At 30.7% G+C, this 64,114-nt stretch overlaps 2 protein-coding genes and 1 pseudogene across 5 annotated transcripts; 2 read left to right on the top strand and 1 right to left on the bottom strand.

Moving 5' to 3' along the window:
* Nucleotides 1–23,778: 23,778 nt before the first annotated feature.
* Nucleotides 23,779–40,031, bottom strand: dbo (Kelch-like protein diablo). Of its 3 annotated transcripts, none has more exons than XM_088194404.1 (13): nt 39,866–40,031; nt 39,606–39,714; nt 34,388–34,458; nt 34,112–34,282; nt 33,834–34,047; nt 33,632–33,766; nt 33,277–33,435; nt 32,813–33,207; nt 28,995–29,138; nt 28,783–28,935; nt 28,526–28,715; nt 28,218–28,408; nt 23,779–23,916 (listed from the first exon to the last, which is right to left on the bottom strand). In XM_088194404.1, coding segments are annotated over exons 2-13 (1,836 nt in total). In that variant the 5' UTR covers nt 39,618–39,714; nt 39,866–40,031; the 3' UTR covers nt 23,779–23,915. The 3 variants fall into 3 exon arrangements, with proteins under 3 accessions (XP_088050530.1, XP_088050529.1, XP_088050531.1); XM_088194403.1 differs by lacking the exon at nt 23,779–23,916 and adding an exon at nt 27,885–28,145; XM_088194405.1 differs by lacking the exons at nt 23,779–23,916; nt 39,606–39,714 and adding an exon at nt 27,885–28,145.
* Nucleotides 24,415–27,446, top strand: LOC148230311 (thioredoxin domain-containing protein 3 homolog; annotated as a pseudogene). The gene is made up of 10 exons (XR_015810948.1): nt 24,415–24,660; nt 24,718–24,821; nt 24,886–24,957; nt 25,531–25,936; nt 26,001–26,180; nt 26,248–26,453; nt 26,575–26,792; nt 26,853–27,042; nt 27,103–27,249; nt 27,321–27,446. The product of XR_015810948.1 is annotated as a thioredoxin domain-containing protein 3 homolog (transcript).
* Nucleotides 40,032–43,227: 3,196 nt separating the features above from the next.
* Nucleotides 43,228–48,780, top strand: Cog4 (conserved oligomeric Golgi complex subunit 4). The gene is made up of 13 exons (XM_088195110.1): nt 43,228–43,398; nt 43,518–43,715; nt 43,794–43,896; nt 43,959–44,151; nt 44,211–44,331; nt 44,404–44,829; nt 44,890–45,023; nt 45,083–45,196; nt 47,454–47,676; nt 47,741–47,873; nt 47,932–48,251; nt 48,314–48,522; nt 48,606–48,780. The coding sequence occupies exons 1-13, from the start codon at nt 43,312–43,314 to the stop codon at nt 48,646–48,648; spliced, it is 2,304 nt and encodes a 767-aa protein (XP_088051236.1). The 5' UTR covers nt 43,228–43,311; the 3' UTR covers nt 48,649–48,780.
* The last annotated feature ends 15,334 nt before the right edge of the window (nt 48,781–64,114 follow it).

The raw sequence follows: 64,114 nt of genomic DNA, 5'->3' as shown, positions 1-64,114 counted from the left end.
TAACAGTTCCTACATTAACGTTTTCTCAATAATAAAAAATATCAGAAAAATATTAAAATTACAATTTTTAGCAAGAGTTTAAAGTATTAGAATATACTGTTTTCCGTTAATATATTTGTTAAATAAAAAAAAATAAAAAAAATATGTTACTTATTAACTTTTATAATTTTTTCGTAAAACAGTAAGTATAATTGATTATTCAAAATGAATTAGAGTATGTTTCGTATTTTTAAAAACAAATGGTAAAGCATTAAATACAGTGAGGAAACAAGAGCCTTGAAGATGGCGAAGGTATTAAACGTTTTCAATTGATAACAAACAACTTTGTTTGCATTCGGTCATAATAGGTGATGCCGCGCGTCAAGTGCGCGCTGCCTTAATATTGGCGCAGGATGCGTTGTCAGTGTGGACGGTGCTTAACGACTTTGTTGCTCGTGCGCGCGATTCTTTACGTTATTTTTTTTATTCACTTTTTATTTATATTAGACACATAACTTTTAAAAAACACATATTTCACTTAGTGTCTTAATATTTTTTTAGCAGCACATAGTGATTAAAAACATTTTATTTTAAAATATTATTATTAAATAAACTATAAGCGTTATTTGAATTATAACCACGAACAATAAGTCAAGGGTTTTGTTAAAAGTTAAATTTTAGACCATTTATAACAAATAAAATAATCTAAAAAGGCTTAAAAAATAGGTGCCAAATGAACCGAACAACACCAAAAAAATCGCTTTTACAAAATATTTTTTGTGAACAATTAGTGGATTTTTTATAACAAAACTAAACATAATGACATTTTTGCGAAAGCAATGCAAGAAAACAACAAAACGTCTGATGTCTAATTATTTTTTACGACATTGATTGTCCTTTCAAAATTTAAATATGAGTTTTGCTATGAAATATCTTACTAGACATCTCGACAACATATAATCTTTTATCACATCTCAAAGCTACGCATATAAAATGTATTATTTTACAAAAAAAAATATTTTATGAATCTATACTTTTTTTAATGACCACTTATGAGAGTTGAAAAAAAATATTTGCAAAAAAATTATTTTCTAAGAACGAAATTGTTTTTTCGTTGACATTATACAAACGATTGATTATCTTAACAGATATTCATTAAATTATGTAAAAGCTTGCAAAAAACGATCAACAAAAGGGCGGTGCAAAACACAAAGGATATGGTCTACTTACAAAAATTTCTGCTGAACAAGTACCCAAACCCAATATTATATGTTTTTAATTTATATATTGTATATATTAGATATTCTCTATAAGTCTAATTAATTCATAATTATATTTTTTTTATAATTTCACTATTCATTTATTCATTAATCAAATTTAATTAATTATTACGATAATTATCGGTATGTTAAAAAAATTTAAGTTTAACTTAATCTGTGATAATATAATTTAATTATTTAATAATTATTAATTCCGATCTCTCAGATACAATAAAAATTAAAAACTATATGGGTCTTTAATGAGTCATTCAATTGCACCACTGATCTATCGTCCTGAATTATCGTTAATTAACTATGTATAGGAACTATGCTGATTTTTATATCAGCTTATATACAGTATAGCAAAATTAGACAATAATAAATTATTAAATTGGACAGACGATTGAGAAATAGAATGGTTAGATAAGGTATAAATCACATATATTAGATACTTACTGTGATTTTGATATGGAATAACATTTTATTTTCCACAAATAATTGTCAGTTATAGGTTGATTTAAAATTTATTATTATTTGTAAACAACGTTATTTGTTATTATTTTAAAAAACTAACTGTATTTCTCAGATACAATAAAAATTATGATTAGGTTAGCAATACTAAGAATTTTTGTGTCGACTTCAATGCGAATTTTTTTACACTTTTTTATTATATAAAATTTATTACACTTTTTACTTCACTTTGCATTACACTTTTTTTTTATTATAGAAAATTTATTACACTTTTCACTTCACTTCGCATTACACTTTTTTATTCTATAAAATTTTAGAACTTAATCTTAATTGACTTGATAAAATTCAGGTATTATTCAGTTAGTAATAAAAATCTTCTATCTAAAAATAAAAATTAGAAGACAACTGAATGTTATTTTCATCAGCTTGAACTTGTTATTTTGTATCTAAGGTATATATCGTTATTAAATAAGACTTTCCCTCGTCTGACATTTCGCTAAAAATATTTTTGCCATCTTCGGGAGGTTATAATTGGTGTACTTGTTTATTTGTAGCAGAAATTAGTATAAAAAACTTTATCATATACCATAGTTTGTCCTTTTAAAATTGTAATGAAGAAAATAAATATATATGCTTTTTAAAAAGGAAGCAATTGTCTTACTCAAATCAACTTGCTATTTTATATTTGAGTAAAATTACTATATATTATTTATAATTTACTTTTGAGGTTTGCACATTTACTTTTATGAATGATTAGTTTTAATTTACGCATTTTTTATATGTGTTCAGTTGAATTTATTCACTAGACGTTTCAGCAAAACAAAATTTCGACATCCTGAAGAGAATAACTTAATGCATTTAATAGTTTTTGCGCTAATTAGTATAAATGATTTTACTTTATCATAATATTTTATAACAAATTATAAAAAAAATTATGCTATAACCAAAATCAGCTTAAGCTATTTATTTTAAATTTTGAGTAAAATTTTTATATAATTTTTTTGTGTACTTTTAATTTTATTACATTTTTAAGTCTCTAAATTTTATTTTATAAATTATTTAGTTTTATACTTTCAAATTTTTTTATGTGTTTATTTGAGTTTTTTCTCGACGTTTTGTCAACAATTGTTCGGTGAAAATTGCCCACAGCAAAAATTCTGATTATAAATACTTAATATACATATATATATATATGTATATTTAAAAATATTAAACACATATTATATCAAAAATAATGTCTGTATATTTATAACATATGTTAATATAATTTTAATTTAAAAATATGTTTTAAAAGTATTTTAATAACAAATTAGTAATTTATATTTCTTATAATTATACAATATTTAGTTAAAAATAAGGCAGTTGGAATTGAAAGTAAAATTTTTTGGGGCTCAGGAACCCTAGGGGTAATTGACCTTGTGACACATGGGACTCAATGTGGAATCTAGTAAGAGTTTTTTATTACAATATATACATATGTGTGACGGACGATTAATGGCGAGACGTTTTCTCTAAGCGGCGATAAAGCTGGCGTAGGGATGATGTCCGTAGACGTTCCTCAGGGTTCTTGTAGTTGTCTGCAGCGAATGTCAGGAGGCAGTTTCTCTTGCGGCGATGATCGTTCGTTAGGTCTTCTCTTCGCGTATGTTGGTGGGGGCGCGTCTGCTGGTGACTTGTGATTTCGTGACTCTGACTCCCTGATTGCCCCATCAAGGCTAATAAATCTAGGGCTACAACGCTTACTGGCCAATCGCAATTATGCAGCGATCATCCAGCCAATTTCTGCAGTCGCCAAAATAGGTCTACGCTTTTAGAAAGCGACGCTAGTTTATAATTTGAGACAATGACCCTATCAAACGTGGTCAACTGTGTGTGGTCGCTACAATATACTTGACAAGCAATTACCTATGTTTAGAATTTTCATGTGCAAAATTTTCGTTTGCGCAATAAACAATGTCTTTTGGCATACTTTGTAAATTTGGGTGGTAGTTTTAGTGGCTAGTTTCTTTAAACCGTGTGTTTTGATATATTAAACTATTTTTTTCGAAACGCGTTGATAATATTTAAATGCACTTTGATTACTCCTTGTGAATGTCGAAAGACATTTTGGCGAAACGTTGATTTTTCGAATATAAACTTATGTTACAAAAATTAAATTATTATTTTATAAGATATTAATACAGTATTCAATATTATTATCTTTAAGTTTCAGTTATATACAAATATTAAGAAGATAGTTTATTACTCATAGAATAAATGGAAATGCTTAAAAATAGACTAATAATAATATGTTAATTAAAATAGTAAATTAATTGATTCTTTATTATAAAATAATTCAAAAGTTAATATTTTGCATCAGTTTTTAAAATTTTAATATTTTAAAATTTAGGGTAGGGAACTATATGTAGTAAATCAATAATTTAATGATACATACATTTTCATTATTAAAAGTTAAACCGCTGTTGCACTATTTTAAACTTTAAGTTCGAAAACACGATGTAATCCATCCAGGCACAGCAGTACATTTCAACATTCAAGTTTCAGCCGAGTCTCGGCACTTAGTTATAAATTATTCTAACCGAATCCCACCAGACACGACGCATTGCTTTCTATAAAGTTTAACTTTACATCGATAGCATAACCTCACTCAACCCCGAGCTAAAAGTGATCGGTTGAATTTAAATCAAACATCGTTTAACACGAGCTTTCTTACAAAAAAATGAGTTATTCTTTAAAGAATAAACTTTATATTAATTATCTTTTTAATTTATAAAATAATTAATAATAATATGTTTTTAAATATTATCTATTTCGTTTTTTTATCTAATGTATTGTAATTGTACTTTGATAACAATCTTTAATGCAATCCTATTTTAATGGAACTTTATATCTTATCTTTTAATTGTATTGATAAATGTTCCAAATTGATTTAGAATCAAATATGGATGTAAAATATACAAATATATTTTCATGTCAACTACAAATTCACATATACATTTATACGTATGTAAACATAGAACGCCCTCACATATCGATTTATATTTTCTTTTGTATGTTAGATAGTTTCGACATTTTCCCGGGAACTCGATACGAAGAAACGTCGTTTGTCATTCACCTTGACAAATAGACAAATTGAAATAAAGCCTCCTGGGAACGAGACCATTTGTATCTGAAACTAAAAATACCGTTCAACACACATGAAAGATTTAAGATGCACCGTCTAGAAAAACTAAAACGAGGTCATGGTTTTATGGGGATCTTCCGACTCTTTATTCAGATAAAGTTAGGAATTCCCTTTGAAATTGTTCGCTAATGTTTTAAAGTTATTCCCGAATCATTGATGTTAATCGCTGAATTCGTAAACGACTTCATTGATTATCTTATCTCGGTCATTGTCTATAATCGTTCAATGCAAATCATTTTTTGGCGATTATTTTCATAGAATCTTATCTTTGATGATTAACCGATATAAATTCATAAAGGCCAATTTTCTTATATAAAAATCGTCAGAGATTAGCTCGAATACTAAGTTATGGATTCATAATAGCGACATTGATGGATTTTAGTATTCGAGCCTTCTCTGATGACGAGGATTTTTCTTTTTTATCTTTTTCTCACTCTGATCTAATAATCGGATGTAGATTTAATACTTAAACATGAGTGATTTCTATTGGAATTAGATTGTAATTAGTCATTGCGATATTGGTTCAAATGACAAATAACAATAATTAAAAAAATATATATAAAGCAATAACAATAATTTAAGTAACGAAAAATCATGTAGTTTTCATACTTCCATAAAACTAGAAAACACTAAAATAATTGTCTTTATAATAATTATGCAAATTAGATACTAATTAAGTAGTGAAAAAAGAATTTATAAATAATTTAAATTAAAATTTTTAGATAAAATTTAAATGGAAAAATGCACAAAATAATAGTTTTTCATAAGAAAGTTTTCCTATTGTTGCATAGATGGCAGTTAATTTCCACACAAAAGAAAATTCCTTGTGAATTATTTCATTTATATTTTTAATAATATTTTATTTAGTGTACATATATAATATAATTTATTATTAAAAATATTGTTTAGCAAATTAAAAATTATTTTTGTAATATATTATTAAAAAGTATTAAACTTACAGTATTTTATCACAATAAAATTATTTTTTATTAATTTATTTTAATTTAATTAGGACTATTGCGAATTACAAATTACCCCAATGCGTCACGATGGTCAAAAAACAATACAAAAAAATATAATAAAAGTAAGATAAAAAATAATACATGTTAAAAAAACATGATTTTCAAAAATTAAATAATATGCACCGCACCAGCTCCTCGTGTCTGACATTAAACAGAACAATCTGTAATACCAGCGTATTAAGAAACCAGATAGTGACGGCCAGCAGAAGAGGACGCGATCGTGATTCTTGAAAACGTTTCCATACTTGAAAATAGTTTGATTGTAGTTTGAAATTTTTTTTATCGACTATCGATAATAACAAAATATCCTCATATAAATGTAGCCTAAGAACCATTTCTGAAATTTTTTTAATAAAATGAAGTACTTCGTTATTCAGGGATTCTAAATTTTAAATCCCGATTCAAGAATGCTGAAAACTAAAGTGTCATGGAGGACAAGAATAACTGACATGTGAAATGCGTTCCTCGAAACAAAGCCAAGTATCATGGAAGATTTATCATAGACGTAGTTTACATTTAGATAGAACCTCTATTTGGTCTCAAAATTAATTCCGAAATCTTCAATAAAAGTTTCTCTAGCAAAAATATTCCCACTGAGATCGTAAGAATAACTTGATGGCGAACGGGATCGAGAAAATGACACAGTGTGGCACTTTACGACACTAAAGAGCAGACGGTTGACATAAGCCTAACTCCATAAAGAATCTTATTAATCACTCTGTGGAGAAAAGGAGTCCACAATCAAATAAATTCCACAATAAATCGAATGCACTTAAAGTATTTTAAATCATTTGCATATAGAATAAAACTTGAATTTATATCATTATTAAATAGGTTAAAGAGCAGAAGGTCCAGATTGGACCCTTAAGAAACCCCCGAGGGGGATGTTATGGTATGTTTTGCTTATTTAAATTGTTACCTTTAAAATTTATAAATACATAGTTTTTAAATAGCTACAGTACATATTTAGTAATATTAATAGTTACAAAGCGTAAAGTTTGTACATAGTCACTTTTGTATTATATCATCGATTTCGTCGATAGGTATTTTTTGAAGACGTCTGTATTTTTTCATTAGTGCGAAGTGGAAGTGCTCAAACAAGAGGCGAGACATAAATCTGTGGAGCGAAGTAGTAGTCCGTACGCCAAATCGTAATGGAGTCGAGTGTGTCTGGTCCGGTTATATATAATAGATATACCTCTACCATTAGAGATCATCATAGCAACCACTTAAACAAAAATTTTTTTTAATAAAAATTATAATATATACCCCACATAACACAGCTAACCACAAAAATCCATCATCAAACACTTTGTATGAAAAGATACGCACAACAGACAATGCACTTGACCTTGCATCGAAAAATATTTGCGAAGCGCAGTTCTCCCGACGATAGATAAGCAAATACTAACGCACGATTGACACCCCGTCTGATGTATGTGTCAGAGCGAGTCATAGCGTGACGCACCTTGCACCTTGCCGCGTAAATCGACCAAAAAGTGTTAAAAATAAAGAAATGATTGTATAGATCACATAGTTTAATAACATTTTTATTATTAAATTATGTATATTTGGTGATTATAAACATGAATTTATTTTTTATTTTATTAGTATGCGATCCACAGTTTGACGTTTATTGATTTTACCATTTTGAATATAAAAAACGATCATTACGGAACTGTAATCTCGCAAATAAGCCCAGCTGCACGGGTGCATTTTTAGGAATAATGCCCGGTATGCAATGTGTTAAAACTTGTTTTTTTATAGATATCTTTATAAAAAATGCTATGTTTTATTATTTTTTGTTTGGAAAATTTTGCTGTTTTACTAATTGATCAACACATGTAATTTTTAATTAAAAATAATATATTTTAATATTTTTATTATTATTATTTTACATATTATTATGCATATAAAAATAATCGAAAATATTATAGATTATCTATATTTTTTATTGTATATTAGATTGCTTAGATTTCTCAGCGAATGTTGGGCTCTGTTTTTTTTAAGAACCCAACAAAAATAGATTTGTTTTTATTTAGATAATAAAAATGCGCCTTTGTATTTTATTATTACTAAGAAAATTATTTTAAATAGCTGAATGACTAGTTAAACTATTTTACTACTACTGAAATTTAACTTTTTTATCTACATTAAGAAGCACAAATATAGTTGTCAATGGTTATTCATTAACGTTTTGCTGTTCACATTGTGTTCACACAAAAAAATACACAGTTTTGCTTTATGTATTATAAAAATAATGAGCAGATGGTAACAATGTTATATTTTAATAAGAACTTCCCGAATATTTTTAGTTATATTCTAAAATAATAAAACAATAAAATTAATTCCAAATAAAATAATTTGATTAATAAATGTTATTTTGCTCTCTGTATTTAAATACATTTTATTAGTTAGTTCTTAAGATATTTTATTTCAACAAAAAATCATCGATCATCTATATTACTAATTGTATAAAAATATCTCTTACTACGGAAACATATATGGATAATTTAATATCACTCTAACCCACCGAGAAGTCATACAAATGTATTGCGGATTTCAATCGTACTTGCACAATAATGCAATTGATTGTTTTGTATACTGCACCAGTTCCATCCTGACTTTCAATTTAGTCACAAGTGTGTCCTCACAAATGCCTCCAGTAATCGAATCTTTAACGGTGCACTTGCTAAGTCAATTTTGAACGGATAATCCCACTAAACAGTATCCAACTTGGCTCGCGTTCAAGCTGACGTGTTCCCTAAGCTGTGTTTAAGTTGAGAAAATCAAACAAGCGTGATAATAATGCAGTACAGTGTCACCCAGAAAAATAGCTTGGAAGATAGCTGCGAACAATCAGGAGATATGTGGTGGAATCTAGAGACCTATGACAACACTCTACTGAAGCAGAAGTATAAAGATCATGCAACACAATGTCCTATGAGTCCTACTTTAAAGATAACAGATGAAAATATGCATGATATTGAACTGGCAAAGATCGATAGTTATTTTGAGAGGCATTTAACGCCTGAAGGTAATGTTAAGTATAAGAATTATAAGGTACTTCCGATCAACGTGCCTATTAGGATGTACACTCCATCTGGCGATATTCATTTAACGCCAAAGAAAGGTAAAATAGTATCAAGATTTGAATTATTCGACGATTTTAACTCTAAGAGGGATAGGATATTGTCTTTGATTACAAATAGTTCACCTTGTAGCGAATCTTTGAAGGAAATCATAAAACCGCCTGGTCTTAATAGGAAAACTATCGAAACACTCAAGCGAGCCAATCCATCTAGATTGGATGATTACATGAGCTTTTTAGCCAATCAAACGCCAAGTCCATGTTTTTCAATGTTTTCTAATGATGTAGAACATTTGGATATATCTTACTGTGCTACACCTGAAAATCCAAGAGCTGTTTCTAGACAACAAATATCAATGCTATCAGTACCTATAGATCATAATGAGATGTGCTTATCTGATGAATTGCTACAAGCTGAAAGATGTCGGATGAGAAGCTGTACGCCCAAATCCGGAAGAAAAACTCCATCTGAAAATAAAAGATTAATTGTTAGAGATTTTCTTCAAAGAAACATGGTATTAGAATCAGCAAATAGAGACAGATTAGCAAAATTAGCACTGACCATCGAAGACGATGTGGATGATTTAAGCAGCTACTCAATCATCGCATCGACCAGAATCTTGGAAAATAAAATAGCAGATATGTTAGAAGAGATTAGGGATTTGAGGGAGAATCTGTTCGAAATTCAAGATGATGTTAAAGTGAGTAGATTATGAATTAATAGATTTGTGTAACGTGATCGTAATTTTCGGTAATCGATTACTGTCTCGGTTTTAATATCTTTTGCCTGGTTAAAATGTCTGACGGTGTTTACGTAATATAAATGGGTAGAAAATCGATTAATGTAAATTTAGTAGACGGGAGGTTTAATTATAAAGTGGAATGAAGTTCAGTCAAACTCGCGTAAATGTATTATTGTTTTTGGGGTATCGTTTGAAGATTATCTGTAATTGAAAAAGAAAGTTTATATTAAGTTATTATTTTACATAATTAAATGAACTGGTAATTGGATGGTTGTATATGAATTTTCCCAGATAAAATTTAATAATATTTGATTAAGGCGTTCATTAATTTATTTTAATTTACAACGAATTGAGAATATTATTTTAAGTAAATTTATATTGATTGTAATGCAAGTTTCTATTACGTATTATTAAACTGATAAATTAAAAAGTTTAAAGAGATTTATGAGTGAAAGAAATGCTACTTAATGCAATTATCAGTTTTTAGTTTGATTTTTCAGTTATTGTTTTATGTTTATGTTTAATTACATACATTAAAAATATAACGCAAAAATAATGTTTTAAGGGAAAATCATTTAAAAATTTAAAGTACGCAATAAGACTATAGTATATGTTTATAAAAATTAATAAACGTATTTCTAGCAAATTTAATACGATTATTTATATTATTACGGTTATCTCTATATGTATTTTATATATATATGTAGTTTGATGTTTCGTCTAATAGGTTTTTTAGCATCATCAAGTGTTAAATAGTAAATTATTTAAAGTACAATGTTGCTAATTTTAATTTGCTAAAAAATGTTTTTAATTTAAATTTACCTATAAAATATTTTATTTTTAATTTTCATTTTAAGTTATACTGTTTTTTTCGCTTTACTGTTTTCTTCGCTTTACAAATTTTTAATAGTTACAGTTTTTTTAATATTTTGAACAGCCGCCATTTTGAAACAAAACGGCAAGCTGCTTAACAAGCTAAAATATTTATAAGGCGTATTTGAATAATAAGTTAACTGTTATTATGAATAAAATTACGATTGAAATGTTTTAAACAGCAGTTATTATAAAACAATATAGTGCTTAGCTATTAAAAAAACGTTTTTCACGTCTTTATTGTTTTTTCTAAAAGTAGCTACGATTTTTAAATTTTAAAACTACAGCAGTTATCGTGTCTTAAAAAATCACACAAATGACAATTAATTTAAAAAAAATGTATTTAAATTTTATTTTCTATTCATAAACGAGTTGCATAATATTAAATATATGCTATTTTGAAACAAGATAGCAGATGAGGCTAGCAAAAAAACTTAAAGTAAAATTAGATTACTGTTAATATTAATAAAACTATGGCAGTTATTGGCTCTTATCGGACAACTATCTAAAAAATTTAATTTAGATAATATATGCACATATATACAACATTTATTTTAAAGCAAGTATTATGTCAATGAAATCTTTAAAAAAAATAAAAAAAAAATCTTTTGAATTTTAATTTTAATTTTTACTTGAAAAAAATTTAGTCCTTGAATTTTTATATAACGTTTTTTACTGAATTCACAATTTTTTTAATACTTTGAATAGCCGCAATTATGAAACAAGATGGCGAATTAGACGAGCTAACAAAATTAGCTAAGATTTATACGAGATCTATTTAAGTAATCTTCAAAAATCACAAAAATGATCATATTATTTTATTATAATTTATCAAACATACGTATTTATAAAATCACACACAAAACTTTTTTAATAATTTTTTTGAAACTAATAGCCGCTATTGAAAAACAAGACGGCAAATTAGGCTGGCTAACAAAAATAGTCGTTTTATATCAATACGATTAAAACTATGGCAGTTCTCATGTCCTTACATTTCGTTATACCTCACATAAATTACAAGAAATTAAAAAATACAAATATGTATATATTATATTTTTAATTATTTTACCTCTTATTCAAATTTTAATTAATAAAATAGCAAAAATAAAAAATGTAGTTAGATATTAAGTTGTTCTTACAAAAGTTACACTAATAAAAAAGCAAGTTTATTGCGCAAAGCGTGAGATTTTTCGCGCAAAATGCGATAATACGAGAGTAATAAGAGCAAAATCATGTCAATACAAATAATTAAATTAAATAAAGTATTTTAAATTTTCGATTTTTCTACATCTTTAAATAACCCATAATGTAACTTTATAAAGCTTACTATGTTACGTAGTAAGTCGCCTACCACCGTGAAAGGTGACGGCATTAAAAAATAGAAACTTGTAATTTAATAAATTTTGGTATTTAATTAATCCTTGTGACATTAACATTGTCGCTACTTCACATACTTCCATATTTAAAAAAATACTTTTACAAAAATGTAGTCATTAATATTTTGTAAAAATGTAATTATTAATATTTTGTAAAAACGAAACGATTTTTGTACTGCAATGTTGGGATTGCGCATAAACTACAAATAATAAAAATAAACTATAAAATAATATTTGTTCACAGGATACGGACAGCATTGTCGCCAACCTCCTGTCGCAAACAAGGGGCATATCGTCCGACCTTGAAGTGCTCCACTACTTGGACAACGTCATTGCGCTTTTGAACGGCGATTTTCACCTAATTGGATTTAGAGACTGGCCATTTGTTTACGGAGGTCATCCGAACAGACCCAAGCCTAACCTTATAATTTGAAAAATTATAAATAACTACTAATAGATTTTACAAACCCGCCCCTACAGAAGAAGGGTTGTTTTGTATAGCGTGTTGTGGGATAGTTTTGTATATATACAGATTAATTTATCGTGGTACCGATTCAGTATTGGCATAAATTACTGGGGTAGCTCTTGTCTTGATACTACAACAGGACGATTTGCATTGAATTAAAATTACTTTAATGGAGTAGACGGTGAAAAATTGTGTCACGATATTTCAATGATGATATATCAATTCACGGTCTTTATTTTTGGTAAAAAATATTTTTTCTTGACCTATCTGTATAAGTATCGAAATTCTATATGCCGCTTGCACGTTATACGTGCTTTGGGCATATTTATTATTACGTGATACGTATATGTATAAGAAAACAATCTGCGTGTGGCGTGACAAGAATGCAGTGTCAGAAAATGCATGATACTCCTAGAATTGAATTTACGTTTACGTGAAGGAGATTACGTGAATAGTTTTCGAACGAAACAAGCACATAAATCTTGAATATTTTTTTTACAATTTAGCAATGGAATCAATACTTAAAATTTATGCGAATATGTTATCATATATTAATGTTAATGGATTATATTAGCTGCAAGAATTATTTATTATTTTTTACTGCTTCTACAAGACCGCACTTTGCGGCGTCATACATATAATTTTATGTTCATTACAGCATTTTATTTAGGCATTGATCATTTAAGACTATATACAGACCTTCTTGCTGTAATTTTCTGAACAAGTCTAAATAGACATTCTATATATTGATGAGTCCATTTAAGAATGCCGTTAAAACATATTATTTTTTAGGCGAGTACATTTATTTATCATAAAAAATAATCTCAAAATATTGTCCTATTCAATATCTAAATTGTAATTTTTATACAAAAGCTTCAGCGAAACGTAAATTTGATTCCTACGATAATTATTTTATATCTTCGTTTAAGGTTTCGTTTGAGTCTTTTATTATATGGAATTTAATTGGTAGTCATAAAAAATTAACGGCGCTTGCGTGCCAATGGTTTTAACATTTTGTAAAATATTAATCAAATACGTGAACCTAATACGAAAAACATACGTTTTTAGCAAGTTAATTGTGTACATTTTTTTGGATATTTAATTAGTCGTTGTTTCTGTCAGAATAATATATTAACGTATTTGTATATAGAGACTAACTCAAAAAAGAAAAAAACGCGAACTAAGACACGCAAATATTTTTTAATAATTATATAAATATATATAAATACATATCGCCCTTTTAAATGTGACTATACGTGTGGTCGCCACATTTTTTTTATATGTTAAAAACACGTTTGTTTGAATATTATTACCCTCACTGCTCCGCTGATAGGAGCATACTAAACAAATTTTAATCGATCGCTTGTCGTATTGTTACAATTATTCGATCGTTGAAAACGATATACAGCACGTTACTGTTTATAATATTATTTTTTTTTATTTTTAGCGCGATATTATATTTGAAAAATAATACTTACGTGTTTTATTTCACGTTCTTCTTTTTTTGAATTAGTCTCTATATTTCGCCAAGATTGTCCCAGCATAATCTTTACTTCCCACCATGCTAAATAGACACAGATTACTTAGTATGAGCTTCGACATTTAGGCCGACACTATCAAAGTCCAGAAGAGCACAGCCTTTCTTGTGATAGTCAGATTTGGTTCAGCAAGGTCGGCACTATGAGTCACCAAGAGATATTTTTTATTAATAATTTTATAAAACATACTGCTTACTGTATTGCACCATTTCCACAATTTGCAGTAGTCGCAGTTTTCTGAGCGGTCTCCTGAAATTAATTAATCCTTCATTATCCATAAGTCTGTATACATATAAATATATTTTGCTTTTCTACGTTCGGCTAAAAAAGTTACATTACATCTATTATAACACGATCCGGCGTTTTACGAGCGAAACTTGCTCATTTAGCGCAACAATACACATTTTTTTGTGTCGCAAATCATCACAAAACGGTGATGTATCGTGAAACTTTTTTAATTGCCGCCGAACAAATGTTTGCGAAGCATGAATTTCGATGTGAAACTTTTTCATACTCATTCGAGCCCCGATTTTCTGTTCTGTCTGTTTTTGCTTATTTTATCTATATATAAAGTTTGTGGCGTGGCAAGTTATATTAGGAAAATAATTTTTACGTCACAACAAAAACACAGAACAATGGAAAATGAAACAGAGCTGTGCATGCAAGCAGCAATCGATGGTTTCAGGAAGAAATATACAAAAAATATTATTTTATTAATAATTTTTTGCATTAATAATGTGTCATTAGATAATACATAGTACAATATATTCTATAATATGTGGAAAACAATACAATAAATAATTAATTCTACTCATAGAAACGACATAATAAATATAGAGATTGCTGGAAATATATATAAAGATCATCATGGATTCAATACCTCAGTACAATACAATAATGAAACATTTAATTTAGAATTTTGAGAATCTAAATCTGTAAAAATAATTTGTAAATTAAATAAAGGAATTAGTACTGAATTGGATATAAATATAATATGATTAAAGAAAAATGGGAAATACAAGGAGCTTTATTCAGATAAAGCACTTTTTGAAGGAAAAATTCCTGATAAAATATAGATACCTAAAAATTGTAAAAATATTAAGAAAATAAGACCAATTAACATGTTACCTTGTTGTAAAAAAGGTGATGGATAAAATTAAATTAAACAATTAAAGTATTTTATTATTTCTCAAAAACTTTTGTGTGAGCAACAATCGGGATTCAGAGAAAAGCATTATAAGTAATGATAAATGTTTTTTTGTTGCCAAGGATACGAACAAAATCATTGGAAAGATTTCAAAATAACTTTCGAAACAAAAGAAAAAAATATAATGTTTAAAAAATAAGAGATTATATGTAAAAGTGAAATAATTTAAAGGTGGTTTGATAATTATTTAAAATAAAGAAAAGAAAAAGTTAAGATAAATTGTTCTTATTCCAAAGAGAAAATATTATCTCGTGGTTTATAGAAAATGTAAAATTACATCTGTGTGCAGATGACACTTTAATTTATTTCAAAAGTTATAATGTTGAAGAAGTTGTAGATACTTTAAATAACGAATTAACAATAATAGAAATATGTTAAAAGAATAATGTACATAAACTAAATGTATGATTATTAATTATAAATATATGTTATATAATAATTTAAAAATAGGGATCAATATCTATTTTATAGAAATAATAAATTTTATAAAATATTTAGGAGTTATTGTATGGAAAATTATAAATAAATAATAAAAAAATAGTCGAAAATTATGTATAATATATTATCTAGGATAAGAAAGATGTTTAGTATAATAAAAAAATATACAATAGTATTATGTTAAATATTGTTTGACAATATTATATATGCTTAATAAATTAGAAATGATGTTGTATTTTTATTTTTTACAAAATAGTTTATATTAAAAATAGATTTACTAGTTATAAAAGTATAATTTTAAGATTAAAATAATTGGATGTAGAATATGTATATTTACGTATTTATATATAAGTTATAAAATAATATTTTACCATACTATCTTGATAAGAAATAAAGATGTACATAGATTTATTACTAGAAATAGAGATAATTTAAGGATAGTTAGGTATAAGAAAATGAGTACGGCCAGGGGAATATTGAACGGAGGTATAAATTTGTATAACAGTATTCCAAGGACAATCTGCAAAATAATAAAAATGTAGCGGATTTTCTCAATGGAATAAATAAACACATTCGTGCATTAAGAAATAAAATATAATATAAAAGTATTTTTTTATATTATATTTATGTTAATGTTTTTTTTGTATTGTTATATTTGTTTAGTGTTTAAACAATTAGCTATATTAGGTAAATAAATTATAAATAACGCATATAGAGTTTAAAAATCATCTGGCTATTCTTAAGAATAATTAATAAGTTCAATCATATTTTATTTTACGTTATAATCATCATACTAAATAAAACGGTAAAATTTAATCCTTTGTTAGAAAAAGCACAATACTATGTTATAAAACAGTCAGAGAAAAAAGTCTTACGTGAACATTAATATAGTTTTTAATAGCTCATCTATGAATTGTGCTACTTAAAGTAGTTGCCTCTGTGGAGGAGGACGACACAGGATGCATATTTTTTGTGTGCCGGCAAGTAATTATAGTAAGTAGTTTTTATTTATTGAATATGAAAACTCTTGCGTTCAATATTTTTTATTTTTTGCTGAATTAGCCTGTTATAAAATTGTTTTAAAAGTTGCTTTAGAATTAATCTATAAAAATTATAAAAAAATTTTTATTATTTTACATTATTGAGGATGTTCCCAAGGTCCTCGGTAATGAAACAAACCCTTCGTTATGATGATCAGTCTCTGTCATTTTTTTTATGTAAAACTATTTTTATTCCAACTTGCTACATTATTCAATAGATTAATAAAAAATCAATTCTTCTGTATTATATTTTATAAAATTAATTATTCAATCAAAGTCAAACTATTATTTTATGCCCTTTCCACACCCAGCGCTCCGATGCGAAAATATTTCCAGAAATATATTAAGTGAAAAATCTTTTTTGGAATAAATTGCTTTGTGGTAAAGTTGTGGACACGGGATGGTCGTTTTCGTGCATTAAAAGTTAATTTGTTAAACTGTGGTATCGATTACATTTGCCCGCAAATGTAACAGTATTTCCCGCCAGTGTGTTCTCAAGGGTTGAAGGGAAAGGTGCTCTTATGGAGGACCAGTTCTTGACATGAAACTAGCACGTGAGTAAAATTATTAGATTATACTAATGAATAATAATAAAACTTCATTACAAAATATATGTTTATTTTTGTGCTTTTTTTTATAAATCAGAATTAGTAGTAAAATTATTATAAACTATTTACAGCGAATCAAACTATTTTATTTTGGCAATTTTTGATTGAGTTATCATATTTTTTCTTCGATTTTTGCGAGCAAAATGTTTACGAAATAAATATAAATTTGATTTCCTTGAGTAGTTTACTTATTTTTTATTCCAAATATATTTGTTTTAATTATATAAAATATATTATTTTTACTAGTATAAATATTTATTATTAAATTTAAAATATTAGGAATATCTTTATATTTATTTAAGCACAATAGAGTTGACACTAAAAATAATTAGAGTTCGGTGTAAATGTCTATATATTTATATATATTGAATAGCTAATTGTAAAATGTATTAGAAAATCGAAAACATAAATAATAATATTGTATAGATCTTTATGTAATAATGCACAAAATTGTTTTTATAATTTTGTATAAAAATAATAATTTTTTAAATACTAATATTTTTAAATTTGTTTTAAAAAGTTTTAATTTATTTATTATTTTTATTTTATTAATTTATTTAACTAATGTAGCTAATTGTTTATACACTAAACAAATATAATTAAAACACATATGTATATAAAATATTATACATAATAATTTACATCTACATTTTTATTTTTTTGGATTGTCCTAGGAATATTAATATACAAATTCACACTACGTAATTTATATGTGCTATGTGACACTGACCATTTAGTGCACATGTTCAGCGGAGATATTTTGGTACCGACCTTTCCTTTTGTTCAAATCAAGTTTAGGATTTGTATGCAAGAGCTTTGGAACTAATAATAAATACTGTTTAATGGAAGTCTGCTCATATACGCAATATTTCATTGACGAGAAAAATCTTTCGTTTTGTTACCTACAGAATCCAAAGGACATAAATTATTTTTTTCATTAAACTTTTCTTGTCTTTCGAAACGATTGAGAGAGGCATTGACAAAATAATTACAAAACTATCTTAAAACTCTATTTTTTATATTATATACTGATCTATTTGATTTATTTAATAAAAAATGTATTGTTTTCATACTAATATTTTATTAATAATAAATTATATTTTAATATACAATAGATCGAATAAAAGACTAATTATAAAATAAAATATAAGTATTCTACTAAATGAATTAGATAAGATTCGACATACACATTTAAAACACAATCTATGTTTATATTGATATATTTATTTATATTCTACATCATAGATTATTGAGCACCACAGGTAAAAACTTAGTTGCTCCCCCCCCCCTCCAAATAATATCAATACATTATATTCAAAACATAAGCTGATATAAATTTAAATATCTTTCGTAAATAATTTTAAAATTTATAGTAAATGAAAATAACTACATATTGTTTATTGTATGCTAAATAATATTTAAATTCACTCATATAATATCTAACAAATAGTATGCTAAATAATATTTAAATTCACTCATAAATACCTAACAACTGTATGGTAACCACAGAACAAAGAATATAACGGAAGCTAATCAAAGTGCACATAGAAGAGTGACCAGATGCAGAGAGTAAAATATATGAATATCATGAGATTATTATCGAGTCACTCTGCTATAAGGGGAGCTAAAAAATATTTTTTTAGCAACATTTTTTGAATAGTATTCCTAATTAATAGCTATATAGATTACATACATACATGAGAAAAAACACAAATATATACAAATATGGCAATCAATTCTTTAATTAATAGAAAATAAAGAGAAACCAAACATATTTTAATAATGGTGGTTTGGGGTTTTGTATGCCAAATCGTGTATTTTTTAATTAGTTATTGTGGGTGACTCTCGAAATGGGTGAGTCTTTCTCTCTTTCTCTATCTCTGCTATCTGATAAGTAGTGAAGTATCAAGCTTTTTATATGTTCCCTAACAGAAATTTGAGCGAATAGGGAAAAATACTTACTTAGATCAATTAGGCTGTATTGTCAAAACTGCAGAAGTTGCGTCCTTGAATAAGTCTTTTAAAACGGGTGAGTTTCTCTGGTTTCTCTGGTCTCTGATGTTCCACTTTCTTCGCTCTCTTCGAGTGTCTGATGTGAGAAAGTGTTTTATAAAAGCTTATTCTTACAGCTTCAATAAATTGGAATGAAGGCTTACTTCGGCAATTACAAAAAAAATGAATAATTAATAAATAAATGAAAGATAAAATCCTGAATCTTTAATATTACATTTCATTTTTCATTAATTATGTTACCGTTTTAATTTTAATTTGTGAAACGCAATCTAAAAATAATTACCAATTTTACACCTGTCTTAAGTTTTATTCTGATCCAGCGGCTCAATTAAAAGTTGGCGTTTCGTTAATTAAATTGCTGAAAAGTTCGCTAACTGCAGTTTTAACTTAACCAATCGCTTCGCGATTAACCAGCTAAAATTACACGCCAATCGATTAAAGAATTTCCTTTAATTAAATTTATGTCCATATGGCGTGTCTTTAAAGTCACATGTCACGTGATTTATCGTCGTGCGGGGAATTATTCAAGGGAAAGAAGAAAAAAATCAAGTTTGTGTCTCAATCCGAGGCAAACAAATAATAAAATAAGTTTTATTATAAGCCGAAAATAATATAGCGTGATATGGAAGTAAATTATTTCAGCCAGCCTAACGGAAAAATGTGGACTTTTTCGCTTTCGTATTTATCATGTAGCGCATTATGGTAATATACGATACATGATAAAAGGCTCGAGTGATACCAAATGGGAAACTTCTTCGCGTTTGTAATGCAATATCAATAAAGTAACTATTGGAATATAATAAAACAATAAACTTGTGACTTGTGGATATAATGTATTATATTATGACACGATAATCCTAGTTTCGTAATTTGTTACATACACTTCAAGCCTTAACTTACATTGTTGATTTATTACTTTGCTTCTAAATTTAGTCGATGCGACTTGAAGGGTAGGTCTGGTGAAACATTACTTAATATCATCTTAGCAAAGTGGGGAGTATGTTGTGTTATAGGCAAAATTATGCTTAGCTGTGATTTCTAGATTTTGATGACAACAGTGACGTAGCTAGGGTATGTGCCACCTTAAAATTGCTGCTTCCTCCCATACATTTTTTGCAGGGTCATAAAATCAGCATTTCTTAAAATAATAAATTGGTTAATATTAAGCTCTTGTTATTCGTGGATTTATATATGTTGTAGTGCATTTAGGGTTAAGAACCACACTAGACGATCCCATCGTGAACATGCCGCCCCCAAGCAAGTGCCGCCCGGGGCGGCCCGCCCCCTCCGCCCCTCATAGTTTCGCCACTGGATGACAATTGCTTTAACTTGTACAGCCAGTGAGACGCAAGAAGATTTGTTTATGTTTATTGCATTATGTTTATCAGTTTTGATGTCGAAAGAGTGTGTCTTTAAAGCCAAATATACACTGAAAAAGCTAATAACATTTTATTTTATAAACATATATATTACCACATATATAAAAAAAATAGATGTCGCTATCAGACGGTGGAGTTTAAATGTCAAGTTTTGGAAGTCAAAAAATCTTTACTGGCGTGTCGAGTTGTATTATTGTCAGCTGTGTTTTGGAAAGCAACTGAGATTTGTCGTGATGCATTGTCTTGGCTCGTCTCTGCTCCTATGACTCTGTCGCGTCTCTCTTCATTTGTCTTCTGCGTCTTTGCTGCGTCTCCTTCTCTGTGACCAAATATCACATATTTTATAATGCTGGCTCGGGGCAGATATGGCGAATCACGGATAAGGATGTTTGCGATCCAATGGACAGAATGACCTCAAAACTATAACAAATCGTGCATTTGGTTGAATCCCCCACAGCACTATTATTGATAATAAAAGGTGCTTCATTAATGAGCACATGTAAGCCTTTTATGTTTGTTCCCAAAAACTTGCATCAATGGAAAAATGCTTATTTAGATTATTATCCGTAGTGTCAGACCCTCTTTATAACATTTCCTCTAATAAAACAAAATTATGTATTCTGTGTGACATTATAAACGTAACCATGGTAGTCAATTCATGACTGTCAAAAAATCATACGTTTAACTATACAGTGCATGAAACAATACCAATTGTTTTCTAAACGTATATCGAAGGCCAGAAGTAAATAAAGGTACTTATTTCATATAACTTTGCAGACAAAATAGACGCTGTAAAAATTAGTAATAATTTATTTTATAAGATTATATAAATTATCACATATAAATGTTAATATAGATCTTGTTATCAGGTGGCGGAATCGAAACAGTATATCTTAAAATTTTTAGTCTTCGCTGCAGTGTCAAGTTGCATTATTGTCGGATGTGATCTGTCGTGATGATGCTGAACTATTATATATATTTCTTGGCGTCTCTGGTTACATTATCTTCTATCCAACTCTTTGTAACCAAGTGTCACATGTTTTATATTTCTGGTTAAAAACAACGCAGATGAGGATATTTATGAGCCAATTGCTTTGCTTCTTGGACACACCTACAAAATGAGTTTACGCCTTTAAGAGTGGTAGGCCAAATTCAAATTTTAGTTTTATTTACCGGGCCGCAACTGATTAAGAGGATTTGCGGATCTGAACTAGTATGTCGTGATCAAATAGTAAATCACAAAATAAAATCTGATAAATTCCATTAGATAATTTTTACTATATGAAATATGTACATTTAGCTCTGAAAAATTAAAAACGGTAATATAAAAAAGCGACAAATATTTTTTTTAGGGTTTTTCCATTAAAAGCCATTAATTTTGAACAAGAAAATTAACTATGCAGCGAAAATTTTTAATATTTCCCCCTTAAAAATGTTTATTTTGCTCAATAAAATTAGCCGCGAAGTAAAAGAGTTCGGCTGAACTTTCAATTGTTCTAAGTCGAAAGCGAAGTGGTAATAGTGAATGAAGTAGCGGAGGTAAGTTGTTGTGAACGGCAGTGTTTTGGCTCATGTTTTCTAAAAATTGAGGAAAGTCCAATGTCTATCCGATAAATATCGATAATTTGGAGTAGAATTTTGTGATGTTTTTGGCAGGTATAATAGCGTAATGTAGATTGAAAATCGGTACAATTGGCAACGTCGTCCTTTATTTGTTTGTTATCTGTTCAGCGCGTTTTTTTTATGCAAGTGCCTCGAAACTGTTGAATGAACGTTCGCTCAAATAAAAAATATTGCTTGTTCATGCCGACGGGGTAAAAACTTTGATCTTTTACTGCATCCAATATATGTACATATAACTAAAAACTGAATATTAACTACTAGTGTCTTTATGATAATTTAAACAATGAGTATAATAAGATAAATATTAAATACAGAATCAAATCCGAACTTTTCTAAGAAAATAATTGGACCCATCCTAAAGCTTTAATGTATCAAAATACGCGAAATTTTAGCACCTTTTTTATGTAAAGCTTATTATTAACAAATTATATTTGAAAAATATTAATCATTTCGCGACGCTTTTCGCAACAGTTAAAAGCGGGAGATGAGAACGAAAGTTTTTTTGTATTGCGATGTATTGACGTTTCGAATAACACACACCTGGTTTTAATGCTACATCCCTAATATTTTTTCTTTTAACAAAGTCACATAAAATGGTCGTTTTTAAAATTATTTTACTATTTCTTATGTGACGCTTTTAGCGAGCTTTAATTTCACTGCAACGTTTAAGGGCAGTCCCGACACTTATATTGTAAAATAAGGTTCAGGCAATAGGTCATAAGTGAAACTGTATTATTTTTACATACATGGTTACTGATAGATTAAAGTAGGTTTCCGTCAAATTATCAACGAATATATTTTGAAAACGTTTCACAATGTTTGCCTTACAATTATCATTTTACTTATTATTCACCTGATATATCCGTGAATAAATTGATAATTCGAGATGCATTTAATTTGAAACTATCCATTTTTCGCTTTATGGTGTTAATATTTATTTCGATACAACTTCAATTGAGAATTCACCGTAATGATAGTTTAAAATTTCATGCATGTCGAGCTATCAATTTATTCACGCCCACCATGGAAAAATTATTTCAATACAACTTCAATAGAGATAATTATTCACAGTAAAAAAACATATATTAGCTTAGAAAACGAAAAACTAATCGAGCCATGCAACGAAAATTTTTTCAATATCTTAGAAATAATATCACATATATTTTATTGAATTATATTCTAACCATTTTTAAATTGTTTCTATCAGTTATATATTAAATGCTTAAGATTCACAAAAAATGACAATAAATGAAATAATATGATTAAAATACAATGCAACAAGAAATTTTGCAGTTCTCTAAAATGAATACATATAGTATATAGTTTTAATTATATTATAGTAAGTTTTAATTGTTTCTCATAATTTCAAATGCTCAAAATTCACAAATATAATTATTAACATTATAAATAATATATTTTATTTAAATAAAAAAATACATAAAATCCTGAAAAAAATATATCAAATACTCATTAACATATTTTTATAACAATAATATTTTACATATTTATATTTAATTATTAAAAGGCATCTAAAATCAGTTCCAATAAAAAAACTCATTTAGAAACTCGAATATCTTGTTTCTACGTTCGTTTGAGTCTTGAAATTCTACAAAAATAAAAATAAAATATATTAGATAAATTAATATAATATCTTTGATATTTTGGGGGAGATAAATAATCAAATCGCACATTAGTGTAAAACAATTTTATTAACTATAACAATATATTTACATAGCGATAATATGATTGATAAATCTATTACAAAAAAATTATTGTGTATACAATATCAAAGTTTGATTATAAAATTATAACTAAATAAAAAATGCGCTCAAAAGCTACGATAAAATTATTGCTTTCACAATCTGATGTATAGTTTGCATTACATTTTTAATGCATTGTCATGTATGCCTGCATTTGACTATCTTAAGTCCACAAGCTTATTACACAAGGGACAAATTTGATCAATAATCTAATTCACAAGATAATCAGGTGCAGCGGCGGAAGCATGACGACCGGCTTCGACAAAGATTCCAAATGTAAACGTCCGAAATTGAGCTTGAAACTAAACACTCCACTCAATTACAGACAATATTTTATATAATTGATAAGTCAGCATGAAAAAAGTCGGCAATTTACATACAAATCCCATAGAACGCACGCACATTCCGAATTGATTGACGGTGGTGTTGCTATGACGACCACATAAAACATTTCTGTTATATTTTGATTAAATATTTGGTGATTTTTGTTATTATGGCTGCAGGTAAGAAAGGCGGTCAAGTTCAGTTGCAAGCAGAGATCAACAACGACGAAGAATGGGAGAAGCTCGTCGAGAAAGAGGGACTCATAGGTTAGATCCATAAATCAAGATCTAATAAACAATATCTTCAAATTCAACACATTTTAGTTGTGGACATATATTCGGAATGGTGCGGACCGTGCATTGGAATGGTCGGCAATTTGAAGAAATTGAAGGTGGAAGTCGGCGGAGATAACCTACACCTGGCTATTGTAAGCATACTGAATACATTAACCGTTATCATGAGAGTATCTAATCAATTTGTATTGAAAATAGGCTAAATCTGATGGAATTACGTGCTTGAAGAGATTCCGGAAGAAAAGTGAACCCACATGGATGTTCATTGCGGTAAAATAACAACATTAAATCTGTAGAGTATGGTATTAGTTAAGGCATCTTTGGAGTAACAAAAACGTTTAAAAAATACATAACCAAAATCCTTTGTTCGATATTCCGATATGGTTCGAAGTCTCAAGATCAAAATTAGAATAATTGAATGACTGTAAAGTATCAAGATTAAGAAGATGATATCATAGTCAAAAATATATCGTTGATTGTAGGTTTAGATCCACATCAATAAGGAAACTACGATCGGCTGAAAATACATGAAACGTTATTCTTTGGATGTTAAACTGTTAAATAAATGCAGAGATTAACAGACTTGTGTCTACAGAGGATACTCCAGTTCTTTAGAAACAAGATAATTTAAATATGTTAACCCTTTAATTGCCAAATTTGGTTTTCTACCTAAATAAGATTATTATTTATCGCGTAAGTCTATTATTAAAAATGTATCATATTCTTTCTTAAATGATGACATCGAATCAGGCACTTTTTTCCAAAGTAGTAAAAGCCGATACATCGGATTTTGGCAACAAAAGGGTTAATAATTTAACACAGTTTTTTTGATTGTCTATTCAGGGAGGATACATAATCAATCTGATGTTTGGCGCTGATGCTCCAAAGCTAACGAGACTGATCATCCAAGAACTGGAATATGAAGCACAAGCGCAAAAGAATGAAAGAGAAAGAATCAAAATAGCTTTCATAGACCTGACGCCAGCCGAATTAGTATGAAATGCATTGCCTTTCACTAAATATCAAAACGATAACCTCATTATTTCACAGGAAAGAAAAACAATCGAAGACAAAAAAGAAGAAGCGATAGCCGAGATCGAGAAGAAAGCGGCTAAAATAGCACAGATTGAACGATGCAGGAAGAGGAGCGAAATGATGACGCCGTTCATTGCTGATTTTAATATACTGTTATTCTGGCCTCACGCTTTCGACGGACATAAATTGATTTATGAATCTTGGGATGCTCTAGGTATTTTTTTTATTTTTAATATAAAAAAAGGTGGAATCAAATGATTATTAAATCTGATTTTTAGCAATATCAGTGGCTGATAAAGATACGCCTACGTTAACCGAAGATAAGATTGCAGAACTATTTATTAATAGTCAAGATATTTATAATAATAAACTCGCTATAGATATTATTCTGGAAAAACCTTCCTTGGCTATTCTCTTGAAGCAGAATCCGGATAAAGGCGGCGGTGGAGATATTTTAGGTATTTAATACATACATAAAGAGGTATTCTTGGTAATTTACATTATTTGCTTCTATATATATTATAGAAAAAGTAAAAAGCGTAATATATACATGTGCTATAAAAACTGAAAAGACTCAACAGACCGGAGAAGATGAGACGGAGAAGGAAGACGAGAAAAACATAGCCGAATCACTTTCTATGATAGCTGAAGATGGAACAATAATTCCAGGGATTTACACTCCAAATGATCCGATATCTAAAGCGGCTGCAATAAACGTATTATTCCCAAAAGTATGTATTTATATAAACAGATAAATTATCTATGGTATTTTTTTATTAATACTAAATCTTAGAACTAATTAACACAATATCTAAAATAATCAAATTAAGTACATTGTGTTTATATATTCAGACAGTAGCTCAATTCATCGAACCTGAACCTCCACCAAATCCGCCACACGTCGCTGTCGTTTACGACTCATTTAAAAGAAAAGAAGTATTAGAAGCGTGTTCTAAATATGAAACAGAAGTTTTGAAGTTAGGATTTTTCAGCACAGGAGATCCGTTAACGGCTAAGAACATCGGAATAACACCGGAAGAATACGAGAATAATCATCAACAGAAAGAATAGTAATGACGTTATATATATTTATGCTCCTAGTATAAAAATACAGCAATGATTGATTTTAGCGGCGAAAAACTGATACTCATGCTATCGAAAGTTAATAAAGAAGTCAGAATGGTATTCGAAGATCTCGGTCCTACGTATATAAGTCCGAATGCCGTCGAAGGAGCTAAAGAATGCGGCGTTCTATTTCCGCCCGGTTATGGAGAAAAACCCAAAGAAGTGATCGCTGTAGTTAAAAAGAAGAAAGGAAAGGTTTGTTCCTGTTATTAAGATAAAAATAAGAAACAATGGTAAAATGAATGTTGTTTACAGAAAAAGGGTGAGGCGAAAGCGGCTTCGAATGATAAACCGGGAACTGAACCTGAGAAGGCAGATCAAGATGTATCCAACGCCGAGACGGAAGAAAATGACGATAAGAATGAAAGCGATGACGAGACAGACGGTCAAGAAAATGATGAGGTTTGATATATATATATATATAATCTTTATTGTTAAAAAAATATTTTTTATATACGTATATATTATTTTAGGGTGAGAATATCGAAGAGATTCCGCACGACGGTGATGAGAAAAACGTTTAACCACTAAGATAAATCTGTTGAAGTTTAATACAAATATAATATTGTTAATTAAAAATAAAACGCTTTGTCAAATAATCATGCTTTTTATAATTCCGAGATTTATATCGTTAACAAATCCATTTGTACTAATTTTTTTTTATTAATTTAGATTACATGTTTATACTATCAAATTTCATATAAATATAATAATTAAAAGTATAATATAATATAATAATAACTATAAATGTACTCTCACTATATACATACACACATGCTTATTAAAATTTATATAATATATATAATTTAAATAAACTTGATTGATCAATTACATAACAAGCTTTAACCGTAAACTTTATTTTGGCAGTGAACATTAACTTTTTTACTCCGTCTAAATATTTTAAAAAATGCTGTCACTATACAATAGTATGTCTAATAGCGCCATATGTGGAATAAACTATTATTACTTTTCTTTATAATACACAATTATTTATAATAGTATCTGTGCTGAGTGCAACTTCAATTATCCATCTTTAGTTTTGTCTTTGCGATTTTATGCCTAGTGATTTTTTGTTATTGTTTTCATTTAAATATTAGTGTCGATATAAAGTTATCCTAAATACAAATGAGTAATAATTTCTAAAATTAGAAGGCTTTTGGTTTCGAGGACTCTGATTTCTTGTATCTTTTTTTAAAAACTTCAGAGACACGTATAAATATATTGCACTATATCCCTTTTCCTTTCGGAAAAAAGTAATAAATATAAATAATAATTATACCACGGAGTCTTTCCTTGTCCTGAAAAGCACATATACAATCTTTAATATAAGCTGACGACTTAAAGATACATATAGATATAAAATCAATTACCATATATAGTTGTTATCTGTGTGCGGTGCTCTCATTACTCCGACGCCTCCGCCTAACCTTCTATAATTCATAGTACCGCACAATCTCCATTGATTTGATTCAGGATCAAATACTTCTATGGATTTCAGGTAAGCCGTGCCATCAAAACCACCAACGGCGTATAATTGTCCGTTGACGACAGCAAGACCGACCTAAATAGACAATAAAAAGCAATTTAGAAAAAGACAATTATTCGATCGACCTAAAACAAATTTTGCAAAATTGCTCTTTACGACCTTGCTGAAAATATTGATTAAAAATATTATTACCCCACTACGCCTAGAAGTCATAGCCACGATAGGACTCCAAGTGTTAGTGTGGGGGTTGTATCTTTCGGCACTCGAAAGCTCCATGCAATCGTCTCTTCCTCCGACGGCGTATATCAAATTATTAAAAACTGCACAGCCTAAGTGTTTGCGGCGGGTTGACATTGGGCTCACTACTGACCACTTGTTTTGTCTGAAAATAGAAGAAAATTTATAGTAAAAACTATACTCATTCTATAGCGTTGTATAAAAATATGTACCTAGGATCGTATCGTTCAACGGTATTAAGCGGGCATTGTCCATCGGATCCACCGATGGCGTATAAATATCCACCTAGCACAGCTACCGCCACACCTAGTCTCCTCGTTGTCATGGCGCTCACTTTACACCACTTATTCTCTTTGGGATCATATCTATAAAAAGTGTTAAAACATATACAAAATGAAGAAGTTTTAAATTAACGTATACATACTTTTCCACATGATTAAGACACTGCACTCCGTCTTGTCCACCAACGGCGTAAAGAGCTCCGTCTAAAACTGCAACTCCTACGGAAGTTCTACATGACGTCGTCGGAGCTACTTCACTACACCATTGATTCGTCTGAGGATCGTATCTATAAAACAAAAATGAAAGCATTTAAAAATCATTATATTTACACGTTGGAGTATTCTATGTGCCATGCGCTATTCACTGCAGAACAAAATATGAGATTATTATAAGATGATGTATGAATCTGATACGGGATATATGTAGGTATATCCAACTTAAAAATATATTCTGGAATTACAACTCTGTTAGTAAACAGCATATCGTTTGCGGCATAGCGTACGCATATAGCAAAAACTACGCTATACGTTCCCCTGTATAGCGTAGTTTTTGTTACTGTTTGTCTCTTGACATCGTTAGACGTATTCTGTGACACGCAAAACGTTGCCGCTCTATAACATTCCAGGGATATTCAGCACAATACAGTAAGAAAATATATAATACGAAAGAACCTAACCTCAAATTTTGTATGGGTGTCTAGTCCCCTATTACGTAGTATTCCTATAACAAAGTCCCAATCTCTATGCTATAGAGGGGGTCGACTGTATTATATTTTTATTTACCAAAAAATGTTTGCATATGCAGCCTGATACTAACGTCTAAGAAATAATAAAAAAAAATGTAATATATAAAGGAACAATGTAAAATTTAATATTCAACTTGTTTTTTGTTATTGAAAACCATACATTTTTATTTTTTTAATATACTAAACAATTAATTTATGGTTTGGCCATGTACATACATTTAACAATTGTTATGTTTTTATTATAGTGTATAAAAAAATATTACAATTGCTTCTCGTTTAACCTTCGAGTACCGTTACATCGAAAATTGGATCGAGTGCCGGCATGGGGTACAAAATTACCCCAGATTAAAATTGAGTAATAATGAACTATAATCTAATATTAAAGTGAAATTAATTCAATTTTTAATTTTCAGCATGCTCTCCATCATCTAAAATCCACTTTATTGCCATCAAAACATTTATAAATAATTCTCTCCGAGCGTACGTACTGGAGAAAGATGCAGATGCAAACTGACTCACACGCGCCCGGTCGGAAACAATAAGATCAGTCAGCGAGCGTTCAATAAGTTACTACGCAAAATAAAGCAATATGTTTTATTTCGAAACTTTTTTTAGTTACAAATTAAAACTATTTATCGAGTAAAAATAAATATAAAACACATAACATAACATAACACAAGGTAAAAATAAATATAAACATTTATAAATCAAATTCAACTATAAAGTAAATATAATATAATTATGAATTATTCCGCTACAGTTCTTTGGCAATTCTCACAAGATAATTGCTTTACGTTGTGAGCACTGCAAATTGCTCTTTTGCATTCATAGCAAAATATTCGAGTTTTCCTATCGCGAGTTCTTGGACAAAAGGCACATCTGGATGATTTTGCTATACCAGTACTGGATTGAAAATTTGTAGTGCTCATGCCTTCTAAAACTTCTACGGGAGCTGAATCGATATCAGTAACAGTGAGAAATGTATCCATTGCATATATGATTGCTTTGTTCTTAATTTTACAGCTATTTTTCCGTTTAAGTACATTAGGTTTAGAAAATTCTAAGCTTAGTTGTCTGATAAATGTTTTACGGCGACCGCAGTCATTTGCTCTCCATTCTGGATACTTTTGGGTCCAAACAATGTATGCATTTAGAGCTGCTATATCCAGAAGTTCCATAAATATTCGAAACGGCCATCGCCTTGTAGCCCTAACACACGAATATTCTTGCGTCATTTTATCACTGGTATCGACGGCTCCCTTTGTTTTATTATAATGGCTAATTAGTACTGGTTTATTTTTTACGTCGCGTTCAATTCCTACATCGTTGAACTGAGTTGAGAGCAACAATACACATTTTTAAACTTTAGGGACATATGACAATAATGTTATCGTGTTCATGAAACCGAATAAACTTGAGTAGTGTTCCTTAGTTGCATTATTTAAAAATTCTTTTGGAACTTCCCTGTTATTTTTTCGTAAAGTTCCTGTGATTGTTAATTTATTCGCAAACATCAACTCAGCTAGAGGAACTGACGTAAAAAAATTGTCTGTAGTAATGCCCCTCCATGAGCCAAAATAGGGTTCTGATATTTGTGTCACTATTCGTTGTCCTTGATTTACCTCTCTTACATTGTTTAGTATCCCAGTATATAATTGGAGATTTAAGACATAAGCTGTAGAGGAACCAACAGCAATCCATATTTATATACCATATCTTCCTGGTTTTGTTTTCATGTATACACGAAAAGGCCAATTTCCTCTGAACGCAGCCAATCTTTCATCAATTGTTATATTTGCGCCAGGAGAAAAATTATTTACGCATGCCTTTGAAAATTGGTTAAAAACGAATCTAATTGGCTCCAATGTCACCGCTTTCAGCGAATCGTTGGGCTCTGGTATCGCAATCATCAAATCAAATGTGTAATATATACTGGAATCTATCTAGTGACATAACGGCAGTAAAAAAGTTAAATCTAAAGAGAGTATTTGTACTCCACAATTCATTTACATTCATTCTTCTTCTGCGGTTTCTTCCATAAGCTAAGAGGACGGCAATAAATACATACATTTCATTTACTGATATATTATCTTCTATCGAATTATTTTTGTTTATTTCGCTGCAAATTTGATTAACCATTTCCTCGGTTATATATAAAAAAAAAATGCTTCCCGCATCGAATTGATTTCTTGACTGCCATTTAACAAACGACTCGATGGTGCATTTACAATGTTATGGGCATTGCGCCTACTGGATGGTCGACCAAGATTTGAGTTCCACACGAATCCAGATTTGGGGTACAAATTAACCCCGCTTAGACGCGTAAAGGTTAAAAAAGTTGATTTTTTTTTTATATCCCTCTTTTTAGTTATGAAATTGTAGGCAATTCTTACATAATATGAAAAAAAATGTGGCACTCAAATGGTTAAATCACTTTTGCAATTTAATAAAATAAAAGAAGTTAGAGAATCGCCTTTGACTTTTTGTCAACTTTTTTGAAAAATTGTCAACATTCAATTACAATCATATACATCTATAATTAAAGTAAAATAATAAAATGATTCGCTTTTTAAATTACTTATTACTTTTAGAATTTAATAAAATAAAATAATTTTGAGAACCACTGATGAATTTTGACAAAATTTCTTGAATGAACGTATACCTTTTAGTACACAAAATTAAAGTTAAATAATAAAATCATTTACAATTGTAATGAGTCAGCTTTTAATAAAATTATTTAAAGTTGAGTCACCAGTGAATTCTGGCAAATTTTCCAAAAAAATATGGTTCAAATCACCCGAATTGGCTAATTTATTGTGTTTCCCATATTTCGTTTGATAAATACAATTTCGAATTATAATATTTTATGATTAACTTAAATTTTCCCCAAATCTAGTGTTGAGAACCGTTCAATAAAAGCGGAACTCGATACAGTGATATATTTTAAACAATATCCCAAAATTTTATAAAATTATATGCACTGAAGCATCGGTATTTTATATAATCTTGCTTATTAATTGTTTTTTTGTATTGAATTAAGTTTTTTTTTGCATTTTTCATTACTAATGTATTTTATTTTCCACTATTTTTCTTTTTAAATCATGCAAGAAAATTGTATGTAATATAAAACCTGATATTTTTGTTAAAAAAAATCCGAGCATTAAGCGGTTAAATGTAGCGGTTGGTAGTGTCAATTTAACGAATGCGAAACATACCTTTCTATGCTGTTTAAATAGCTCTGTCCATCATGTCCACCCACCGCATATAATAAATCATTAAGAACGGCCACGCCCACTCCGCATCGTCTCTTGGACATGGGCGCTACCATCCTCCATTCTGAAGTTTGAGGATCGAAACGTTCGACGGACGCAATAGCGTCTCCGGAACACCATCCCCCAACTGCAAATAAAACTTCTCCCCTACGCGTAGGCTTTCTGGGTCTCGTCCTGGGACCCTGCATCAAAGGCCTCTCTTGAGGTAATAATAGGTAATTTTTCGCTTCGTCCACTAGATCCCTGCACTCCTCGTCGGATCTGACCAATAGATCGGAACTCACGGTGCCCACTAGGAATTTGGGACTTAAAAGAGGCAGACGGACATGTTGCAAAACCTGTTAAGAAGAGAGTTACATTAAAAATAAGTAATTTATCACTGCGATTAAAATGGTTCCGAGTCTGACCTGTGCAAGATGCTGTCTTCTCTCGGCAACGTTGTATTTAACCCATGACATCACGGAATTAAATGTTTGCTCTTCATTTCTGACGTTTAATTCGTCAGATGAAATAATATCGACTAATTGACCAACAGGTAAAAGTAAAAACTCTTCACTCTCCATTACCTGATTAATAAAAAAAAAAATACATTTTAAACCAGTTTTATTACATGTGATAAATTACTTGTGTAAATAATAAAATACTTTTTAATTATTCATTTTAACTCACTAAGCCAAATAATTGGCTTTATTTTGATTTTACGAAAAAAATTAATATTTTGGGTCATAAACAAAAATCTATAGATTTAAACCAAATATTTACCTCCATAAAATTATGCTGTGTGAATTTATCTGCTATTCTAAGTAACTCCCTACAGGAGTGAGTGTCGGCAAATGCCCTAATGCCTAAACAATTCGTCGGATCCAGTTGTCGTTTTAGAAACTCACAGCAAATATCCTAAAATTAACAAACATACACTCATTACGTAATTCTAAACAAAATTCAACGCAGCGTCGATTCTAACTTGAATTTCAGCCAACTGAAGTAAACAAGCAGCCGGCAATAACGTCTGAACATTGCTCTCTTCGACCATAATGTGAGACGTGTAACAAAAATCGATCAACAGCTCCATCGCGTTCTCGTCAATGTCCCTGATGGTGACTTCGGTCTGCCGAGATTCGGCCAGCTCCCCGGTAAACATGGCCCTGAAGTAGGGACTGCACGCCGATAAGATTACTCTGTCGATAAGAATAGTGGATTAATTCGATACAAAAATACCCCTCTGTTAGGTTGAATTATTACCTGTGTGCGAATATTTTCCGATTTCCAATATTTAACACTACATCGCAAAGCTCCCGATGCCTGCGCAATACGTTCAACTCCTGCAAAGTAGCCCGAGGGTGTTTTTCTGAAGAGTGCGGCAAACGCGCTGGCGACGGCGGTCCTTCACAGATACCCATCTCGCCCATATCACTGAAAGTTAACATTCGAAGGGATTAAAATAAATATATTAATCTTTAACTTGAGTCGATCGCATCGTTCGGTAAGTATAAATAATTTTTGATGTTAGGACATTACCTTGTTTGGTTTCTTGAATTACCCAGCTGCAACCGCAGCGGGGGCGACGTCCAACCCCACACAGAGTCAATCTGCAGCAGCGATGCATTTGAAAAATGATTATGGTCGTTATTTTTGTTTGATGTAGTAAACATGCTCTTATGATTATGACCAAAAGACGAATATAACATTTGTTAGACAAAAATAACTCGAGTGATGGATTATTATTAACGAATGTGTGTATATGTTCTAGGAGCGATCGACAAGTAGTGAGAATTTACATAAATATACCCTAGTAATAATCAATAAAAAATATTCTAAATCCCACTGTACACTTTCGAGGTGAATACATAAAGATAGAAATCCTGAAAAGAGAAAAGAACAAATATTTCCAAAATAAAAAACCAAGCACAAACAGATTTTATGAATTTTGCACTCTTTATAAAATATTGTAGTAATAAACAAAACAGTAACATTTACAGGTACTATTTAAAGTTTAAAACATTTTTTTAAGACAATAATTTCTTCATATTTGTTATTAAAAAAAGCCAAAAACCATTAAAATGAAAGCGAGACAGATTCAATGTCTTTTAGATATGAGGACAGTTTGTTTCAATAAATCTTTAATTTAATCGTATAAACTGTATTAGATCAAAGATTAAAGAGCAAATAGTTTAATGCCGATGATTCCCGCATCAACGTTAACTTTAGACCATTCAAGAAACAGATTCAAGTTTAAGAAATTATGATAGCTCTGCAACTTACATTAGAAACGTAAACTGAATAAGAAAACCCTTAATGTGTAGCTGACACATATGCTTTATAGCAATCCAGACCTTACTTTATATTATAACAAGATGCAGTTAATAGTACTAGTTAAGTCATAACCACCAACTAGTTGTTTCTAGTTTAGTTGACAAATTTATATTGAAACGTAATTAACTAATTTAAGATTTACTAAGCAAAACTTCCTATATTGGTTAACATACATACAAGGTATAGTTCTAGATGTGAATACTACATTTTTCAATATAGTCCCCATTAAGGGCTATGTTCTTTGGTTACCAAGAAACCAGCGTATTTGAACCCTCTTCGAAGAATGTATTCTACTGTTTATCTACTCATTTATTGCTCTTTTACTTCGTTAAGAGACTAGACGTCGTTGTTTTATTTCTGGTAAAATGTTTATAGAATACCTGGAAATTATTTCTGTTAACCCACCCGTGGCTGTGGGGTCTGTTGACTCCCCCAACTTTTTGGTTTTTCTCAAATAACTTATTTAATATAAATCCTATTTGTCGCAAATTTTTTGTATTTGTCAAAAATAGTTTAAAGAATAAATATTAAAAATAATCATGGTACTTTATTATCTCCAATCGCGAGAAAAAAATAAAATCAACTCTAATCGCTACTGTCGCCGTGTGATTTGTATACCTGAGTCAGTTTTTATAGAAATTGACTAAAAACTAAATATTGACCAGATGACGAAAGCTTATCATGAATAACAAATTTTGTACCTAGAATTATCCATTTTTAAATAAATTTGATGAAGAATTCATCAATATTTTGACTTGAAATGTTTGGGGGAGTTGAGCGACCCCATCGGATGTCATTTTTCATTTCAAGGCACCGTGACGTATGGGTTAAGCATAGTTAACTCTTAATATATAAGAAAATTTAAACCTAACAGAGAAATAATTATTATACGATTTTCCATGCACCCAAATTAAAGTCCTATGTGGTCAAAACGTTATTTTTAACATCAAAATTTATAAATTAAACAAACACATTAGGTTGAAATAATCAGTCGACAAGATAAGAAAATAAGGAGGAAAAAGTTTTAGAAATAAAATGCACTTTATACAATTGCGAAAGAAATTAAATAATAGGAAAACACACCCTAACCAAAAAAAAAATTGTCAATGAAATGTTTATCAGTGTGTCTACTATGACCGAAATTCGCAGAATTCGTGCGTTTAAAGAACAAAATGTTGGAAAGATTATATTATCGTTTAACCCAGTGGTTCTTAACCTTTTCAAAGTCACGGTGCACTTTTGATCATGGGAAAAAGTGGCGGTGCAACAGGTGTGAAAAAATATGTGGACATAATGTTTATTACATATTTAAAAAAAATAATAGTTACATACAAAAGTACATACAATTTTTTCACATATTTTTTTTAAATTAAATTATATAAAAAAGTTTAATTTTGAAAATAAATTTAGTTAGTTAATGTTGCCCTAGAAACAATTTTATATTTATACGCGTTTTATTAAAAATATTTGTAATAATATTTGATGGTGCTCTTTGGGTGGCAAATCTAAGTGGTGCATTTTCCCCCCTTTGTTTACCCAAATTGACGTCCCTGCTTAACATAATGGAATTTAAATGATCAATCAAAAATTAATTAATGTGATACCTGAGCTTGTTGGCTTTTGCAGATATCAGAAATATTAGGTCGAATATTTTATATAGTTACCCTCAATTCTTCGTCTAAATTTTTTCTGTCTTTTCTGTCTTTCTCGTTTTTTAGTTTTCATATTAGTTATTGTTGAGAAACCAAGCTCACACAAATATGATGTTGAAAACTGTAACACAATTTGCAGTGCCTTTTCATTTTAAATATTATGGATATTATATTTAGAATATATATTTAAAAAAATGATAATCAGAATTTGAGAACCAGAACCCCAAAGTTGCAAAGGAAGATAAGAAACGATGTATTATTGCAAAACTCGTAAAAAATATCTAGCTTTCTTTGAAAGGGTTTCGCTTTAAAAAAGTATCACGCTTAATTTTAAAAATTAATTTGTCAAATAAATGTTCAATATACACATTGAAGTGTTATCATAATTTAAACCCCCTTTTATATATATACATTTATATTAAAATTTTATTTTTCCCCCCTTCAATCATTGACAATTCACTGAAAATTACTTGGAGAAAATGTCTTTGGAGTGCATAGGGTTAACGCTTATCTCAAAAACAGGTGTTCGTCGTAAATTTTTATAAGTTCGGCAGTGTTTTTGTATGTTGTTTCAAGACGCGAAAATTTTGTTTCAATCAATTCAATAATTCAATTGCGGTTAATTTATTTCTAGATATTACATTTATATGCAAATCCACACAAAACAAACATATATACAGATCTAATTTTTATGTAATATAATTTCGTTCCAAACATTAGCTATTGTATAAAAAATAAATTCGATAAGAATTAGATATTTAAAATGCTTCATCGTGATCCTAATGATATTTTGCACTAATTGGTTAAATGAATTAATATTAGTAAACCGAGAACAAAAATTACGAATATATTTGAATCCATTTTTAGTCAATATTCGAATAGTTAAAAACTACGAATAATTAAGAACCCTACTACCAATAAAATTCCCGGAACGAAATTTTTAAAATCACATCTGTCACTTTCTTAATTTGTTGGATTAACTGAGATTATTTTATTTCCACTGCCAATGTTGATTTAGGGTTGAAAATATCCCATTACTAAATAATGTCATTGATATGACTACTGTTAACAAACACTGAAAGAATAGTGAAATTATCATTAATTTATAATAAGTAATACATTTTTGCAAATGTAAGAAAAAATGGACAACCTGATATACATATATGTATATAGAAAATAGTAAATAATAATTAAATAAATTTGATAAATAAATATTAGAATTCATAATAAAACTTTATCGGAGCACAGAGCAGAGCTGGAGCAAGTATTTTAATGTCGGGGCAGATTTAAGGTAGGATTCCGAGCAGTGTGGCTCGTGATGCGACAGTCGCATGACGCATCGTTGACTTTCGCCCTACGCGTTATGCGTAGATAAATCAAACAGTTTTGCATTTGCTCTCTATTACAATGGGAAAGAAGATAATGATTTACTATTATTATATTAATTTTATTCCGAGAGAAAATATATGAAATTAAATGTTCGTCTTGAGATAAAGCTCCTTTCATTTTTGATTTTTTTTCTGCAATAAGCACGCACTTTCTGTTGTATAGCCGCACGACTAATGCGGCGATACTTGTTTCGACGCGTCATATCCGCGCGTCCGTGGCATGTGCACATTCGCATAATGCTTCCATACAGTCCCATAGTTTAAAGTATAGCTGCAATGAACGCATGGACGCAAGCCGTGAGCCACACTGCTCGAAATCCTACCTTAACTCAAAAAAGTGGTTGCTTCCACTCTTTGGTTTAAGAACATTGATTAAGATATATTTTAACCCTTTAAGCGCCAGCGACCTTTTAGTGAGTCACCTGTTATTTTTCTTCACATGCTTGTATCTCTTTCTTTAAATAAATATAAAATAGTTGGTTTACTGAATAATGAAGCTAGTACAATAATCTTTAATAAAATATAATTTTTAAATAATTGGTAGACTTGTTTTAAAAAATTAATCATGAAATGACGCACCGGCGAGTCGCTAGCGTTTAAATGGTTTATATTCTTCAAAAGTAATATTTATCTGGAAAAATACATGGCAACTAGCTGCAATTGACGGTTATTTCCTTATCTAAAAATAACAATTGGAATAATAAGCGCAGCGACTTCAGACACGGATGGGAAACCTAAATTTTTTAAATGATTACAATCAATAGACTGAAAGCATTTAAGACGTGGCTTTATAAGCATATAATATAGAACGCAATCAAAATGGAGGAAGATGGAGAACCTAAGCTACACGATTCGAGATCCAAAATATGAACTTTTTCATACCTCAATAACGGGAAAAATTGAAAACAAAATGATGTCACTGTTGGACACGGCATTAGCAGAAGAAGCATATATACTCGTCCGCAGCCCTTCAGTTTTGTTCCTCAAGAGCAGAAGTTTAAGCTTAAGACGCAAGTTGGAGATAGATTATCATGAGGAAATTGTACCAAAGGGATAAATTTAAAAATAATGTTTATTGCCAATTGGTACTCGCTATAAAGAGACTATAAAGAGAGGAAAGTGGTCGAAAGTTCCTATGTTGTTTGTATTAATATGGAACACATGTTTATGAGTGGCATTATTTACGACGTACCACAATAAACACGTGAATTGGCTATGTTGATGTTTTGCAATAGGTTTACGAAACCGATTGAAATACATAAACGAAACGAGACTATGATAAGAGCTGTCAACCCATCTCTCGTCGAACGCTGTGTGCGCGTGTGTATGTGTATGCGTATGCGTGCATGTCTCAAAACAAAACCATAAAACGAAAATACTCACTTTCAATTTCATATTTATTACCAAAACATGATTTTTAGTGTGGGTCGCTGTGTCGTGTGGTAGTGTGTGCGGTTCGAGCGGATCGTCTCAGCGCCGCGTCGAGATCGATCTGTCGCACGTCCATATTTTCACGTTTTAATCTCAACGCTCTCAAAGGTGGGACGGGACGGGACGGTTCGATAACGATAACGATAACGATAATAATAACAACATGGAGGGGACGCGGACGGGAAATAAAAGATGGCGATGCGCGGACGAACCTTTGCGTTTGCGGCGCTGCCGAGGCGAAAGGGCTCCAGCTGGAGGCGACTCCGGACTCCTTCCTCTTCTTGCTTCCCTCTGTCTACTCCATGTTTACCGTAGCCTCCTTCCGAAGGGGGCCGCCGACTGCTTGCCTGCTACTGATGATACGTCGCGCATGGCAACACTCGCTTCGGTCCTAACTTTGACTACGATCGATTTTTATGGCCATATACTTTTTTTATTTAAATTCAACACTTCATATTTATAAATGGCACCACGCCTCTGGTGCATTTGGCGCAAACGGCTACGAAAGCGGCCAGCAACATTTGCTATATAAATACGTTTTCAAATTTTAGCAGATTAGATTCAAAGAAGCAATGCTCAGAACAATGAACACTACATGAATTACTCTCTACAACGAATCTACTTCAAAGGAGCATTATATAAATTGCTACAAGATTATTTACCTGTTTATATATGTATTTACTTTATCACAACTAAAACTCTTTTTTGAAATTTATTTTGGTAGACTTCGACGGATTGACGACGAGGATGATGCCTCGTTCACCGAACATGTTAACCATAAATTATACTGTAGCGGCTCAATTTATGCAATCTGGGTTAACGACAAAGTTTCAATTTTCTGATTTATACTTGCTCACACCTAACTTGTTTAAATTTTAAAACGTATTTATGTAGCAAAACGTTATAGGTCCCTTTCATAGTCATTAGAGGCAAACGTAGAGAAAATGTTCTTAGCCATTCATTTTTGAGCTTGGTGCCAAAATTCTTAACAAGCCCATATTTTTTTCTTTCTAAACGATGACAATAAAAACATTTTTCTTTATCAACACAAGTCTGCGATACAAAAGTTATCTTGAATGTTATTAGTGATTTATATAGTTTTGTACCAAACTAGCGCTGTACATCGCAGCGGAGCGGACGTGCCAAAGTACTGATTCTGGCAAATGGACGCGAGGACGCTGTCCGAATCCGCTTCCATCGCTTGGCAGCGCCGCCGGAACCCCCATTTGCCTTAATCTCGCAAACAAAATGCCATCACGCTCTCCCATAGACGTTAGACAGTACCGGAGCCCTACGCCTTGAAACTGCACCCCCCTTAGAGCTGTGCCCCGTAGGAGCTGCACCCCTTTAGAGCCGCGCCCCCTTAGAGCTGCGTCTCCTTTGGAGCCACGCCTTCCTAGGACTGCGCCCCCTCAGCGGCGCACTTTCTTTAAGCTGCGCCCCATCACCAAGCACCGTAGGCTGCCACCGATGTGTTTGCGGAAGTACGGTGTCGTAGGTGGTACCAATGCGTGTGTGTTATGAAGCGGTGTTGTGGGTGGTTTATCATGGACTTACCAAAAGCAAAATAAGAAACATAACCACTCCGACAGTTTTTCAGGTGCTAATTACTCAAAAAATAATGAAAAAAATGATCACGTACAGCATCTTCACAAATCATATCTCTAATTTTCACATTAATTAAAATGAAAAGTACACAAAAAAAACTTTTTCACTGTACCTTTCATTCTACTAAATGTAAAAATTAAAGATGATGATTTGTGAAGAATTAGCATCTGAAAATTTGTCGGGGTAGTTATATTTTTAATTTGTTTTTGTTGTTTTTAGGTACAATGCATACATGTTTTAACAATATTGAATAATTATTTCCAGTGTATTAAAACTTAAAAAGAGAGTACATATCAGAATCTAAAACATTTGCCCATAAACAAATTAAAACTAGCATAATCACAACAAAACAACTAGTTAAAACAAGTTTATATCAGTTCACTAGTCTGTTGGCGCCCGTCTGTTTCCCCATTCCCTCACACATTTTCCTTTCCATCTCAGTGCTTTTTCAGTCTTTCAGTCCATGTACAGTGTTTACCTAAGCTCTGCGCAGTACACATGTCATGGCGCTTCAAGCTTTATGAAACTAATATGGGGGTGCATTTGTACATGTATTTATTTTATTATATAATCCTCACAGCAATTATTTAGAAGTTTTTACCCAGCCCGAATTATATAATTTATTTAAAAACATGGATGTTTTTAAGGATTCTGCAAAACTTTCACATTGAAGGAAAAAAATGTTGGCACATGCAAAGTCTTTTCAAAGTAGAAAATATGAGTTCGTTTTTTTTCTTCAAAAGGTGATCTTCTATTTTCCAAAGATGTTTCCAGACTCGTGGTAGCTTAATAAATACAAACCTGACGATTAGAGGATTTTTGTTGTTTCATCAAAAATAAGTAAAAAATATACTTCACATATTTGGTATAAACACTAGCATAAGTAAATTAAAATAAAATTAAAAAACTATTTTTACATGTAGGAATATATATATATATATATATATATATATATATATATATATATATATATATATATATATATATATATATATATATAAATGGTTAATATTTCTAGGAGTCGGATTACTCCGCGTACTTTTTTGATTCCGTGTGGAATCATGGTCCCTACGTTTCGGTCAGATTCGCCCAGCCATCCTCAGGGGAAAATTGAGAATATGAACATCCGGTGTGGGCAAAGCCCAGCATGTGGTTGTTCAGATCTGATATAACCTCCACGTTAGCCATGCACATGATGACAGACGGACATTCAATAGATTTTGATAAAGCTAGAACCATAGCGAGAATTAATTCTGAACCTAAAAGAATTTACCGCGAAGCCATCGAAATCTATAAACGTGTAGACAGTCTAAACACACGGGATGACAGCAAAAGATTACCATTTGCATGGCAAACGATCATTAATAAATCTGACAAACGGAATAAGGCTCAGGTCGCATACGACGATACCATTACTAAAAAAGTAGCCAATCCGACATCACCATTACGACGAAGCCAACGTATCGCGAACCGCAAAAACTCATCCGTTCAAAAATAGACAGAACTTACCGACGCGCTACGTTCAATGTCAACGGACCAGACGAACGCGATACGAAGGACAGATCTGAACAACCACATGCTGGGCTTTGCCCACATCGGATGTTCATATTCTCAATTTTCCCCTGAGGATGGCTGGGCGAATCTGGACGAAACGTAGGGACCATGATTCCACACGGAATCAAAAAAGTACGCGGAGTAATCCGACTCCTAGAAATATTAACCAAATATTTCTCCGCGAAAACGCAGATAACCACATATATATAAATATATATATATATATTTTTGATATTTAAATGAATATTTTTTTACAATAAAAACTAATAAAAATAATGTTCGGTGTTACCCCATTCAGCTTTAATGTCTCAATAAAGAATAGGTTTACTACTAAATAATATATTTAATATTATTAATACATTTACGCAGAAATTAAAGGTGTAAATAACAGAGAATTTCTTAGTATATACTTATATTATAGATTTTATTATAGTAGCAACACTATCTGATATGTCACCGGTTTGTTTTCGGCAGTTTTGACGTTTAATCCAGGAACATGGATAGCATTTTATATGAAAATAAATATGATTTATCAAACGATAAAGGCATTAAACAAGCATGCGAGGAAATAGAGAAGGAAGAGGTAAACTATTTAAGTGAATAATAGCTTTCAGTAAAACATCTCTGACGTGGAAATTTCAACTAATCAACTTATCGATTAATATTCAAAAATTGTATGATATAATAAGTGTAATTTGCTAGGAGGAAGTTAACGTCGCTCTTGAGGCACTTCTCACTAGACAATGTCATTTGGGTGGAAAACTACGGTCAATAAGTCAAGCGCTACCAAATTTAGAAATCGTCAAAGAAGACGCTGTTCGTTTATCTAGCATGATCACTCACACTTCAAATCTCGCTGAAAATGTAAGCGCGAAAGTACGACAATTAGACGAAGCCAGGGTATGTGAATGTTTTTTGCTCGCAAATTTTGTTAATTTATAATAGTAGTTGTTATTTAACAAGTTATATATTATATAGAGTCGTGTATCTGAATGTCAGCAAAGAGTCCACGATTTGATCGATCTCCAACTTTGTAGCGAAGGAGTGCAAACGGCTTTGAGAAACGAGGATTATGAAAAAGGTATGTGGTTAATAATTATATATTATATTTTCAATTAGATTTTATGTTAAATTTATTTTAAGGTGCTGCACATGTTCATCGATTCTTATCGATGGATCCGTCAATTTTGAGGCAAACTGCAGCTGATGTTTCCGATACTTCCGATAATGAAGGAAGTAAAGCTGAAAATAAATCAGTCAGTAGTTTGGCGGTTAATCAATCGTGTGTGACTTTATACAGCGCTGCTGAAAAATTGAGGACTGCTATTACAAACAGGTATTAAATCACACTCAATTTGCTATTAAACGTCTATTACAATATGAATTTAATTTTAGATTTAATGAAGCAGTTAATAAAGAAGATTTAGCATCTGTGGAGAGATTTTTCAAAATATTTCCCTTATTAAAAATGCACGATGAAGGCATACAAAAGTTTTCTGCATATCTATGCTCTAAAGTATTACTTCTAATAATTTTAAATATATTATTCAAATAAGAAATCAATAAATACTTTATTTTAATTTATTAGATCTATGAAAAGTCTCAAAAAATAATAAACGCCGCCTTAGCGACGAGCTCAAATGATAAACGAGCAAGTATCATATTTGCGGATACATTTACCAATCTATTTGAAACTATCGCTCATACGATCGAAGTGCATCAGCCGTTGATTGAGACTTATTACGGTCCCGGAAGGCTTTTATCGGCTATATCGGTGATTCAAAAAGAGTGCGATCGTCAGACTAATAAGATAATGACGGAATTTACGAAAGTGAGGCAATTCAATAAAATACTGTTTCAAATCAACGAATACAATAAAACTGTCGGATCTAGCGGATCTATGTCCGGTAAAGATAAATTGGATCCGAAGGCTTTGGATGTATTGATCGGAGAGATATCGGTGATGCATTCTCGGATTGAGATGTTCTTTAAATTTATTAAAAGGAGAGTGACGGTAAGATTGATATAAATATTATTTTTATGTAGTATCTAAAATATATGTATTGCATTTTAGAGTGACATAGAAGTCGGCATAAACGATGGTGAGAAAAAGGTCGCACTTCAAAATGAATTGTCAAATCTGATCAATAAATCTGAATTAAATAGGACTGCTCAAAATTTATTAGGAGATTATTTATTGCTTGAAAGGTAAAGTTAAAAGTGATGTAAGAAATATAATCTGTGTTATAATCAATGTATAATTTTAGATACTTCATGGAAGAGAGTGCACAAAAAGCTATTCAAATCGATTCTTTAGAAGATTCCCAATTAACGACTAGTTTAATTGATGACATGTTCTTCATAATCAGGAAGTGTATAAGGTAAATTCGAACAACACATAATTTTTCCTGCATACTGTTTTAAGGGTTAATATTTTTATTGTTCAATTTAATTGCCTAAGAAAGGGCTACTATACTGTAATTTCAATAATAATTCATTTTTCCCTTTGTTCAGTTTTGTATTAGTTATGTTCTTGATTAATTTTGATCTTATTAACGGACAATTTTTTTTGGTATCTATAAATTTTTCAACCATAAGTAAATGCTTCAAATTGTCTTCTCTTCTGGCAATATTTGCAATGAACTGGAGATTTACTTGAAGCGTATTTTCGACAGTTCAATTTAGTCTGAAGTATGTGAGTCGGAATCGAGTTCACGGAATTCTGATGTGAGTGAGTGGCAAGATTTTTATTCATTTCCTTGGACGAATCTTATACAAATCATAAAAAGGCCAATTTAAGCCCACTGGCTGTGGTGTTATTAATTCACAACCGCTCTAATGAAGCAAGAGTATGTCTTCCGGGTGACTATTGATAAATGAAACCATTGTGGTCACTTACTAAATGTTGACAAAAAAATACATATAATAATACTGCGCACGAAACAATGCCGATTTTATTTTAGTGTGTCGAATATCACAATGTATTAAAAAAATTTACTGCAGTTATAGTATTGTGAATTACAGTGAAATCTCTTTGTAACGAATACCGAAATAACGAAATTCCTAGTATAACGAATCTTCAATTTATCCCCAAAAAACTGTCATACAAAATATTTTCATTGTAACGAAGACTGATCTCATTAAAACGAAATATTTTAATCTGAATTTAACAATGATGTTATAACTTGACAAAATATTTCTCCGAATTCTGTTCGTCCTTAACTTGGCGTGTGCCGGATGTGCTTACAAGCTACATTCAAAGTGTTTCGCTGACCCTCAAACTTTTTCTAAGTTCTTTTTAAGAGGTTATTTTAATCCTGTAGTAATATGGTAATTTAAAATAAAATAAATTGTCATCTTCCTTATATTCAATAACGAATTTTCAGTATAACGAAATTTTTTCTTCGGTCCCGAGAGCTTCGCTATACTAAGATTTCCCTGTATTATGGTTTTCTAAATAACTATTCTCTAATGTTTTTTTTGTCAAATCAATTTTGTTCGATTGTCACTTTCTACTAGGCAATTATGTATGTAGAATTCTTATGTGTTGATGTAATTCTTCATGATTTTTTTAATGGTTCTCAAACTAAGCATTTAAAAAATATTTATTTGGTTTTGTTATAAAAATATATTTTTCACTGGTTTTAAAGTTATGACCATATTTTAAAAACAATGCATACTTTTATATTTGTAATTACATAAAAATGAGTCGCCACGGCAGTTTTATAATAGCAATTAATTATTAAAAGCAATTAATTATTAACTATAATTTCTTGCTGATTTTAATTTAAAAAAGTTATTAATTCATCGTTTATTAAAACTTTGCTTTGATTGAAATACTAACAAAATATTTTTAATTACATTTTTACAATTTATTAAGTCTTTAAATAATGCATAGTATGTAGAAAAGGTTAATTTTATTGTAAGAATTGCACAAAATATACTCTTAGTATATCGCAAATATTTTTTTTTATTCAAATCCACTTTTTCATTTTTTTGGATTGAATTACGTTATTTGGATGACTCATTAGATATTTTGTTGATGAGTCATCTCTTATCTTGGTATTAAAATTGCGTTATATTTTTACCTGCCCATGTGACACATGTCGGCCCTAATAAAAAAATAATTCTAATAAATATCTTATAGCGCTTCAACATCTGAAATTTCACTTTTTTACTTTATATATTCATAATTAAAATGTAGATCTTAATAAATTATAAAAATGCATCAAAAATAAATTTGTAGATTTTATTTTAAGTTATAAAAAAAATATAATAGAAAGTCTATTAGAAATTGATAAATTTAAATCAGTGTAATTTTCCCTATAGATTTAGTTATCTTTTCTTTGTGGCAAAAATATACTAAAAAAATACGGGTTTTTCGTTTTTCTTGTTTGATAATTCTTCCCTAATATCTGATTTCGAAGGCATCAATTCTACGTCTCATAATGTTTAATGATTTTTATCGGCTTCCAAAATGAACTTGTATGGTGATTTTCTAATATTTTTAGCAAAATCAGTTTAATTTAATAGTCACCTTAATAAATAAGCTATAATTCTAGGTGAAATGTTCTCTAGCTATATTTTAACACAATGCAACACAAAAGGTTTGTTTCTTTACAATATTAATTTTCATAGACGAGCTTCTTCAACTGGAAGCATCGACGGTGTCTGTGCTGTAGTTAACATGTCTAGTGGAGTCCTAGAAGGCACTGTTTGCGGAGCTTTAAAAAAGGCGCTCAGAAATGGATTTCCAGGTGGTTATTTGGATCTGGCTCAAGCTTATTCTGCTATCCATACAACAATACAACAAGGCAGGCTACAATCTGGTGACACTGAAACTCAAAAAGCAATGTTTTTGGTAAGACTTTGCTATATCTTTATCGAAAGATTTGATGTGTATATAATACATTTTATAATTTTAGGCTCATCTGAACAATAGCGATGTAAGCGTCGAATATGTGGAGACGTTGTGCCAATCCATGCTAGCTGAAATCATCCAGAAACATCCTTCGATGACCGAAAGTGAGAGAGGAAAGTTGGAAAGTTGCTTATCAGGTATGTTATGAGTAATATATGTGGGTTAAAAAGATATTTTTAATAATTGTATTTTAAGGTTTATCCGGTGTTACTGTTAATCTGAAAAGTGTCACTGAATATGGGTTAAGATTGTTGATATCGAGCGCCGTTAAACCGAGGCTCAATCCATGGATTGATGCATTCAATCAGTATAATCATCACCCGAGTGAGGATGATTTTGCTGCTTACGAGTCCGAAGAGAATTTCGTTCAAGTTTTGATGATGAACTTGGACAATTTATTGAGTCAGTTCAAGGATACTTTGACGTCGAACAATTTTGACGCTTTGATGACGACTATAACCATCGATTGCAATCAGAGATGGGAGAAGCATATTTTGAAGTCTACGTTTAATAGGGTATTGATTTTATTGCTGATAATTAGTAGATGTATAGATTATAAATATGAATATGTTTTTAGCTTGGCGGTTTGATTGTTGAGCGAGAAGTGAGGACTTTGTGTTCGTATCTTGGAAGCTTATCTTCATTCTCAGCTCGCGATAGATTCAGCCGCTTGACACAAGTAGCGGCATTGTTAGCTATTGAAAAGCCTTCGGAAGCGGCCGAATGGGCAGCCGGAGCTGCTTGGAGATTGTCAGCTCAAGAAGTGAGGCAGATCTTAACGTTAAGGTAACGTTTGTGTATATTACACTACCTTTTCAATGAATGCTAAAATAATATTGAATTAATAGTTGTATTTTATTATTTTACAGAACTGACTTTCACTTAGAAGATATTAAAAGATTGAAACTATAATTTACACATTATAATGCAATTTCTTTAAATATAATTTAAATTCCAATCAAATGTTTTCCTTTGATAGTATTATGTTATGTATTTCAAATTACATTTTATTTTTATTATCTTATTAAAAAAAATACGTATAATTATCCCTCGTTTTATTTTATTAATATAATAATATCAAATACAAGATCATAAACTGTGCAAAGTTTTAATTGTTTAACTTTTGTTAAGTCAGAGTGGCAATTAAGTCATGTTCAAATATAAACCTTATCTGCATCGGTCCAATCTCATTACGGAAGGGATAGGAAGGAGCTGTGAAATATAGAAAAAGGAAAATAACACTTTTTATCTTTTCACAAAGGGTGCGATCTTCCCCTTTAACGACGAAATTAATTTCGCACAGACGACTTTTTTCTCTTTTAATTCCTGCTACCCTCCGAATTACCACTTAGTTTCAGGAATCCGATGTGATTTATCAGAACCTGACGATCTTGCCTCAAACCGATTTATTTCATCGGCTTTTAAACGCATGGATCCACCTGAGGATTATACTGAAAGTAATGAAATAATTGTATAATATATGTACGTATTTTTATTTAAGTTACAATACTTAATTGCAAACAGGTAGTCGAACAAAGTTTAAAACAAATTACATCTAGTTTTCTCTTACAGAGTGCAAATCTAATTGCCAACTTTGCAAATTGCTAACAGAGTAGATGAGTTTAATTAAGCTTTTAGAAAGTGTCAATGTGAACTATTAATTTAATTGTATAATCAACACTAAGTATAAATTAAGAAATAAGGAGCATAGATGTAAGCTACAAAAGCAAGTTTATATTTAATCAAATAAACGGTCTTACATTATTTTAAGATTTTTTTTATTAAAGATTTACTTATGAGAAGTGTTTGCATAAAAAATGGCTTAGACATATGATATATGTGCTGAGCTAAAATTAGTATAATATTCCATAAATTGTACCACCGTTGAATTAATAGTCAAAACTAATTTTCTCCGATTTTATAAGAATCCGAGTTTTCGTCAGCGTAAGAAACATTTCATTAACGATATCCGTTATTAGTGCCACTAAACAGGCACTAAGCACAGCATCCCCGAATTGCTAAGATCTGTATTTGACAATCATCATTGTCAAATAATATAATATCCATTAACACTTCCAAAGCAATTTCACTCAAAAACATTGGACTTCACTTTAACAAAAAACACGGGTCAGTGCCAACTATTTCTGTCAAATAGGTATAGCATTTTTGAATTGCACATTCCAGAAAATGACGACGGGAGATAATCAACCATTATGGTCTTATACACGCCGAAGAGTATGATAAGGTATGTATTAGTCAAAAGCAAGGAGTCTGGTTCTACCCCTAATCTTCGGCATTGGAGGATCGAGAACTGAAAGGGACGCTAGACTTCCTTTATTCCTCGGTGTCATACTGTATCACTTAATACTGTATGACTTGGAATAACTAGAGTTTATTAGAATGCGTATTAAGTAGAGCTACACCAAATCGGCAATTCCTAGAAAAGCAGCTTCTGGTTGATTGGAATAGTTATCCTAAATCTTCAGGAGCTCAAATCGAACTTCGATATTACTTGGAAACCATGACAAACAAGTGAACAAACGCATATTTGTATTATTATGGCACAAACTGTACGTCCATATGTAAAACTGTTGTGATCTAAAAATAATTTATTACAAAACTTGTAGTTATGAAAGTTTTTCTAATAATTTTTTTGTAGTTGTAAGTCTCTTAAGGTGAAATTTTTGCCTCTCATCTTTTTAGCCACATAACTATCTACTGGAAAATAGCTCGTGTCAATTTTGCAAATTCCCTTAGCATAAGAGAAGTCAAAAACACGACGTCATATTAAAAATATTGTGTTTTGGGCGAACTCGGTCAAAAATGTGGCATCAGAAGCAAAAAGTTTGATGCTCTGCATTCAGGTGATTACTGCTGTGACACTAAAAATGAGAGCGTCACGTGTTTGGTTTTAAATCCACACAGGAATCATTCTCCATTAGCTCCGGCATTCGTTTTAAAAACTTTCCTTTAATATATTGTGGCGACAGGTAACAATAAGTTATTAATATTCCCGTTCGGTATATAAATAGACGGACAGACTCTCCGAAGAAGAGTCGCCCGATTACATTACGAGACTCGACTACTGGCTCTCTCACGCCCTCGCCGCTTCCGCCGACTACTTGCCGCAGCCCCGACTATGTGCCGCCATCGTCAGCCACCGTCGCCGCTGGCAGTCGCCGCCGCCGACCACGCGGCCCAGGAAGCACCCGGCGCCGTCACGCACCCGTAGGGCTACGCCACTGCGACACCGAGCTCCGTCACGACGACCCCCAAACTGGTGACAACCCGACGTGAGCACGAGCTCCAGCACCAGACGACACAGCCCCCACAATATGTAAATCACTTGAGTCAAGTATAACATCTTTTGTAAATATATAATGGTCATAAATAGTTAATAAAATATCTATATTTATTTCATAATCATAAACTATGGTTAGATACTTAATATTATATAACTAGATATATGTACAATTAAGTGAATTAAAGAGATTTTATTTTTTTATGCGATGAATCTAAGATTGAATGTGGTCACTAGCTTGTATTCAAAGAGTATCTTTAGTATTACCCCTTACATTATATTTTTCGTATCATTTTTAATTAAAAAAGTTCTATTCCATAAAACGATACAGAAAATACATACTTTTTAAGTGGCGGTGGTGATGCTGCAGTTTAAATATTGATCCACGTTGTTAAGACAATATTTCTTTAACCAAGTTGTTGGTGAAGAGTGTCGTGTCATCGGCATAGCTGAACTTTTTCTTTACAACGAGCATTACTTCGTCCAATGTTCTCATTATAGACTGAAATAATGTAATTTCTAATGGCCCTCGTTACAGTTTTCGCGTGAGCGAAAGCTTCTCCGCTTAACATTTTAAGCACACAAAGGCGCCGGCACGAAGGCCATTTTCAAGCGTGTAATTTGCCGAAGCGCCAACTTTTGCAAACAACCACTCGGTCGGTACATAGGACGCAAAGTAATCACAGGCGGCCGTTCTTAATTGCGCGCCGAGGAGGTAAGTGAAAAATTATTTCCCGATGAAGGGAAAAAAGGGACGGGAGAAATTAAAGCGCCGCGAGGGAGACCGCCTGGAGTTTACTTTTGGTAATTCAAAGCGGCGTACCTACCTAAGCCTTGAATGGAAAAAGAGAGTAGATATGAAGTGGCGTACACATGTGTGCATAGGTGAATGAACGGCAACGAAAAGGCGAGCAATCAGTGCTGGAGGGGATGGAGCAAAAGGGTAGTTTGCTTCTGGCGCTAGTTTAACGGACGAAAGTGTGACCTAATTGATTTTGCTTCAGTATACAAAGAGAAAACTTCTTTATATATTTTTTTTCCACATCCACCGCAGCAACGCTTTAGATGTAATCGAGAGAGAGCTTTCACATACACACGCGGTGAACTCACGGACGCCTTTGCCGTGGGAACTCTTGATCATGGACATTGTGACCAATGAACCTTATAGATGTTGGTTTTGTTTTACGACAATGTTTTACATTGTTGTTAATATCCAACAGTATTATTTCATTTAGAATGTTATTGCAGCAATGTAAGCTGCCTAAAAGATTTGAGAGGTGTGAACACTAGACTGTTTGTTAAAAAAAAAATATTTACTTCATGTAATGCGTGAATTTTACGAACCTTATTCTAGCATATCTAAATATGTTATCATAAAGTAAAGAATTTTAAAAACAAAAGTAACATAACAGTATATTAATGTTAATCCATTTTATGACTAATAAAAATAAACGACAACAAATAGAATTCGCTAAAAGTAAACATCATATTCGACACATAAAACACAGATAAATACACTTCACAAATTGAATGAAAGCATAAAGAAATAATGTAAATAAACGCACGAATAGGTAGAGAAGTCTTTTATCTATTGACGATGATGGAGATTTTTTGATTGAAATTCAATACTACACTTGAGAAAGGACTTCCAGATTTTGGCTTTAGGAGCTTAGTAGCACTTTAAATTTAATCTTTGGATTTATACGAGAATCAAGCAGCAACTAGAAAGCACCCAGGAGTTAAACTCATTATTTAAGACAATCATAATTTATAAATAAATATGCATGATTCAAATAATGATGCAGCAAAAGAGATAGCAAATAAGTGAAATATTAGACCAATATTAGAAAATACATTTTAGATTATCACGTTAATAAGTCATAATAGTCGACAGGTCGATAAGGTTTGGTGAATAAATATTTATATAAGTTTGATGCAGATCTAATTAAACTTTTATTTGACTAAAATTAGGTAAATAATAAAAGAAGTAATACATAATTTGAAAAGAGTCGTAGGTATATGAGACTGAGATAGCTGCAAATACTCTTATCCAGCTATTTGAGGCCTACTCCTCTCCCTATTAACCTTACGGTGAATCTGCGCCTTCAAGAATCAAAACTACTTTTAGCATTCAGTATAAGTGTCTTTTATACGGTTTCTTGGCACGCATACATAGGGAATTCGACAATATAATTATTTAACTGGTGTAACAACACTATATAAAAATATAAAAATAATTATTAATAAATTAATATTCGCTCCATAAATAACTATTTCGTGAACTCATTTAGCACACTAATATATAGAATTTTGATCGTAAACAATTCGCTGCAAAATGATAATTTTAATTTATGTACATAAATATATACTATTAAACATCTGATGCATTTATACAAAGCAAATTCGTGTTCTCAAATTATAAAGTTAATAAATACATTTAGGTTTATAATACGATTAATTCAAATAACAAGTTCTTTCCCTCTTACGTAAAAAGGTTATACAGGAAGAGTGGCACGTAATAGTAGTAATAATTTAATTTCAATAATAATAGCTGTTTCAAACGTACAAAAAAAAAATCTGTTAAATTTGGACATAGCCGTGATTATTTTGCATATTACGTTATTAAGTCATAAACTTCGGCAGGTCAACAGGGTTTATAGATACGGTGCTTAAAAAAATACGGCTTTAGTTAATAGCATCTGTTGGAAATGTAATTAATATCAACCGAGTTATAATATATTATTTTAATAATATTAAGTACTAATTTTTAAATTATTGCAAATCATCTACAGCAAATTGTTCTCAAATTCTCTCAATGATTATGAAAAAATCTAGTTTATCAATGTATTTCGAATGTTAAAAGTGTGTAGGTCTGAATTTATATTGTTAATAAAATTAATTGGTTTTTAAAGACTTTATCTGTCACCTTTTAAAATAAAAGAAACAGGTATAACATATAAATAAGTTAATTTTGAACGTTTTATTTTAAATCGCGGTTATTCTCAAAATATACGGCACGATGCCCCGCAGCCTCCATTAGCTGCTAATTGCAAAGCTTTCTCGTCATTATCTTGAGTGCATTGTGCATTTCGTGCCATTAATATTACAGATATATTATAGATAATAGTTACATAGATAACCGCTGTTTAATGGCTGCGTTACCACTTACCAAAAACGCAGCGACTCGAGAGAGTATTATATTTCGAGCTTAAAGCTCTAAGCTTATATTAATATTGTTATGTGTTTGTGGCTAGTTACATGATATTTTAACCTTTACGGCACTGAATGGCACTCGAGAGATATCCAGAGGCGTATCTAACGAGGGGTAAGCAAATCTTATGGGTACCGTAAAATATAGGACCCGCGGGTGGGTAGCATTTTTTTACCGTCTTGGATTTCACCTAACGATTAGATATCATAGGTCGAATCTTTTATGGTATGCTATTTACAATATATTTATAACGTTAAAAAGACTTTCAAGGAAAAACGAAAAATAAATACCTACTTACAAATGTAAAATATATTATTACTTCCATTTTTAAAGAAAATTAACAATTTTTGAATAAGTGTTACTTTTATAGAAAATTACTCACATGAGTATGAGACTAAATTTTTTTGAATCCAAGTCTCCGATCGTCACGTGCGCTTGTATCTATAACATCGGCACGACAAATACATTTGTTTTGCAAGTTGCAATTAGTTTTATTACTCTTTTAACAAGTAATTAAGACGCATTTTATTAAAGTATGCTACGACAGTATTATTCGATATAATTAAACAGACAAACAGGAGGATTTTTTAAATATATTTCAAAGTCATTAAAATATTTTTTAATAATATTGCTGAATTTAAATTCAGCTTTTAAGTTCTTATGACTTATTGATATATTCATACAAATAAAAATACGCTTCAAGTATGTTTTATTCATTGAATGATACTGTTTAACACTTACTGGCGTTAACGTTGATCTTCTTATTGGGTTACCCTCGTAAAAGTAACGTTTATCACCACGTTTATTGAAGGGTTTCCGTATTAAATTTTTAATACGTCCAAACGTAGGGTTAAATCCCTCGACGTTCACAATAAAAATGTTTTATGCGCAGTGAAGAATATCTAATTGTATAAAATGTGACAAATTAATTAAATATGCAGTTTAATCCAAAAAAATTGTATTTTAAAGTTATCTTAACATAACTCGCTTTTATTTTAGCAATTAGACTAGAATTTGAGAACTTCACATAAATTTCTTTAAAAAACGTTTAGTGTGGACACTAAACAAGGTTCACACTAAAGGTAAATTAAAATTTAGGATAAAAGGATTATACACTGCCGATAAAACAGTCGCATGCCATGAAATTAATTTAGTTGAAGATATTTCATAATATCATCTTTCATAGTGAAAACGATATTTTAAATTCAGGACTAGTCTTCAAATCAGAAAGATGTGATGGATGAACTGAATTAATAATTAATATTTTTTTAATTGATCTTGACATCGGCTATACTTAAAATTAATAGAAAATAAATGTATTGAAAAAAATTGTCACGACCACACAGAGCCCTTGTTACGACCAGAAAAAATAGCACGCAAGTGTTTCTACTGTAAATATTCTCCGTCATTAAAAGAATAGTTTTTTATTGGGAAACGACTAAGGGAGACAATTAACCACACATATGCCCACGTTTGTAAAGGGACTTATTCGCAAAACTTGTGTTAATTTACTGTTACCAAAATAATCATCCATTAACAAGGAAACAAGACAATAGCGAGGATAAGGATTGGGACCACACAAGCCCTCGTTACGACCAGGAAAATAACATGTAAGGGTTCTCCAGTGCATTGAAAGAATATTTATTTTTTTGTGCAATAATAAATCATCGGATCAACAAGATTCCCGTTGCAGTATACGACCCTGGACAATGTCCATCAAGAAAATGTCGCTTTCTAAAGGCATATATCTATTTCAGTGTTCTATGAAACTAGTACACCTATTGGCTGGATGACCGCTGCATGGTTGTGATTGGTCAGCAAGATACTTTATCCTTGAATCCGATGAGGAGAGGGCGGTCACAAACAGTCACTCGAAGAGACCAGAGACAACATACTGTCATGGGCACTCACATCCCGAGAGGGACTCCTCCGTACTGTTGCTGCCACGCCACCTACAAGACCTTCGAGGACCTCCCATGGACATCATCCCTGCGCCAGATTTTCCACCACCGCTCGGAAAAAGCATCTCGCCATTTATCGTCTGTCGCAATTGTAATTTAATCATATAAAACTCTCACTAGATTCCACCAAGCGTCTCACTGGCTGTGAAGTCATTACTCTCTAGGGTTCTCTATAAAACTGGCAGTTAAAGTTGAGATGCCACTTTATTGCCTTCTAAAATTATTGTATATTTCCTGAAAGCTAAAATTAAAGCAAGACGAAATAAGAGCCTCACTGAATTAATACATTCTTTACAAAATCCTGGTCATGTTGTCAATACAAACTATTTTTCAAGTTTTTTTAAAAAAAGGTGTATTTATATCATGGCGAAGAATTATCGGAATTTTTTTTATATATTGTAGAAAGTTCAGATAACATAATAATCTAGGAAGAAAACGCCGTTTGCTATTTCAGTAACATGTCAATTAAAGAATAATTAATTGAACCACTAGAATATTAAAAATAAAATATTATATATAACTTTCAAAAGGAGTTTCAAATTTTAGACTCAACTGACAAACGGAATCTAGATCTTTTGCTTAGTTCTTGAATCAAGGGTATAATTTATCATCACGATAGCATATCTTAGTGATGTTATAATTACTGTTTTTATACAGCGTATATTATGTATATATGACAAATAAAGATCACCAGAAAGCTTTGAAATATTATGAAAAGTATAATATGAAACTTTTGTCAGAGTGCGGTTCAAAGAAACCATTATCCGACCGTTTCGCGTATTATTTTATTTCTGTCTCCAAGCAAACAATCTTAAGCACTTTGCATAAGAGAAGTAGCCGTTTTATCTGCGCTAAGAGTAAAGTAAGAAACAAAATGAAAGCAATAACAATAATACGGCCGGGTGATGTTTAGATGCGATTTAATCGGGTGCGCTTATTTCTATCGTAGTTCAAAATTAACTAAGCGTGCCCACGGGCGGTTACGACGTCTACGATATGGTCTACGAGGGTCTACGAGAGTATGCCACAATTTCCCGGCGGCGGGTCGCTAATTATTCTAACCGGGTCTACATAGATCGCTTCTGAAGATGTAGCTTCCCAAAAGTATTTAATGAGAATTTCCATAGTTTTGTGGTCTACAAACTCATTGGATGAGGTGACCACATTTTAGAACCTTTTGAGACATGTTTTAGATGAGACAGTTTATTTTAAACTGTACAATAATAACAATTTAAAAATCTGATATTAGTAAACTTTTTGTTAATAGCCGGATCAAAAATAGTTATATTTTAGGCTCAACGTGTTATAAAGCTAAATTTAAGTGAGCTTAAAAAATGCAAAAAATTTACAATTTAGGCATCTATTTCCATTTTGAATTTTAGTATTTATCGCAAATTGCTAAAAATATGTGCTGTTAGTCATAAACTTTATTAATGAAAATAATGTAATTGCTTAAATGTGATGAAGGAGTATAGCTATTCATTGCGGGCGCCACTGCCGTTACGTACTTAGGCCCAACGAGTCCAACCCAATGGGCGGGTACCCAGCTTTTGACGGCCGGATGAGCGGGACCCACCCCCCGTAGTACTACATATTTTATTGGAGTTTCATTAGTGTTTCTCCCGAGCGAAGGATGTGATAAAGATTATGTATAAAAGATAATTCTTCAGTCACTTCAAACAACACATTTTTGAGAACCGCCGTGTCAACACTTAAAAATACTTAGTGGGCCGGCATAAAAAAATCGCATGGTGCCAAAAAAAGTATAACCGTATGTGATAACTGTGTATAGAATCAAAAATAAAAATATAGACAGCAATAATTTTTTTATTAGAATATTATATAAAAAAAAACTATTTTTTTTTATTTTTAGGCTAAAATTTGTTGTTCTATAAAATCAAAATGCAGATCGGTTATTCGCGTTCAATTTTATAAAAATTGATATATTATTTCTTGCATTGTTTTTTATTTTAGGGAAATTTCTCTCCTCTTAAATAAAATAAAATTCGATTAGATTTTATTCCATTACGTTAATATTGATTTCAGGCTATTATTCGTCTGAAAATCAATCAACTCCAATTGTATATCGTCTTCAACGTCATTTATAATTGTGTGAAATGAATTTTTTGTAGACTTTCAATTTGCCATTAAAATCTGAAAAGCGGGCTGCAAAAGCTTTTTGCAGAGATTTGATATTTTTAATTGAATTTTTATATTGAAAAGATGTAATGTTTATTGTTTTTGATAATTTTTCACACCATGAAAAATGTGTGATTTTTTTAAATAAGATTTCTTTTAAATAAATCTAATTTCATTTCAAAAACATAAACGATATAATATAAAACATAAACAAGTTCATCTCGTCCTTGTAGCTTAATATTTAAAACTTTTAGATATTCCCAGATATCAATTAAAATGGCGAGAGAGCACAACCAGTTGGGGTTTGACGTTTAGTATGGTAAAAAAAATCACTTTGAATTGATAATAATTAAGTCCGATCTTGCGAATAAAATTAACTGAAAAAAATTCCACCCAAACCTTGATGATAAAATATACAGTGAATTCATCATTTTTCATCATTATTGTAAAAATATTGACAGAGATAACCCATGAATCCAATATTTGAAAAGATCATATCTTAACCCTAACTATTGATAAGGAATTCCAATTTAATTTAAGTCAATAATGGTTTCTGATACACATTAAAATATATCTATCTTTCGAAAGATTTGACGTTGCTAGTTCTTCAGTTACTTCAAATGATTTATTTACACCTTATTTTCGTTATCAAACATATGGAGCAAAAATTAATTCAATTATGAATAATTTCAAGTTAAAAAAAATAATATTAAGCACAATATTATCAGCAGAGTTGTCACAGAGCGAATATTTGTTCTGAAATATTTTTAAAATACTTCTAAAAATCATAGTTTACATATGAAAATGCGATTAAAGTCGTAAAAGTACATATTTATAATACCGCCATTTTCACGGAAAAGCAATAAAAATAAATATTTCACATACATTTTATAATATTGTGCTGAAAAAGCATATACGACCGAATCGTTTCAACATAGAAACCAAATGGAAACCAACGTTGGACTAAAATGAATTTCTACCACAAAAAAATACGTATAACTGTTTTATGCATTTGAATTCTAGGTATATAAATATTCAGCACATTCCTGGAAAAATAAGTGCCAGATTGCAAATTTTCAAATGTGCATTTTTCATCTTTCGCGATACGATGAACATGCTGCGTGCTCGCCACGCTTTTTGCGTTTATAGGAAATTGAAATGAGAATGTATGTAAAATCTGCTTTGGATGGTTTTGTTTTCTATGCACCAAAAATAAAACGTATAGTTTGTGTCAAAGAGGCGATATGGGTTTGGCCTAGATTTACTATTGAGTTTTTTTTTTAAAAAAATCTGTAAAAAAAGTCATTAGATTAAATCGAAATCTGGGCCGGATTCGGCCAACGGGCCGTAGATTGGTGCTATGTTTTTTTTAAATTTTTGCGCAATAATCTGGTCACTAGGTAAAAATTTAATGTTAAAGAAATTAGTAATTAATTGTATAAAGATGGTTTGATAATAAATCAAAAGAATAAATTAAGCTTATTCCAACGAGAAAATAATATTTCACGGTGTACCATGGGGTTCCAAATTAGGACAATTGTCGTTTATAATAATAATGTATTAATGATGAAATTAATAATATATAAAAATATAAAATAAAAAATATGTTTGTAGACGACAATTTAATTTATTGTATAAAATCTTGATACCTTAATTGACGAATTAATCCTAATAGAAAGATGATTAAAAATAATGTAGTTAATGAAAATAAAAGTAAATGTATGCTTATTAATAATAAAGATATGCTAGATATTACTATAAAAAATCGATATACCCTATTATAGAAATATCAAATATTTAAGAGTAATACTACAATAGATACAATATTAAATTTTAAGCAACATTTACATAATCAAATAAATTAGTAGAAAAATAGGTATATTATCGAGAATGAGCAATATGCATATTATTCAATAGTTTAATATTGCCCCACACCAAATATTGTGAAAGAATATTATATATACTTAATAAATTAGATAAGACGATATTGCCAAAAATACAATATAGGGCAATGAGAGTAGTTTTAAATAAAAATTGATTTACTAGTTTTAAAAGTATGATTGAAAGATTGGAATGGTTTGAAATTTAAGAAATATTGAAGATGCTTATGTTAATATTTATATATTAAGATAAAAAATAATATGTTATCACAGTGCTTTAATATGTATTTAATAAAAAATAAAAATGCACATAGATTTAATATGAAAAATAGAGACAATTTAAAGATAGTTATATATAAGAAATCGAATACGGCCAGAGATGTGAATTTGTATATTTATATTCCTAAGATAATCTGCAAAAATAAAAACGGAATAAAGAAACAGAAAAATTCAATATATGATGCTTCGATAAAATTTGCTTGGTATGTTATATAAACAATTAGTTATAATAACTAAATAAATAAATTAAATGAATAAAGAAAAGTCTGTCGCAGTCATGGATGTTCTTATAAGACAATTTATTTCGAGGGTCTTTTTGTAAAATGCCATTGTTTCAAATGTCACATTTAATCAATATAATTGTATTCTAAGATATACGCTATAAAAATTAATTATATACATACGTTTAATTATAGAAATAAACCGAATTTAATTTAAAAAAAAAATTGATCAGAAGTAGCATGGTTTAATTTTAATCTGCAAGGATACGTCTGTTAATCGGTCAATATCCGTCGAGTAAGCTGCGGTTTTATCTGAGAATCCGCATACACATTTTCATCCCAATACATTTAAAATAAATTCAGGAATATTTCGTATCTTCTTGTAGATGTTCGTAGCACTTCTGCCAAATGATTCCGCATTGCGATATAGCCATTTTTTCTTGTCTCGCCCGTAATATACACAATATAAACATTGTTGTAAAAGTGTATAAGATATTAAGGGGGAGGTCGTTGAATCGATATCGCACCTGACCAAGATCGGCCATATCGTATAATGAACACTTAAAGTTCCCCGGGGAGCGGAAGGGTTCTTTTATGCTCCCCTGGGGCCATTGTAAAGACCCACCCCCACCCCAATGAGGGGTCCGGAAAAAAGGAAATAAATCCGAAGGCGCCGAATTACGGCGACGCGTTAAATGTATTTATTGTTCTGCGGACTTAGTTTCGAGAGTTAAGTGGGAAGCCGGTCGAGGAAATGAAGAAGTGAAACTTTTTAATCCGCTTAACCCTTTAGCCGTACCTCCGCACGCCCACTCCATTTAGTTTAGGGTCGGAAATCGAAAATTGAATGCCGACGATCGGAGGAGTGTGACAAAAAAGTTTTTTGATTTAAAAGTGTGATGATAAATGTAAGTATATTGCTTTATTCGTATACATTTTTACTATATACAAGTAAGAGAGATATTATTTTTAAATTATAGGGATATTAAAAGTGTATTTTTTAATTTTTTTGACGGGAGTGTTGAATAATGTTTGATATGAACTACTTCAACCACGACATATTTTATGTGAGGCTTAATTTGGAAAAATATTAAAGATACCGTTCTTTCAGTATGTCAGGATTTTAAATTCCAGTGGGTTAGACGCAATTTAAGCCATTTTATTCAAAACTCAAAACATAAAAAATATAATAAAAAATACGCAATGAATATAAGTTCATCTTAAATATTTTTATTTGTGGTGTGCCATAGGTGAAACACGGTTGAAAAGCAATGGTTTATATATATCCTGTTTATTTATAAAATGGTGTAATATTTTCCATTCATAATATAATATTTTTCATTTTGATAAATCGCTTTTGGCCATCTCAATTCGCACTCGTATTTTATATTTTGTAGCTACACAATTACTTATCCACGCCCCCAGGTATTTGAAACTCAGACCTGCTCAATAATTCTTCTTTTTCTGTTACTTGTAGTGGGCGAATGAATTTATTGATCATTTTGTCTTTGGGCCTTGGTATATTTATAGTAAGAAACCTATTCTTATAAGTGGCAACTAAACCAGAATATTGTAGCATACATATTTTATAATTCATGTGACACCAGTGCGAATTGCATTTACCATAATCAAGAGAGACGAGAGAGAGGAAAAGCAAGGACACTGCAATTGCTCTCGCACGCTTATAAAAATTCAAGAGGTTGACCTTCTCGAACATTTTTTCGTAGAGAAGGGTTACTCTCCATCCTCAACCCTTATCAAAGCTGGGTGGATGGCAAATTTATTTATTCGGCACTCAGGCGAGCGAGACACTGCCAGTACGTCAGCGGAAGTGCGCTCCGCCTGCCAAGTTTTAAGTGCGCCCAAAAACCAAAAAACAAGGTCAGAAAGAGACCCCAAATTATTGGCGCCCGCCCCCGGTCGACACTAAATTCGCCCCTTTTCCCTATCGGGACAGGTGGCCATTCGATAAACTCTCTCTCTCCCGACCCTTTTCTCTCCAGCGCCGATACGAAATTGGATAATCGTTTTCAATTTCACCCACGTGAGGGAGATACGAGAATTTAGCGGGAGAAGAGGCTTGTCACGCAAAACGTGGCACCCGTTTTAGACCGTGAATAGAATATGCCATGATGTATGGAAAATATTTTACAGATTTCACATAAGATTTATTGTAACTAGATATAATATACTATTTGATCTAGATTTATATCTCTACTATTAGTAGCAAAGTATACATACTTTTTATTTAAATTAAATTAAGATTAAACCACCATAAGAATTGTTTCACAATGTAAGTTTTATGACACATTTCGTTTCGGCAATATTTTTTTTTTAAATTATCATTCAAAATGTTATGATGCTTTCAAGTTGATCGGTACTTTATAAAGTTTCCTTTAATCCTTTGACTTATATTTGAAACACATTTTTGCTGTCAACGATATATTGGGACGGGTGAGCCATTACACGTGTTTTTACGATAAACATATTCATATATTAAAATTATCACACGCTCACAGAAAAAAGCAAATCAAAAGTGATTCTAAAATATTTCTTTGTTTTAGTATTCTATCTTACTTAGATTTCATCACAAAATTGAATTTCGCCCGTGGATTTCAAAAATTTTTTTTTCTTAGGTACAATTTTATACAAATTAATTAGTTATCAAATTGTTTATCCGCTATTCTACGAAAATCTTACAACTGATTAATTTATCAACCATAATAGTTTTGTAACAAATAATATTTTGAGCCGCCTTTGTGATTAATTTTGAAGTTCTAATTTTAATCAAATTTTTAATTTGACGGTTGAAATTCAAGAACCATTTCCTCCTTTTCTTACGTATATATTTTATTGAACCTCTGTTTTTTATTTCCCAGATGTATAATCCCAGTAAATAAAATTCATATAAACCCAGTAAATAAAATTCATATAAATCTCAAAACATAATATGTGAACAACAATCGGGATTCAGAGAAAAGCATTCCACTGAAACTGCATTACAAGTAGTGATAAATGATTGGCTGTTGGCTAAGGATACAAACAAAATCATTGGAGCAGTTTTCTTGGATTTCAAGAGAGCCTTCGAAACAATAGACAGAAAAATATTGTTAAAGAAATTGGAGAGTATAGGTATAAGTGATATAGTTTTAAGATGGTTTAATAATTACTTATATAAAAGAAAACAAAAAGTTAAAATAAATAATGTATATTCTGAAGAGAAATTAGTGTCTTATGGAGTACCACAAGGGTCTAAATTGGGACCATTGTTATTTGTTTTGTATATTAATGATATAGTTAATAACGTGAAAAAATGTAAAATTCATCTATTTGCGGATGACACATTAATGTATTGCATAGGTGATAACATTAAAGAAATTGTAAAT

Source organism: Plectrocnemia conspersa, unplaced genomic scaffold (assembly GCF_051122295.1).
Source record: "Plectrocnemia conspersa isolate PC_06_02 unplaced genomic scaffold, ASM5112229v1 ptg000010l, whole genome shotgun sequence".
NCBI lineage: Eukaryota > Metazoa > Arthropoda > Insecta > Trichoptera > Polycentropodidae > Plectrocnemia > Plectrocnemia conspersa.
This window is presented reverse-complemented; position numbering and strand designations above follow the sequence as displayed.

Bases quoted from the DNA above. Each gene is read 5' to 3' on its own strand.
- dbo (XM_088194403.1), bottom strand. The intron at 28,936-28,994 runs GTATGTATACGT...CACTTTTTATAG, and splicing joins TGTCTTAATCATGTGGAAAA to ATATGATCCCAAAGAGAATA. The intron at 28,146-28,217 runs GTAATTGATTTT...TGTGCTTTTCAG, and splicing joins ACAGATAACAACTATATATG to GACAAGGAAAGACTCCGTGG.
- Cog4 (XM_088195110.1), top strand. From the start codon at position 43,312: ATGGATAGCATTTTATATGAAAATAAATATGATTTATCAAACGATAAA. The intron at 43,399-43,517 runs GTAAACTATTTA...GTAATTTGCTAG, and splicing joins AGGAAATAGAGAAGGAAGAG to GAGGAAGTTAACGTCGCTCT. The intron at 45,197-47,453 runs GTAAATTCGAAC...TAATTTTCATAG, and splicing joins ATAATCAGGAAGTGTATAAG to ACGAGCTTCTTCAACTGGAA.